Raw genomic sequence first — 72,089 nt, 5'->3', positions numbered from 1 at the left:
AAACCCTTGCCCTTAGAGAGAAAACACTCATATTTACAAGCCCTAATAGCAATTGGACTTAAATACCTCGATTTGTGCTAATCTATGTAACCCCTTCGATTAGACCGAATGTAACCATTGGTCGGATCAAATCAAACTGACTAAACTTTTTAGTCAAATTGAAAATGTTCAAATCTTCACAACGTGCAACTTGAGAAACCACCCAATTTTTTATCGAATAGAAAAAAGACCTTTGTGGAACTAAAACAGAACTTGTCTGCATAGAAGATTGGCAGAATCCAAGGCATCCTTCACAATAACTATGATGTTCATGATTAAGGAGTTACTTCCATTTTTACTGGAATAAAATTTATATAGCCAACCTCAATTAATTAAGATAAGATTTAGATGATGGCGATAATGATAGGATTTACCTAGTTTGACTGTTTAGGATATGATTGATGTACCACTGGCTAGAAATCTCTGATCTTACACGGCAAGCTATTTAGGCATGGCGTTTAAATGATTTCGTAAGCCGATATTGGCACATAAATAATTGCATGTACATTGCACTTCTGACAGTATAACACATATGTATCTCATCCAATCCATCCATCACAAGTATCCTACTATTTTGTGCTTTGGCATACGGATCTGATTCGGTAGTGACTCCTCCCATACCCTAGTTGGTAATGGTTGGTGTTGTGGGCCCCACAATGATGTATGTGTTTTATCCATACAGTCCATCCATTTTGCCAAATACTTTAGGGCATTAGCCCCAAAATGAGGCAAATCCAAATCTCAAGCAGACGAAAGCACATGAAACAGTACTGGTGATTAAATGCCCACCATCCAAAACTTCTTGGGGCCACAAAAGTGTTGGATCAAGTTAACATTTGTGTTTTCCCTTCATCTAGGTCTGTGACACCTATTCAACAAGTTAGATGGCAAATAAACATTAAAGTGGGCCTTAAAAAGTTTTTAATAATGGGCATTCAATCACCACTATTTCTTGTGGTTTGGTCCACCTGAGATTTGGATTTGCCTCATTTTTGGGCTCATATCCTAAATGAGCTATAAAATAGATGAATGGCATGGATAAAACACACATCATGGTGGGGCCTATAGCACCAAACCAAGATCCAAGTCCTGGAGGGGTCACCATTGAATTCAACTCCACGGCTTCAGAAATATGCTGGTTCAAGATCAAGTAGACTACATTTTATGAAGAAAAAAATCCATTACAAAAAAGAAAAAAAAAAGTAGTCAACGTTTTCTAATTTATGCACCTTTTTGTAACATCCGTGGTTTGCCTAATAGTGTTTGTGCAATTCAATTAAACATAAGGCCACACGTGATCGAGGGTCTGTGTTCGATTTGCATGTGCAATTAGAAAGTATAAATAGGGGTTAGTCTTTTCTGGCGGATTCTTTTTGCCTTATGTTAAGAACGATATTTTTTCACCAATAACTACTGCCAGTGCATTTCTCAAAAGAACAAAGATGAATAGATAAACTAAAAGAGCTAAAGCAATGTCGATTTTATTAATATATAGATGTGGCTCATTACAGTAGACAAAGTAAAAAAAAACCAGAGAAAATAAAAAGATAAATACCAAATTCATTTGTATAATCAGATGATCTAAGTAGATAGTCAGCAGGATATGACCAGAATGATGATCGTCGCCCAGCCAAGAACTCAATTGATCAAGATCCAACAACATATGGCTATGGATGTTTAATATACTCTATAGTACCATGGTGATAATGCCGGACAATAGCAATTTATGCTAAGACTAAGACTAAGACTAAACTGGGCTATGCTAAGATAAATATAAAGAAAGATGGGTTGTGTTTGGCGTGGGCCTCGAGCTCTTCTTCAGGTTCTCCTTTTATAGGTTGTCAAGGCAGCAAAACTCTTGTTGGGTTTCCTTGATGATTCAGGATCCTTCACATTTACGGCTTGTAGTCTTTCTATAGAGGGCTTCCATAAATCTGAAATTGCTTTAAGATCTTCACTCTTAGATGGATACTCCCCTATTTGATACCTTCATGACACTGTTACATGAGATTTAGCTAAAACAGAGCCATCTCCACCCTTCTCCTATCTTACCCTAAATATATAAAGAGTTGGTGGGACTGAATTCAACCAATCAAGCTCTCCCTTTATATATATATATATATATATGTGTGTGTGTGTGTGTGTGTGTGTGTGTGTGTGGGGTGGGGGGGGAGGATGGATTAGATATTACACATGGGACGATGCATGTGGTGGCGTGAAGATTTAATACATTAAATGGACTGATGTCTTCAATCTCGCATCATACTTCAATAGTCCAGATTGTTTATATGATGTTATCAAATAAGGATTACCCCAAAAAACCATTTCTTACATTACAATATTTCAACCGCAGGAGCAGGACCACTTGTAATTATTTTTCTATTGAATGGTCTATGTTTTGTTGGACATTTCACGAAAATTTAGCATATGGAAGAGTTTTTTATGCACCCTCGTCACTTGATATCTTATCATATCAACGGTTGGATCACTCATCAAAACTTGTGAACTGTGCTTTTGTGTTTTAAATGTGTGTTCTTCCCCAATTTGGAGGAAGCGGATTGCGTACTGAGTAACTCGGTACGCTTAGCATAATAAGTAAACTCTGTGAGTCCCGCAGTCATTCGTGCGTTTTATCCACTCCGTCCATACATTTTAGCAGATAATTTTAGGCTGTTAACCCAAAAATGAAACATATCCAAAGCTCAAATGGACCACACCACCGGAAACAGTGTGAATTGAACATACCATTGAAAATTTCGTGAGGGCCACAGAAGTTGTAGATCAATATGATATTTGTGTTTTCACTTAATTCATGTCTTTGTGATATTATGAACAGGTTGGATGCAAAATAAACATCAATGTGGGCCATAGAAATTTTTTAACGGTGGAAATCATTATTCCCACAGTTTCCTGTGGTATGGTCCACTTGAGCTTTCCATATACCTAAATTTTGGTCTCAACCACTAAAATGATCTGAGAAAACGGATGGACGGAGTGGATAAGACAAAAACGTTCACGGTGGCCCAACTGAGTTTACTCAGTACGATAAGAGCGTACTGAGTTTCTCAGTACACAATCCGATTTCCAATTTGTATAGGAACGGATTAGGTGCGGCGGGGCCTTACCCAAGACGGTGCAACCATTACCACGTGGCCTAACTTTATGTATGTATTCTATATCCACACCGTTTATCCGCCTTTCAGGTGGACCATACTATAAGAAACGGTGGTGATTGAGCGCCCTACCATTAGAAACTTCCTATGGTCCACCATAATGTTTTTGCCATCCAACTTGTTGATAAGCTCACAAATTTAGAATACATACATCAAGGTGGGCCCCACGGTATGGTAAAATTTGAATTAGTCTTGCATTAGGTAGGCTAATGGTGCAACACGGAACTTAATCATGATCCAAATTGCCATTAGGAAATGACCAAACTGCCCTCATTATAAAGGAAGAGATTAGTGTCATACTTTCAATAATAGGAAGTTGATTGTGTCGAACGGTGTGCTGGACATTCGACTCCGGTTAAAAAGCGTCTTAGGTGCATCCAAGGTGGGTAGGATTCCTGACTGTGGGGCCCATCATGATGTATATACCTTATATCCACACCATCCATCCGTTTTGAAAATTCATTTCAGTGCGTGATCCCAAAAATAAAGCAGATACAAGTCTCAGGTGGGACATAAAACAAGAAACAGTGGAAATCGAGTATAAAAACTTCTCGTGGGCTACAGAAGTTTTGGGTCAAGCTGATATTTGTATGGTCTCTTCGTCCAGCTCTTTGTGACCTTATCAACAGGTTGGATGGAAAATAAACATTTCGATGTCCGAATAAATTAGGGATCCACTCAAAGGGCCGCATTTCATGTGGGGAGTCTTTACTTTTTCTTTGTGGGCTGATGCATGATGCTTTCATATGGTACTCTATCGGAGCCTTGCCGGACAGGTTACATCTGTTGCACTGCCTTATATTTACACGAAATAGGGAGACATTTAGTGGGTTGATTGTAGGAAAGTGGATCGCATACGGGAAGTAATGGGGGTATTTATAAATGTCAAGAACTATGAGAGGTCAAAAAATCAAAAAGAGAAAAAGGAAGTGGGTTGTGTGGTGTGCCACACACTATTGAACGTCACCAAGCTGTGTGGGTCCCACCATGATGTATGTGTTATCTTTACATCATCAATCCATTTTGAGAGATCATTTGAAGGCATGGTCCAAAAATAAGGCAGGTCTAAAGCTCAAGTAACTCACACCACAAGCGCAGTGGAGATCAAACACCTATTATTGAAAACTTCCTGAGGGCCATAGGAGCTCCGTATAGTGTTGATATTTGTGTTTTCCCTTCATGGAGGTCTACGGGTGACCTTATGAATAGGTTGCATGGCAAATAAATACCAAGTTATGTTGGGGGACTATGGAAGCACACAAAGATGAATAAAATAAAGTATTCCAATAGCAACAATCAAGCACAAGTACAAAGACTCCGAATTTAATGTAGAAAAACCCTTTCGGAAAAAATCATAGCATAAAGCGACAAATATCACTATGAAATTAGAAATTACAAGAGATAAAGAGAATATCTTATTCGAACAAGCCTTGAATCTCCCCTTACAAGCCCTTTGAAACCCAAGGAACGAATTAGAAAGCTCTAAGATACCCTCCAATCCCGATTACACCCCACAATGAAAATCGGAAACAAATCCCGCATATATGCAAATCTGCGTAACTCTGTACAATCCATTCGATGGGACTTCGATGGTATCGAACTAATGACCAAAACATTCCAGCGATTAAATATGAAAATCCTAGCTAGATTTTACCTATTTCATCGAACTCACCTTCGATGTCATCGAGCAGCTTTTGATTGCATCGAACAGCCTTCAATTGCATCGAACAGGACATCAAAAGTGTCCAGTGAGTAAACATATAAATTACAGATTTTCTCGACGGCATCGAGCAGGACTTCGATGGCATCGAAGTTTGCTCGATGACATCAAATTATCATCGACAAATATGTTAATATACAAATTTAAGACATCAATCAACAATCTCCACCATGTCTTTAATTGTCGTTCTTCATAGTCATTTTTCTCCATCTCTAATTCTACTTTGCATCATAGCTCTATCATTGCTTCTTGTGCATCATCTTCTTTACGCCTTCGCCAAGCACAGAGAAGTTATACATAACTTGAACTTCTCTGTGGGAACCAACTTAGTGAGCATGTCTGCCAGATTCACACTTGTGTGAAACTTCTCCAGAGTCACGCCTCATTCTTCAAGCACTTGTTGGATAAAATGGTAACGAACATTAATGTGTCTAGTACATAAGTGTTAAACAGAATTTTTAGCCAAATTGATAACGCTTTTACTATCACAATTAACCGACATGGCCTCCTGCTGAAGCCCCAACTAATTTATCATCCCTCTCAACCAAACACCTTCCTTAAATGCATCTGTTATTGTCATATACTTAGTTTCGATTATGGAAAGAGTCACTATAGACTGAAGCTTCAACATCCAACTGATTGTTCCACCCGCTAGCACAAATGAGTAACCTGAAGTCGACTTTCTAGAATCCACACTACATGTGTAATCTGAATCCACATTCCCTACTAAATTGGCCCAATTTTGTTAAAAGATAAGACAGTTGTGTGTACCTTGAATGTATTGAAGTAGCCATTTAACCGCTTTCTAGTGATTCTTTCTGGAGTTATACATATATCTGCTAATAATAGGGGTGTACGTGAACCGAGCTAGCTTGGTTAGCTCGCTCGACTCGACTAAAAAAAGCTTGATTTGACTCGGTTTGAAGTTGAGTTCGAGCCGAGTTGAGCTGATTTTTTAGCTCAAAAATGAGTTCGAGCCAAGTTCGAGCAGGCCCCAGCTCGACTCGACTCGGATCGAATCCAGCTCAAATCGAACCTGTTTGGTGACTTGGTTACTTTACCATTAATGCTGCTCACCAACTGTTTTATAAAATGACTCAACCAAATGTGGCTAGTGGCAAGGAAGGTTTGGCCGGTGGCAAGGAAGGTATGTACATTAAATGAATACATTTTTTCTCTTTATTTTTTTTTTTTGGTTTTTACGTTACTTAAAAGGTGTTTGATAAAACACATGTAAAACCATTGCCTCTGTTTTACAAACAGTGGGATTGTGAAGTTGCAGTTCAGGTGTTTATGGAAATGCCTCAATGACGAACTCGGCTCGAACTCAGCCTGAGCTGTTGACCGATCCGAGCAGAGCTAGGCAATCAGGCTCGAGGACCGAGCCGAACCGAGTTCGAGCTGAGGTTAGTCAGTATTCGAGTCAAGTCGAGCTGAGGCCAGCTCGACTCGGTTCGACTTGATGTACACCCCTAGCTAACAACATCAATTGCCTGTGAAATATCTGGTCTAGTACAGACTATGGCATACATCAAGCTTCCAACTACATTCGAATAAGGCACACAAGACATCTCATGCTTTTCTTCATCGATTTTAGGACACTTTAAAAGAAAGCTTAAAATGAGTTGTGTGAGGAACGCCGACTGACTTTACCCTGTCCATCCCATACATTACCAATACCTTCTCAAGGTACTCCTTCTGAGATAACCAAAGCCTACTTATTTTCTTCTCTAAGTGTATATCAATGTCGAGAACCCTCCTTGCAGCTCATAGATCTTTCATCTCGAATGTCAATTATAACTTAGTCTTCAGTGTATTAATTTCAGATGTGTTATGATTGACAATCAATATGTCATCAACAAACAACATTAGGATGATGAATTTACCACCACTCAGTGTCTTATAATAGACACAGTGATTATACTCACTCCTGTTAAACGTCTAACTCAATATGAAAGAATCAAACTTTTTATATCACAACCTAGGCAACTTTTTTAAGCCATACGACAACCTATTTAATTTACAAGCCTTGTTCTCTGCTCCTTGTATTTCGTAGTCTTCTGGTTGCTTCATGTAGATCTGTTCTTCCAATTCCTTATGCAGGAATGCAGTTTTCATATCTATTTTCTCCAGCTCGAGATCGTATTGGGCAACTAGCGCCAACACAAATCTGACAGATATTTGCTTTACAACTGGTGTGAATATCTCAGTGAAGTCGATGCCTTCCCTCTGAGTGTATCTGTTTACTACTAAACTTGCCTTATACCTATCATGTTTCTTCTTGAAGATCCACTTGCATCCGATCATTTTTCGACCAACGAGAAGTTCACCAGCTCTCACGTTTCGTTCTTGTATAAAGAGTTCATCTCATCGTCCATTGTAGCTTTCCACTTTTCGACATCAGGCTCATCAAGAGCCTCTTGAAGAGTAGACGGATCCCCTCATCTGTAATGAGGGCATATGCGATATTAGAGTCATCATTGTATCTCGTCGATAACCTGCGATCCAGCGACGGATTCCTTTTCACAGGTGGCTGCTGCACCTACTCCTGTAACTCTGTTTGCGTTTCTGTCTCAATCTGAGTTTCATCTTTGTCTAACTGAACATCCACCACCAACTTTTCTAGTTCATCTTGCTCATCCTTACAGAATAAGGATCATTTATTGAATTTGACATTAAGACTAAGGATAATTTTTTGTGTGACGCGGTCATAAAACCTGTATCCCTTCACACCACCACCATAAATGATAAAGATGTATTTATTAGCTCTTTGGTTTAGCTTATATCTTTTAACTGGCTGTACATGAGAGTAAGCTTCATAACCAAACACACATAGTCATGAGTAGTCTACTTGCTGACCACTTCATACTTCATCTAGAATTTTATAATCAATAGTCGTAGAAGGAGACCGATTCACTAAGTAACAAGTTGTATTAATGGTCTCAATCCACAGTTCCTTGCCCAACGCAGCATTACTAATCATGCATTGGGCCGTCTCCAAGTAAGTATGATTCACCTACTTAGCCACACCATTCTGGTCTAGTGTGTGGCGCACTGTATTGTGCCTTACGATCCTTTTATCCTTTCAATATTGATTAAATTCACATGAAATAAATTCTCCACCATTATTTGTCCTTAGAACCTTCACCTTTCGCCTTGACTGTTTTTCCAACATTGCTTGAAATTTGTGAGAACATTAGATTTATTTTTTATGAAATAAATTCACACTTTCCTAAAATAGTCGTCATTGAATGTGACGAACTATAACGATCCTCTAACAGAAATCACGGACGATGGCCCCCATACATCAGAATGCACATAATCAAGAATACCCTTACATACATATTTTCTTGATTTAAAAGATAACTTTGATTATTTATCATATATACAATTTTCGCATATACTTAAATAAAAAAATTAAAAACTGGAATTAAACAACAGTCAGAAAATACCTTCATGCCTCATTCACTCAGTGGTCCAGACGTGCATGCCATATATGTGCAGACGTAGAATCTGCTACCGCTGCTACAACTCCACCTAATCAAGTGTTCCCGACCAGCCTGTAAAGGTTTCGACTCCTCTATGCTTTCATGATAACGAGTGTCCCTTTTGAAACTTTCAGGACCACATTGAAACCGGTGAATCTGCACCTAAGTGTTTCGAGTGCACCAAGAGATACCAAACACTTCCTCAAATCAGGAACGTGTCTCACCTTAGTCAAAGTATGTTCCATGCCATTAAACATCTTGATGTGCACTGATCTAACACCCACCACATTACAAGTATTGTTATTGCCTATAAATACATGGCCACCATTGCAATCTCTATAACTGGTAAACCAACTCCGATGAGTAGTCATGTGATATGATGCCTCAGTGTCCAAAATCCACTCATCCCTACGATCATCGTATAAGTGTCCGACCATAAACATAGAAAACACATCACTTTCGCTTGTACCTTCATCAGACTCAATGGTGTTGGCTTCCCTGTAAGAAGTCTCTGAGTTCTCTTTTCTTGCTCTAGGATTTGTAGAATCCTTCTTCATGCGCCCAGACAACCCATAGTTCCAGCACTTCAACTTTCATTTGCCTTTGCCCTTGGATTTGGATCTTGATCAAGAAGATCCTATATCCTACTTAGAATTCTGCCCCCTCGTAAATAATGCATTAGTATAGGCCCCCATGTTACTGTTTTTCTTTCTTATCGTCTTTCATTGAAAGGTTGAGATAATAGTATCAACATTAAGGGACCATTTTCTAGTGCACAACATGTCTTTGAATTACTTATATGAGGTCGGGAGAGAATTTAACACAATACATGCCTGATCTTCATCATTAACTCTTTCCTCTATATCCAGCAATTTGCATATCATCTTGTTAAAATTGCTAATGTGAGCCTCAACATCACATCCCTCTATCATCTTAAGATTGAACAACTCCAACTTCAAGTGCAGACGATTTTTAAGAAATTTCTTCAATAGATGTCCTCTAACTTCGCCCATAAACTTGCTGCAGTTTTTTCTCTCATGACATTGTAGATGACCTTATCCATTAGGTACAATTGGATGAAGGTTTTCGTTTTCTTATCCAATTTGTTCCATTTATCATCTTCCATAGATTTCGATCGCTTCTTAAGGACCTCATCCAATCCTTATTGAACTAATAGGTCAATCATCTTGACCTTCCATATTTCAAATTATTATTTTTTTTGAGTACTTCTCAATATCAAACATAGGATTAGATGTCATTGATACCCTACTTTCGGATCCAACCTGCCCCCTAATTTCTTTTTTATTTTTTATTTTTGCTCTGATATCACTTGTTGAGGAACTATGAAAGCACACATAGATGAATCGAGTAGAGTATTCCAACAGCAGCAATCAAGCACAAGCACAAAGACTCCAAATTTAACGTGGAAAATTCCTTTCAGGAAAAAATCTAGGCATAAAGCGATAGATATCACTATGAAAGCAGAAATTACAAGAGATAGACAGAATATCCGATTCTAACAAGCCTCAAATCTCCCCTTATAAGCCCTTTAAAACCTTAGGAACGAATTAGAAAGCTTTAAGATACCCTCTAATCCCGATTACACTCCTATATATAGCCTTAGGAAGAACCACAATCGAAATCGGAAACAAATCCCACAGATATGTAAATCTGTAAAATTCTGCGCAATCTATTCAATGACACTTCGATGGCATCAAACTAATGACCAAAATGTTCCAGCAACTAAATATGAAAATTCTGGATTCTACTAATGGCATCGAACCTACTTTCAATGTCATCGAGCAGCTTTCGATGGCATCGACTAGGACACCAAAAGTGTCCAGCGACTAAACATATAAATTCTAAATTTTCTTGATGACATTAAGTAGGACTTCGATGGCATCGAAGTCTGCTCGATGGCATTGAACTGTCATCAATAGATGTGTTGATATACAAATTTAAGACATCAATCAACAAGTTGTGTCCTAGGAAGGTTTCAACTTGTGGGTGGGCATCATTTTCCCCATTGCTTCCTGTAGTGTTGTCCACTTGAACTTTAGATCTGACTTACTTTTGGGCCCATAACCTTTTAAATAATCTTTTGAAATTAGTAAATACCAAATTCGATATAGACAATTATTTCTTTTAAATCTTAATCTTGGATGGACCTAGTTGTTAAATATGCTTCACCGAAAGGTGCGGCCAAAGCAATTCTCAAAAACATAGAATTAGAGTTAAAGAAGTAGAAGAACAAAAACTACCTTAGCCCAAGTTTTGAAGAATATGTGAAAGGGAGATGATTCATTTACTTCAGATGATGTAGATGATGAAATGGATTCCATCAAGTCTAATACCCTGTCTACTTTCCTCCTAATTCAAAAGGCATATGATTTAAATGAAAAAAAAAAAAACAAACACAAAACAAAGCTGGATCCAAGGGTGATAGGCTTTTGCATTAAGGACCAGACCTGGATAGTCCAAGCTCCCCCCCAAAAAAAAAAATCTATACTGCCCATAATGTTTAGCACACAATTATAATCTGCAATTGAAAACATACACTGATAGAGTTATTCCGACCCTCCATTAATCAATAGCCCATAAAATGGATGGTCAATATCATTATATATATATATATAGAGAGAGAGAGAGAGAGAGAGCAGTAGTCTCCTAAGAATAGTACCGCACGAGATTTCATGCGCACTAAGGCATTCACATAAGCAGTAAGAGACTTCATGCACGTCGAGGCCAACTTACTAGCTTGTAGGCTAGGGGTGGGCCCAACACAATAATTTCGTGAAATCCATTGTGACCACAACGTCTGTGATGAAAATTTAGCCATATAATTCAAAACCCAGTTAGACTCATGATTTAGGTGGGCCACAATAAAAGAAAAAGTGGGAGAAGGGAATACTTACCGTTGAATTTTTAAAGGGCCCCACCGTGATGCACTCCAACCATTACCTGTCTTATGAATATTCATTCATGGTTATAAAAAATTAGGCACATATATAATTTATGTGGGCTACAACAAGTGAATTAATTTGGATGGTAAGCATCCTCCCACACTATTTCCATTAATGTGCCCTACCTAAATTATGGATCATGCTGATGTTTGATCCCTACTGATAATTTTTTATCACCCACCTCATGGCTGGAGTGGATTTCACATACACATCGAGGTGGGCATCCCCAACACATCCTATTGGCATAGGATGGCAGGACTAGCAGGACGTGGATTCCATTATGCATGTGAACGTCTACCATTAAAAATTGTAAAGGGCCACGTAAGTTTTGGATCAAGCTTATAATTATTATTTTTTTCCCTTCATCTATGTCTTTAAGATCTTACTATCAGGTTGGATGACAAATAAACATCATTGTGGGATCTAGAAAGGTTTCAATAGTGGAAATCATTATCCCCATAGTTTCCTGTGGTATGATCCACCTAATCTTTGGATATGCTTCAATCTTGGGCTCAACCCTTTAAATTAGATGAAAAAAATGGATGGACGGCATGGATAGACCACATACATTCAAGGAGGTCCCAAATGAGTTTGGCATGGATAGACCACATACATTCAAGGAGGTCCCAAATGAGTTTACTAAGTAAAATAATAGTGTACTGAGTAACTCAGTCAGTATACAATCCAATTTCACCAATACGGACCTTGTTATTGGTTGTGCTAGCTCGTGGCTTGCACAATGATCCATGTGTTTTATCTAAGTCTTTGCTAGCTCATTTTATGACATGAGTTCAAAAAATGAGTTAGATCTAATCTAAGGTGGACCACACCACAAAAAACAACAGTGATTAAACGCCGACCATTAAAAACTTCGTAGGGTCCACTATAATGTTTATTTGATATCCAACTTATTGATTATGTCATATAGACTTGGATGAAGAGAAAAACAAATATCACCTTATTCTAAAACTTTTGTAGCCCTTAAAATTCTTTTAATGGTGGGCGTTCAATAACTACATTTTCATGTGATGTTGTCACGCCTCAAACCCGGAAATCGGATTCACAGAAATTCCGATCGCCGAATATGGTACCGAAAGCCTTCGTAGTACCCCATTGTCGGCTCCTAGTGTCATGCACCAGATTCCGATCCTCGGATCCTACAAGGAGGATTTTTTTTGTACATTTAACTCATAATAAGCATAACTACAAGATTACCCAATTCACAAAGACAACATCATCATCACATATCCACTGATATAATCGTTTGAGTACAATGCTAAAGGAAAAATACATCAATCAAAAATCAAGCTCCAGAAGACCGCTGCCCGCTCTAAGCTCAACACTGCTGCAACCTAACATCACCTGCACGCATCTATCGTGCATAAGCTTATAGAAAGCTTAGAGGGTGGTGTAAGTGTATGCACAAGGTTAGTGCCAAGTATTCAATACAATGCCATCATCATACAATACCGAAAATACTGGTAATCCATAAACCGTACAATATCAGAATAAGCAGAAATACTGACAAAATCATGAATTATCAAAATAAGCAGAAATATTGACAAGAGCAGGAATTATCAGAGTAAACAGAAATACTGACAAGATCATAAATCATATGATAACAGAGTAAGTGAAAATATGGACAAGTTTATGAGTCAATCAATATCAGAATATACAATATAAAACAGCTATGCAAATGATGAGTTATAAAGAGCTAAATATCATATGCCGAGGATACAATGCAATATGTAAATCCTGCTAAATCTGCCTAGGTCATATAAGTATAGAAAACATAACCCAAAATGCCATATACATGCGGATGCAATATGCGATGCAATGAAATGACCAAGCTGGATTGTGAGGTCGGGATGATAGTACGTAGTATCGCAGGCTACGGGGTCCATCATAAGGGACTTCTATCCAAACTAGTCCCATACCTAAATTTGGATAGTCAAACTCAATGTGGTAAACTCCTGGTCTCAGGTTAGTCGCGCGCCCAACCGAAATCCTGGCCATGCGAAGGTACACGTAATAAATAGTTACGCATCACCAGCCCGAGTGGATAGTGAATGAATAAATGAATGAATATGCAATTTCTGCTCAATAAGTCCACATATCAATATGGTTCCTCTCTGAAAAATCACCGGGGTATATTACACTTCAAACCAAATTGCCACCCCATCGCGCGCAACAAGGTGAGTGGAAGAGACCTCACTATCTGCCTGCCAATATCGGGCCCGGCTTGTCGATAGCGGACCCATTCCTTGAGCTGGTCAGACTCAGCCTAGCATTGCCCCCTCCTCTCTGACAGGTAAGGCCGTACCCCCTTCCAACCGACTACGACACAGTGGGAGACGTGGCCTAACGGTATACGGCCCTCATGCGCTCATGCATCCACTCGGTCTAGATGTTGGAGCAACCTCTGGAACCAAGAGGGTTTAAGGACTTTCACCCAGGGATATCTATAGCATCCCATGTAGAACAAATTTTCGGTGTCCCATCTGGCCATCCACGAAATACCTGTGGAGGCTATGGCCCTGATGTCACTAGGGCATATGGTGGTTATGTCACACAAATGCGAGATGCATGAGTCACACAGTCCAATCATGCATCAATCCTGCACATGTCGTGCTCTCATGTGGGGCAACTCTGCCTATCAGGAAGCCCCATGAACAACCTGCCCTATGGCATATGCCATGGTCAATCACATCTCATAACAAACATGCAGATGATGCATATGGGCATGTATTATGATGCTATGCTGTCACATACTCATAATTGGTATCAATAACCGGCATTAACAATCGGCCTCGACAATGTGGACATTTAACCAACATTGCCCCCAAGGAATGGCCACATAGAGCCAAGCATATAATGGGCCCACGGCCTCACACAAGGGCTTAATATACAACACAATGGGTCTTACTCAAGGGCCACATATACACAATAGGTGGACCCTGCTCATGGGCCTAATACATATCACAATGGGCCTTGCCCATAGGTCATGAATACATCACAATGGGCCTTGCCCATGGGCCATGAATACATCACAATGGCCTTACCCATGGGCCATGAATACATCATAATGGGCCTTGCCCATGGGCCTCAAATACAGGACATATGGGCCCTACACATGGGTCTTGAATACATCACATGGACCATGCATCATAGGTTTAATACATATCACAATGGGCCTCAACTACGGGTCACATATACATCATATAGGTCTCGACAATCGGCCTTGGCAATCGAATTCGATACTCAGAATCGGCATGGATACTCGGCCTTGACAATCGAAATCGGCCAATACAATCGGCCTCGACAAATCGACACCGATAATCTACATCGATAATCAGTACCGACAATTAGCATCGATAATCAACACCGACGACTGGTCACATAGACAAGACTGGGTCCATAGATGAACATCTGATCAACCATAATATAAAGATCAGCCCTCGGCCGTGGTTATATCAAATCTGGTAGCATGGAGCCATCCGTCCATGGTAAATGGGGCCCACTTATTTGGGTTAACCCACTAAGAGAATGTTGAGAATGGGCCTGATAAGGCCTAAGGAAGGGTTACAATGTGGACATCTAACCATCACTGCCCAGCAATGTGGACATTTAACCAACATTGCTCCCAAGGTGTGGTCCACATAGAGTCAAACATAAGGTGGGCCCAAATATCCAACAAGTGGGCCTCAAATAGTCATCACAGGTGGGCTTTACACATGCAGCACGTGGGCCTACACATCACGGTGGGTCGATACATTGGGCTGCACCATTGGGCCTAATATACACATCACTGTGGGTCGGCCTCCTGTACAACAAGTGGGCCGCATCAATGGGCCGCACTAATGGGCCTTATACACATTAAGTCGGGCCTCAATAAATGGGTCAGAAACATACCACAATGGGCCACGACATATGGGCCGAAAATACGTCACAATGGGCCTCGACCCATGGGCCAAAAATACATCACAGTGGGCCTAACCGAATGGGCCACAAACACATCATAATGGGCCACAACCATGGGCCTCAAATACATATCATAACGGCCTTAACCATGAGCCTCAACATATCATAACGGCCATAACCATGGGCCTCAACATATCATAATGGGCCGCAACCCATGGGCCTCACATACATCATATGGGCCGCACTAATGGGCCTCATAGGTGGGCTACAAATATATCAAGGTGGGCCTCACAAATGGGCCACAAGTATATCAAAGTGACCTCACAAGTGGGAGCTTGGATTTCATCTGAAATCATCTCAATAGTAGCAGGTGCATCATGTGTATCACTGTACACATCATTCTATGGGGCATATGGCCCACTAATGATGATCAGCACTATCCAAACAGTCTCCAGGTAGATCAGCACTATCTAAACAGTCTCCAGGTAGGTCAGCACTATCCAAACAGTCTCCAGGTAGATCAGCACCATCCAAACATTGTCCAACACTGTCCAGCACTATTTGGATGGTGTGGATGAAACAAACACATCACGGTATGGCAGTACAGCACTGTCAAAATAGGTGGAGGGCGTGGGTGGAATACATACAACATGGTGTGGTCCATAGCACCGCCCAAACATGGTCTAGCACCGTCCAAACATTCTAGACAGTATGGATTAAACAAATATCTCTTGGTGGTGTCCCATCATCCAAATGATGGAAGGCTAGGATAAAACAGATACATCACACATGAGCTCCACATGCTGGACAACATGTATGTACAACACATACATCATGGGAATCCCACCGTCCAAGGGTCCGGGCGGTGGATGGGATTAATGAAACATATACATTAGGTGGGGCCACGTGGTGTGACTCACCAGATATAATATTATATATATATTATACATATACATCAGCTAGGACCACGTGGTGTGGACCACCAGATATAATGTTTATATTAATATATACATCACACATATTTATTTATACATATATACATATATATTACCATTCATGCAAACGTCCAGCCCTGGACGTCATTTAACAGATGATCAGGATGAAATATATATGTCGGGTGGGTCCACACAGTGGGACCCACCACACATATACCTTGTGATTAGGGCCCACAGAACTGTGGTCTTATAACAGCTACAGCTGCTGATGGACAGTTGGATCTCATATAGCAGCAACTGGGGTCCACGGCTGGATATAATGGATATAACAAGTGCCTCATGTTCAGACCCACTGAACTTGCAGGCGTTAATACTTCAGCCAATCCACTGCATAGAAGTGGGTCCCATGTGGGGCCCACCATGATGTTTATCTGCAATCCAAACCGTTGTTAAGGTCACGCAGACCCTGGGTGAGGAGGAAAATAAATTTCATAATGGTCCAAGGCTCCTGGGACACCCAAAAAGGGTTTCAATGGCAGACGTCAATCACCACTGTTTCCTACCGTGTGGGCCACTTGAGTTCCGGATGAAGCTGATTTTTGGGGTGGCCCACTGCCATAAGTGGGCCTACCAAATGCACGGTGTGGATGTCCAAACCACCTCATGGTGGGGCCCCGTCTTGCTGTCCATTCGTCCGTCCGTCCGCCAGCAGCGCCTGCGCACGCTGCTGACAGCAACAGCGCCTGCTGCAGCAGCGTGCCTTGTTATTTTAAAAAAAAAAAATTGTTTTCTCAAGGTTTTTCATATGTGGGGCCCGTGTCTTGAGAATTCACTCCATCCATTGGATTCTATGGCCCAAGACGGATCAAACGAGTCCACTATGCAGTATGTTTTTGGTGAGTAGAGACATCAAGATGGGTCCTAATGGATCTTAAAGGTGAAATTTGTTATTTCCCATGCCGGGGCCCGCCAGAAAATTGGATTGGGTTCGTTCTTTGGCTCAACGCCTAAAATGGGCTTGGAAATGAAATGGATGGTGTGGATTCAATTTTTACATCAGAGTAGGGCCTACATGAGTACCCTGCCCCAAAAGCTCTCCCCTTTTTTCTTTTTTTTTGGCAGAGAGTGCATTTCACTATCTGTTCACACTCGTGAAAGACGTCCAGCGTCCAGGGACGCAGGACGGACTGTGTACACATATTGCTCAAGGTGGGTCCCATGTGTGGGGTCCACGTGGACATGGCCACTTGATTTGGGTCAACCTTATATTTATGTTTTCTAATTACTGTTAAGTGGGGCCCACATGGCTTGGACGACCGTGGGTCCATTTGATGGACGGCTTAGACATCACATACATCAAGGTGGGGTACATCCGGATGGGCCACACGGCCACACCATCACACTAAAATAATGAAAGAGAGAGAGAGAGAGAGAGAGAGAGAGAGAGAGAGAAAGAAGCACCCACCTCTCATTCTTCTTCCTCCCTAGCCTTCCAATGCTCCAAAAGTGCTCCTTCAATGGTGGAGATGATGATCCAAGGGTGGAGATGGGAGATAGGGTGGTAGGGAGTGGGCCACACATGGCTCTTCTCATGGAGAGCTTAGACGTTTTCTCTCCTTGGGAGTTGCTTGGGAGAGTGAGAAATGAGAGAGAGAGGAGTGGTGATGGAGTGGAAAGGGATGGGTTCTTTTGACTTTTGTAAGAAAAGAATGGGCTAAGCATGGGTTGAATTGACTTTGGGTAAGAAGAGGTAAGGGTGAGTGATGGCTTGTGATGGGATGTACTTGACTAATGATTGATGGGATTGATTTGAAAGGTTGTAGAGATTCTCTTGGGATTTTACAAATGCGCGGCATTTTCTCGAACTGAACGCGGGCCCACATCTCTTGGCCTAGGTATTGCCTCGGTGGGCGAGACGCGGCATCGGAACCGTTGCGACGGCGCAGTCGCTAGGGTACAAGTTTCGGATCGAGCCGACTCTGGAATACGGGATACCACTCGGGGTCTAACGCAACTGCCGATAAAAGATCGCGGGTCGCCAGAATTCTACCGGGAGGACCACGGAAGCCTACGGGACGATATGGGCTAGAATACGGGTCTTACAGGTGTGGTCACATCAATAGTACATACGTATAAATTTTTCATTAACGTGCATAAATTTTAACAATGCAAATAATGGTTGGAATGGATGTCACAAAGGAATCACAGTAGGGTCCACCCTCAACCTACTATCTAAGTAAGCCGGCCTTAGTACGCAGGAAGTCTCATGCGGTACGGTTTGTAGGTGACCACTACTCCATATATATATATATATATATATATATATATATATATATATATATAATGATATTGACCTTCCATTTTATGAGCCATTGATTAATGGAGGGTTGGAATAACCCTACAATTGTAGATTATAATTGTGTGCTAGAAATTATGTAGATAATCTAGACTCTACATAATTTCTAGCACACAATTATAATCTACAATTGTAGAGTTATTCCAACCCTCCATTAATCAATGGCCCATAAAATGGAAGGTCAATATCATTATATATATATAGACTCTACATAATTTGTAGCACACAATTATAATCTACAATTGTAGAGTTATTCTTACCCTCCATTAATCAATGGCCCATAAAATGAATGGTCCATATATGTGTGTGTGTAACCCACAATCTGATACACCTGCTTAGCTAAGCATTAAGACGATCATCACATGTGAAACCAAGATAAAATAAGATTTGAAAATCCACAACAGAAAATTCAGGGAGCGGATTAGGTTTTGCCCTTACGGTGAGGCCCACCTCTCTCTCTCTCTCTCTCTCTCTCTCTCTCTCTCTCTATATATATATATATATATATATATATATATATATATATATAGGTTTAACCCACAATCTAATACATCTGCTTAGCTAAACATTAAGGCGACCATCACATGTGAAACCTAGATAAAATAAGATTTGAAAATCCACAATAGAAAATTTAAAACAGAAATATCAGGGAGTGGATTAGGTGTTACCCTTACGGTGAGGCCCACCTTGAAGATTTTTTTTTTTGTATATCCACACCGTCCATCTGTTTTTTCAGCCTATTTTAGGATGTGGTCCCAAAAATTAAGGTGGTAAAAATTTCAGGTGGACGACACCATAGGAATCAGTGGTGATTGGACTCCTACCATTAAAAACTTCCATAGGCCCCCTGCAAGCATAGCTGTAAAGTTTATTTTCCATCCAACACGTTGACAAGGTCAAACAGACCTATGGGAAAGTATAAATAGTAGCTTGATCCAAAAATTTTGTGGCAGATAAAAAGCTTTAAATTGTCATTAACTACTTTTTCCAGCTGTGTAGTCTACCTGAGATCTGAATGTGCTTAATTTTTAGGATAACGTCCTAAAATGTTCCGGAAAAACAGATGAGCGGTGTGGATATATAACAAGTTCATCAAGGTGGCCCCACACGGTAAGGGTAACACATTAGTTGGTGTTACCCCGGTAACAGCTAATCTGCTCCCAAAATTTCATGGTAAGCGTGCCCCACTTTACTTCTCTCTCGGATGCGGATTGGGTACTCCCGACGCACGGCTCAGCTCAGCACGTGCAGGGGCTCTGACTGGCCACTATAATGTATGGTTAATCCTCACCGTCCATCCATTTTTTTTTTATATCATTTTAGAGTATGAGCCTAAAAATGAGGCATACCCAAGGGTCACCCTTGAGTGAGGATTAAATGTCTATTGTTGAAAACTAATCAGGGACCACAGAAGTTTTGGATCATGCTAATATTTGGGTTTTCTCTTCATGACCTTATGATTAGATGAAAATTAAGCTTGAGTGTAAAATAAACATTATAGTGGGCCTTAGGAAGGTTTCAACGGTGGGCATCATTATCACCGCTGCTTCCTATGGTGTGGTCCACGTGAGCCTTGGATCTACCTTATTTTTGGGTTAAAATGCTGAAATGATATGGCAAAATGAATGGACAATGTAGATAAAATCCATACATCACGGTGGCCACTCCGAGTCTTGGATTTGCCTCATTTTTTTATTAACATATGAAAACCCTAACCCTTAATACATGATAACCTTGAACCTTAACGTATGACAACCTCGACTATTAATGCATGACAACATTGATCCTTAGCACATGACAATCTCAACCCTGAGCCTTAACACATAACAATATGGAACCTTATCCTTAACACTACAAGGGCATTCGTCAACTGTTTGTAGAGTCCAACATCGTATACGTGTGGAGTCTACTCATTTATTAACATCGGAGTTTCATGGAAGACTATGGTTAGAAACATGATCAACATCTACTAGTCACATTTACAACATCACAAAAAAAAAAAAAAAAAAAAGAAGAAGAAGAAGAAGAAGAAGAGTTCATATTAAACTACCGGTACAAGTTATTAAGTTTTGTGAGCCACAAAGAAATCATGTTAGCAAGAAGTGAGCATCTTTCCAAATAAATAGTGGCTTACAAAGAAAATAAACAGATTACATGTAAGTCCAGCAGACCCAATAATCAATTCTATCATTGTCACTTCTTTAGAATTAAATACCACGTTACTTCTTCTTTACTCAAAACCTAAGTACATTAATTTAGTTTAAAAAACTTTTCAAAACCTCGTGCTAAATGATTATCCTAAATATTTTAAACTTCACTTCTTTTCAGGAATTTGGCAAAACTATACGGTCGAAATTCCTAGCATGAGTAGCCCTATCTGGTCAACTTTTCCAGAAGTAGACCATGCAAATTGTGAAGTTAATCTTGTAAATCCGTGCACTCCATCTACGAAATACTTCCAGTGTTCTCAAAGCATTATAAATTACAGTGCACCTAGTTGCATCAGGTCACTTGGACAGTCCGATCATTTGATCTGAACTGTCCATTAGAACCAGAACATATTCCATAGCCGACCATGCAGAAATGTCACTCATGGGATGATTTAATCCACTCTTGGTTTGACCTTATTTTCTTCAACCAACCTTTTTCCAAGTAATGAATGGATGGTTGCAATTGCATAGAAAAAGTGAGAATCATAAGCAATCAATGATGGTCCCTAACAAATAGACGGATCAAACTATTTATTTGAACATTCTTGTATAAACAATCATGACCATCCATGTTAAGGACCATATGAAATCTTAATCGGTGGGATGTTTGCACGATAGCCCATCCATGTGTCGGATCTAATAAACAGTCCATATCAATGGATAAGACTCTCTTCTATATAAAGGCTCTTCTCCTTTCGATATTTCATCCAAGTTACAAAGCCATTCGTCCCTAAGATGGTTACATTATCATGCATGGTTGCACCCATGGCAGTGGCCTTAGTGGCCATTTGGACCCACATTGATGTGTCCGCCTCCCCACCAGGCCCGGTCATCGAGTGTACGTCCGGGAACAGCAATTGCACCGTGACCAACGGCTATGGTTCTTTCCCTGACTGGACCACCTGCCAAGTGGCCTCGGTCGCATATCCAGCCAACGAGAGCGAACTGCTCGTCGTAGTCTCAAATGCATCAATGAACAAGCAAAAGATGAAAGCGGTCAGCGTCTACTCCCACAGCATCCCCAAGCTATCGTGCCCAGGCGGCCCCAGTGGAGCTGGTCTGGCCATAAGCACCATGCGGTTGAACCACGTGGTGAGCGTGGACTCGACCCTCATGCGCATGACCGTGGAGAGTGGGATCACCCTGCGTGCGCTCATCGATGCCGCAGCTCAGATTGGCCTGGCGGTCCCACCTTCACCCTATTGGCTAGGTGTGACCTTGGGTGGCTTGACAAGCACGGGGTCGCATGGAAGCTCGCTTTTTGGGAAGGGCTCAGCCGTGCATGAGTATGTTGTGGGGATGAGGCTCGTTGTACCGAGTAATGAGTCCATCAACGGCTATTATGCAAGGATCGTAGACCTTGGAGAAGATGATCCAGACCTTTTAGCAGCCAAAGTTTCTCTGGGTGTTCTAGGCGTCATTTCTCAGGTACGATTATTGATAATCAAGAAATATAAACTCATAAGGTACCATCAAATTTGTCGGTCCCACTATGAATGGAATTAGCTAGGTCGCCTTCACGTTGGACGTGGATCAGGTGATGTTGGATGTTGTGATCATGTGTTGGGTGCTGTAGGTGCACCATGGTGTATATCTTTTATATCTAGGCCGTCCATTCGTTTCATCAACTCATTTTAGTGTATGAAACAAAAAATGAAGCAGATCCGAAGTTTAAGTGGACCACACTACAGGAAACATTGGTGATTGAACTCCCACTAAAAAAAAAAAAAAAAAACTTCTTTGAGGGCCACAAAAGTTTTGAAACAATCTGATATTTACGTTTTCCAGGCGTGTGTGACCTTATCAACAGGCTTGATGGGGACCCTTCAAAAGCTTCTACCGTTAGTGTCATTATCCCCACCATTTCCTGTAGTGTGGTCCACAGGATCAGCTTCTGATTTTCTTCATTTTGGGGCATTTGCTAAAATGAGCTGGCAAAATGGATGAACCGTGTGGATATAAAACCCATATATCCAGGTGGGCCACATCACGCAACACATCACCACAGGGGTGGTTTGGGCAACACCACCTAATCCACGTCCGTCAAGTTAGATTCATGTTAGATTAGAAAATAACATAATGCAATTTATTTATTCCATGCACGTCACTTGCATATGACCCCTAGATCGGGTGACCTTAATGTTTGTGTTTTATCCCCTCTATCCATTTTTTTAAGAGCCCCAACGTGAGAATATCATTAGGAAACAATAAACAACGCCCACCATTGAAACTTTTTTTTATTTTTTTATTTTTTACACACGCACACACACACCCAACACACTCACACCGTAATGGGATTTCACCACCTATGGATACTTGAACCATAGAACGGGTGTTGAAACTCGAAAGAGCACCACTGGAGCAAGAGTAAGGATCCACCCACCATTGAAACCTTTCCATAACCACGTTGATGTTTACATGCCATGGACCGCTGGGAAGGTGATTCCCAACTTGATTTAAAACTTTCACCGAGGAAGCGCTCAATAGGGGTGCACATCAAACCAGTAGAACCGTGGAACCGGACCGGAACCGATCAAACGATCCGGTTTGGTCCAATTCTAGAGTGCAACGATTCTGGTTCGGTTTCAAAAATCAAATAATCATTGGATACGGTTCAGTTCCAAAAATCAAAGAACCATTGGATACAGCTCGGTTCCGATTTAGGGGCATGTAGATCCGAACCAAACTGTGAATCGAATCATAGACCCGAACCATGGAACCGAACCTAGAACTGATCTAGGAACCAAACCTAGAACCAATCTAGGAACCAAACCATGGAATCGAACTTATGTTTAAAAAAAAAAAAGAAAAAAAAGAAAAAAAAGAAAAAGCCAAAACAAATCAAAAAAAAAAAAAAACCAAAACAAATCAAAAAAAAAAAAAAACAAAACAAAACAAAAAAGAAACCCTCTCTCTCTCTCTCTCTCTCTCTCTCTCTCGCATCGCCTGCGTGCGGCTACCCAGGCCCTGCCCTCTCTCGCCATTTGCGGGTGGCTGGCCAGGCCCCCTGCCCTCTCTCTCTCTCTCTCTCTCTCTCTCTCTCTCTCTCTCTCTCTCTCTCCAGCAGTTAGAACTGGGCATCAAACCGAGTCGAGTCGGATCAGATTGGCTCTCTCTCACTGGCCCTCTCTCTCTCACTGTCCCTCTCTCAATGGTCGTCCCTCTCTCTCTCTCTCTCTCTCTCTCTCTCTCTCTCTCTCTCTCACTACTCCTCTAGGTTATCTATCGCCACGGCAACTCTCTCTCTTTCTCTCTCGATCTTTGTTTTCCATAGTGGTCAACCACCACCGGCTCCAGCAATTCATACCAATTGGGCTAGATTTTAAAAAGCCCAAAACAGTGGAACCGATCTGGAACCTAACCGGTTTTCACGGTCTGGTTCTGATTCGGTACTAGGGTGCTAATGGTCGGGTTCCAGTTCCGCCGTTAGGAACGGTTTGGTTCCGGTTTCACCCCAGAACCAGACCGAACTAACCTGTGTGCACCCCTAACGCTCAATCCCTATTATTTCTTGTGGTGTAGCCTACTTGAGTTTTTGACATGTTTTATATTTAGGTTCATGTACTAAAATATTATTAGCTAAACAGATGGACGGAATAGAAATGACAAACATCAACATGGCCTTACATATTTAGGGTCACCGTTCTACAATGATGTATGTGTCTTATCCACACCATTCATTGGATTTTCCAACTCATTTTAGGGAATGATACAAAAATTGAAGCATATAAAAGCTCAAGTGAGACAAACCATAGGAAATCGTGGAAATAACGACGGTTAAACCTTTCTAAAGGTTACAATGATGTTTATTTGTCATCCCACCTGTTCATAAGATCACATAGGCATAAATAAAGGGAAAACACAAATATCAGCTTGATCTAATACTTTTGTAGCCCCCATTGAAGTTTTCAACAGTAGACATTCAATTCCCAATTGATGAGCAAACCGCACACATACATTACTCAGTATGTGATCTGCTCTCAGTTAAAGCATCACCATGGCCCCACAGATTTGGGGTTAAGGGGATTCCTATAACCCTGGGTCATAGGCAAGTGGCGTTGCAGCTGAGTCTTTCGGTCTACGCAAGCATTTTGCCTGTGTCAATGTGGAACACGTGTGCAAGATCTGTCTCGATCGGATCCATTGGAATCTTGACCCTTCCTCATCAGTTGGAAGAGTGGCAATAGCTTCTCTACTAAATGGGGTAGAAAAATAGTTCAAATTTTGATGTAAAAGGTTTATCGATGGGTTAACTATTTCAATAATATATCAAAATTCGTTCCTGCTTAATCCAAATGAATTCCTATCGACCTAACAAACAAAGTAAATAGGACCCATACGGCTTTCAAGTGAACCTATTTTGGGACTACTTGAAACGAGATCTAGTGGAATTTAGGAGAAATGGACATGGGTCAGTAAACTCATAATTTTCTCTCCCTAGTCCCAAAGGTAGCCATCCCTTGATCCAGAAATGGCACTGGTCCACTCATCATGTGGGCCACATACTTACAAGAAAATTGATAGTGTAAAAAAAATATTTAACTAGTGGTCCATATTCAGCATAACTAAATGTTTGGCCACCTGATGAGTAGGACAGCCCTATTTCTGAGCAAAGAAATGGTCACTCTGAGGCCTGCTTGGTGGATGTCCTATATTCTATACACGTGTACAATGTGACCCGTGTAGGTGCTTGTGTTTAGCATTCATCTTTGATAAAATATAAAGAATTATACTTGGACAAGACTATGGTGGTAGTTCCTCACCATTCTAATAATATTGACGTTGCCCAGCCACCGACTTTTTTGAACAAATGGCAGCGCCGGTCGGGGGTTTGCTTAGTCCTAGATTTTGAACTGGCCCAGGCGACTCAAAATATTGATTTTGCCTGGTCAATACGCACATATGAGAAATGATTCAACGGGAATATTTTCCACCGAAGTTATGTGGAATCTTTTTCTATGCATTTCACAGTAACATGTTGATTAGAGCTGGGCACGGGACGACTGGACTCAGCAAACTCAACTTGTATGAGTGGATCTGAACCAAGTGAGTGAGTCAATCCGAATCGAGTTGACTTTGTTCAATCCTAACTCAAACCAAGTCAATTTCAAGTCACCCGGTAACTCCATCCGACCCGAAATCTAACTCAGAACTGACTCACTCAATTCGAAACTCAACTCATATATATATATATATATATATATATATATATATATATATAGAGAGAGAGAGAGAGAGAGAGAGAGAGAGAGAGAGAGAGAGAGAGAGAGAGAGAGTCATGCTCACCTGCGCACCTTTGCACACGTGTCATGGTCGTCTAATCCGAACAGTCCATATGATGCAGAATCCCATGAAACCCCAAGGGACAAATTTTCACCCTGATCTAAAATTCCAGTGGGCCATAGCAAAGAGAAATGAAAATCAAAGGAGGAAGCTGTTTTCATTTTTCATGGCCCACTAGAGTTTCAGATCAAAGTAAAATTTGGGTCTAGGGTGTTTCATGATGTGCTGCTTCACATGGATCGTTCAAATTTTGTAGTCAAATCACGTAGGATGAGTTCTCAAAAAAGTTCGCAGGAGTTCAATGCGAACTGGTGCGCGGCTGAGCATTTGGCTATATATATAAAATCATGCATGACCTTTCAAATCTAAGATGCCATGTAGCTGATAAAGAGGTTGTAATTCTGGCAAGTGAATCTAGGTTTTGAGTTGTGATTTCAACCCGTGGTTACCCGTTGCACCCGACCCAACTCGGTACTTGTGATTAGTCCAGGCTAGACCCAGACTCGGAATGGATCAAGCATGCTAGACTCGATAATGAGTCAGGTCAACCCTAACTCAGTCCAATTCGACTTGATGCCCATCTCTAGTGTTGATGCCCAGCCCATTGCCAGGTATGGTTGGGCGTACTTTTTTGTGCAAGATGTCTTTTTCATTTCATATGCCCCACCATGCATGCAAGATATATGGAAAAATAATGTGCCCTTGACACCCTAAATGGTTCAAACCTGATAAATGAACAGGCTTAAATTTTAAGCCTAGGCCCGCAGGTGGAATATTTCAATCCGAAAGCTTGATGACCAGCAGGTGGGCCTAACCATGAGAATCACTGGTAGGGAACTACTTCATCAGTGACCCACCTAATGAGAGGCGCAGATGTTATTACCATCGTTAATTTGGGTCGGGTCAAGTTTGGGTCAGGCATATTTCAAAACCGGATCCAGTCGGGTCAGCCATGACTCAGTCCAACTCGACTCAATGCCCATCTCTAGCATCGGCCATAAAAACTAGCTAATCTATGGTATGGATTATTTCTGTAGGTGACTCTTCAACTACAGCCCATGTTCAAACGGTCCATCACCAATAGGGTCTTGCCAGATACTGCTTTTGAGTCCACCATTGCTACGTTTGGCGCGACCACCGAATTCGGTGACCTAACTTGGTATCCTTCACAAGCTAGGGTGGTATATAGAGACGATATCCGTGTTCCCATAAGCACGGATGGAAATGGCGAGAATGATTTCACAGGGTTCAGATCACAGCTATCACTGCTCATCCTGGCCACTCGCGGAATAGGTTTGTTTTTGCTTGATTGTTTCAGAGAGTAGAAGTTATCCTCACCGCTCATCTGTTGGGTGTATCATGGATTGGAAAGAAGTCCAACCAACTGTCATCATTTAGTAGACAAAAGATTCTAACCCATGGGTAGGATCGTATGATCTGTGTCATTTCTGGAATATGGCCCATCCATGGTAGGATCCAATGGATGAACGGTCTAAATCTCAAATTTGCATTCATGCATGACAGATAACAACCAAAAGTCACAATAACTAAAAGAGAAATGCTCCAGTGTTCTCAGTGCACTATAAGCTACAGTACTCCTAGTTGCGGCGGAATTTCCTGTGGATATAATAAATACATCATTGTAAGGCCCATGTAACTCTGATTTCCTGTGGACCGTTCATACAACTCGGAGAGTCAGCGCTCGTCTTCCCACGACGCATACCCAGACACATACCCACACCAGCCAGGTCCGTGGTGTGGAGTACATGGACGCGGATTAGGTACCGATAGGTTGAGTAGCGAGACTAGCTGATGAAGTGACGTCACCAAGTTCGATGGGCCCACCATGAGATATATGTTGTATCCACACCGTCCTTTCATTTGGAGAGATTATTTTACGAAACAATATAAAGAATGAGTCAGATACAGAGCAGTTGTGGACCCCACCACAGAAAACACTGTGGAGAGTGACGACCACCGTTGGAGCCTTCTTAAGGTCCACCATATGTTTATTTGAAATCCAACCTGTTCATAAATTAAAAAAGACATGAAAGAATGGAAAATAAAAATATTAGCTTGATCGAAAACTTTGATAGCCCTTAAGAGGTTTTTAATGGTGGGCGTCACTCTCCCTACTGTTTTCTATGGTGGGGACTACTGCAGCTTTGGATCATACCTTAAAATGATCTCTTTAGATGGATGAACCGTATATATACAAAACATACATCATTGCGGAGCCCACAAAACTTAGTAACGTAACTTCAGTTGCAGTGTCGCTGTTCAACCTGCAGTGGCTAATCCGCGCCCGTGGTACGCTAGAAGTAAACGGAAGCAGATTACCTGGTGTACCACACACCAGTTATATAGCTGCTGTAGATACGTGCCCCGCGAAGACGAACCCCACGCTCCTCGAGCTCCGTGTTGCACGAACGGTTCAAAGGAGATCAAAGTTACATGCCCCCAATGATGTATTTATTATATCCACACCATTTATCCATTTTTTGAGATCTTTATAGTGCATTAAAAAAATAATAATAATAATCATATCCAAAGCTCAATTGGATCACACAAAAAATATTGGCGAGGATAATGATTTTCACCATAAAAAAATTCGTAGGCCCACTATAACGTTTATTTTCCATCCAATGTGTTAATAAGGTTACAAATACATGGAAGAAGAGGACAAAAAAATTTCACATTGATCCCAAACTTCTGTGACCCCAAAAGGGTTTCAATGGTATATGATCAATCTCCCACTGCTTTTTGCAGTGTGGTCCACTTGATCTTTATATCTATCTTATTTTTCGGCTCAAGCCTTAAGACAAGATCACAAAATGAATGGACGGTTTGGGTATAACACATACCTCATGATAGGACCCACGGGACTTATAGACGTCAATACAGCAGCTATACAGCAGGTGTGTGGTACACCAGCCAATCCGCTTCCGAAGTAGATGATGGGAAGCGTAGTGCTTACGCACCACTGCCACACGCCACCAACTTGGATGGTGCGTTGACATCACCAACGTCTATGATGTATTTCTTATATCCGTACTGCCCATTATCATTTTGAAAAATGAATACAAAGATAAGCCATATTCAAAGCTCAGCCGGGCCACACAACAGAAAGCAGTGGGTATTGAACACCTGCCATTAGTGCCAGGGAAGTTTTGGATTAATCTGATATTTGTCTTTGCCCTTATAAACAACTTAGATGACAAATAATATCATGGTAAATCCTAGGAAGGTTCAAAGGTGGTCATCATTGTCCTTACTATTTTGTTTGGTGTGGTCTAAGTAAGCTTTGGATCTATCTCATTTTTCCAATGCCTTAAAATGATGTCGCAAAATAAATGAATGGCATTGATATGACACATACATCATGCTGGAGCACACAGAACTTGGTGGCATCAACACACCACCAAGGCAGGTGGCCCACCATGCAATCCGCTTCCACCCGTTTGGACACAGTTTCGCAAACGAAGTTTCCATAAAAGAAGTTTTCACATCTACTCTTTCAATCTACTAAAATGGTTTCATCCAGGTATGATTTTAGCCTATTTTGATGAAGTATGTATTAGATTGGGTTTGTCAAAGATCATCATACTTCATGAAACAAGTTGGGGTTTGACTGAAACATTGTTTGGATACCAAAAACCCCTTCTAGAGTTAATCCAAACGGGCCCTGAGGTTTGCAGTTGTGATTAGCTGTATAAGCCCAACCCAACCCAAGCACACCTAGGGTCTCATTTGGGCTAGACATGGGTTTCAGTCCACTTAACAGCCCAGACATGTTAACAGTGCTGGTGGACCTAGACCAGCTTGAATGAGATCCCTTTTCTCATGGACTCTGGTCCTTAGCTCATCCATCGGTCAGGAACACCTTTCAGTTTCAACCATTTTAGTTTTGCTAACCTATGACGTTCCTTCATTTTACAGAAGTAGCATTTGAGGCAACCGAAAATTCTGACGGTAAATGCGTGCAGTCCAGCGTCCAAGTTACGACGTTACTTGAGACAGGCATGGGCCTGAAGAACGACCCCGAAAGCATTTTGGAATTCACAGGTTATCCAGTGATAGGAAATCATAGCAAGGTGCAAGCTGCAGGTTGTACATGAAAAACTCTTTCAAACTCATACTTCTACAATCTCATTTCCACACAATGTTTTTACGACAATGAATGTATTGTCCCACCCATTGTTGTGTGAGGTTTATGTACATGTGGGGGCCATTTTTCCTGAATTGAAACCATACACGGCCTCCACCATGGATTGGGGGATGCATATATCAAAATACTCCCAATTGATCATACACACTGGTCCGATATGTCCCACATGTGGGCCCCACATGAGCACATGTGTGGGACCCCATGGTCAGTGGTCACGCACATAATAAGTTAGTATTGGTATTTAGTTGACCAGATTTCATTTTCCTAAGCCTTTAATGACCAAGGTGTTGGACGATGATCCATCCAAGCAGGGCTCTGTGGTGCCCATCGTGGTGTATGGGTTTTATCCGGTGCCCATCCATTTGGGTAGATCATTTGAGGATATTAACCCAAAAACAAGGCATATCGAAGGCTCAAGTAGACCACACAGTGGGGATTGAATGCCCACCAATAAAAACTTCGTGGGAGCTGCAGAAGTTTTGGATCAAGCTGATAATTGTGTTTTAAATCTTCATCTTATATGACCTTATGAATAGGTTGGATGGAAAATAAACATCACGGGGGGCCCTAGGAAGGTTTCAACAATGGGTGTCATTATCACCTCTATTTCCCATGGTGTGTTCCACTTGAGCATTGGATCTACCTCATTTTTGGGCTCATAATCTAAATTAATCTGAAAAAATGGATGGACAATGGGGATAAAACAAATATATTATGGTGGGCCCCACAAAGCTTCTTTCTTGACAGATTATCATCCAGGACGCAATCTGCTTCCAATAAAACAAATTTAAGTTATTTAAGTATTTTCATTAATATTAGAGTTTTCTTAGTCTCTTATTAATTAAATAAGACTTGTTAGCCTTGTAGTCTCATTATGCTGTTTGACAACAAAAGTTCTCTTCTTTGGAGAAAATATTCATTCTAATGCAATCTCATGCATGTATTGCATTGAACTTGTTGCTAGATCTTTAACCATTCAATCGCCTCCATGTGACCCTATTTGTATGGATATTGATGATTGACATTTTGATATGTGTTTATTAATCAGGGTCATGTCTTAACGGTAATGATGATGGGTTGTTCACAGCTTGTGGGTGGGACCCAAGAATCCAAGGGCTCTTCTTTTATCAAATGGCCTTTAGTATACCCTTAACCAATGTGACTAACTTCTTCACTGATGTGAAGGAACTAAGAGACATGTACCCTACAGCTCTCTGTGGCACTGAATTGTACAGTGGATTCTTGATGAGATTCGTCCGAAACTCAACGGCCTATCTTGGGAAGGTTGATGACTCTCTTGATATTGACATAACCTATTACAGATCTCACACTCCTGCCACTCCTCGGCTTAATGAAGATGTCTTGGAAGAGATTGAGCAAATGGCATTGTTCAAATACAATGGATTGCCTCATTGGGGGAAGAACAGAAACATTGGGTTTCTAGGAGCAAGAGCTAAGTATGGGTCTAAAGGAGACATGTTTGTGGCTGCAATGGCCAAGTATGATCCTGATGGGTTGTTTTCTTCCGAATGGACGGATGGGATCTTGGGTTTACGTGGGGCTACGGTGGTGATTGAAAGTAAGGGTTGTGCACTTGATGGATTGTGTGTATGCTCCCTTGATGAACATTGTGCCCCAGATGAAGGATACTATTGCCGCCCGGGTGTTGTCTATACAGAAGCTCGAGTGTGTCGGAGGATCAATGTTTCTTAAGATATCAACCAAAGAAATAAGTGGAAAGATCATGTATGCTGATGGACTCACATGACATCATTTGTTAGCCATAACGCATAGCTTAAAAGAATAATCTTGTTTTAAATATGATTTATGTTTATCATTCATCGTGGCGAGTATGATGATGGTTTTGGTAATTATTTTTAAAGCATGAGATTCAACTATATACATACTATCGATACCTAGACAATTTTCAGGCGGGGGAGGCACAAGAGCTGCCCACACCTATCATATACTACCGCTAGCACAGAAACACAAAAGGAGCAAAACGAAAGGCTGAAATCCTGAAAGTTAGGATTTCCTAATTAATATTTTCAAGCCCCACCTCAACGAGGAAGATATCTCCCTAGATTTGGGGTGGGACTAGAACTAAGGAGTTGAACATGACGGTTCATTTACAAATCTCTGTCTCTTTTATATTTTTTTGTTATTGCTCATGAAATAAATAGGTTACAATTTCCACGGTATAGTCTCTTATGGTTTACTAATGACAATCATGGTTATGTTTTTTTTTTTTTTTTTTTTTAATTTTTTTTAAAATTTTTTTATTTATTGTTAAGGATGGGACAAAGGGCCACCAATCCATATAAGGGAAACGATTACAGCCTAAGGTATTTCAAGCAAGCTGCTATTTTCCAGCTACTCGCGCCTATCATGTCCTATACAGAATTGATTTTTTTCCTTTTTCTAATGGAGCCAAGGCCTGCTTTGCCAAGAAGATAACAGCCCTTTATCGGCCAAGGGAGGAGGGAGACATTCCAAAAACACTTGAAAGATTGGGACAAGCTGCCTTCTTTTGCTAGATTGCCTGTCGGCTCGTTGGCTTCTCTCTGGATAAGGGAGATGCAGAAAGTTCCCCTCCCGTAAAGCCTTCTGATCCTAGCCACCCAATAATTTCACTTCCAAGAGACGCTAGAAATTCCAGTTAAACACTCCACGACCCACTTGGAATCGGACTCGATAGTTATGTTGATGATGATGATATTTAGTGTGTTTCATATTTAGAATATTGATCATTAATACCTTCTTTTAGTTTAAAAAATAACTCCGGCCTATTTTCACAGTCACTTTCACCTGAAAATATTCACCATCCAGAATGGCAAAAGTAAAAAAATTAAAAATTAAAAAGGGAGAAGCACAAAGTGTAGAAAGAGAATCAGTTATAGTTTTTGTCATAATGACAATACATTGTTCTTGACATAGGAACTTTTAGAAAGATTTTCAAAAATATGAAACTTTTATGGGGATGTAATTGGAAATTTTTTGTTAAGGGGGTGTTTGATTTTCCATTTCCACCTGTAAATGGTAGTAAATAAACAATTATGATATTTTCCCATGTCTGGTAGAGAGCGAAATGGTTAAATATGCCTCGAAAAGCATGATTACATGCAAGATATTGACCAAGAATTGCACACACGTCATCTCCGTGGGACTCACTATGATGTAGTTGTATGATCCATGGCGTTAATCCATTTTATCGGTTCGGGAATGAGCCCAAAATTGAGGCAAATTCTAAGCTCAAGTTGACCACACAGCAAGATACAACTCTCAAAATGATGCCCGCCATTGAAAGTTAGAACCTTCCTAGGGTTTATAAGAATGTGTATCTATCATCCAACTCGTTCATAAGGTCACACGAACATGGATAAATAGATTACTCAAATATCAGCTTAATCCAATACTTTTGTGGCCCTCAAGAAGTTCTAAGTGGTAGGCGTTTAGTTCCATGTGTTTCCTGTGGTGTGGTCCACTTGTGCTTTGGTTCTGCCTCATTTTTAGGCTCATCCTTAATATGAGCAAATAAAATGAATGGACAACATGGATCACACACATACACATTGCAGCCTATGGCTGTGGAGGTGGTAGATCTGGAGGAGGCTCGCATGGCCGAGGAGGCTGAGTCCTTGGTGCCGCCAGCCCAGGATGAAGAGGGTGGTACCTCGAGCCTCCGAAGTGCCGAGGAGAAGGCGTCGGTCTCTTACCCTCCTAGGTATCATATATTTGTCCTACTCAACTGGGTGGCCAGACATACTTCGAAAGATCATATTGCTAACCCGATCAACAACCATCCAGAGACTCTCTTGATGGACATGGCTTCGTTCTATTACAAGGTATATTTTCTTGCCTATGTCTTTTTTGCTTAAGCCTCCCTATTTTGTTAACATATTTTCTTCCTTTTCAGTTTATCCCAGCAGTCATAGCCGTTCACCACAAGATAAGGCAAGTGGCAGATGAGTGCGAGCAAGAGGAGGTGGCGCTTCTCACAAAGGATGTTGAGATCGAGGCCCTATGAAGGGCCCTCGAACTAACTAGGGAGGAGTGGGCCACTCTAACGATCCATTTGAATGAAGCCCGGCATGAGGGCTTGGTGTTGACTGAAATGGAAGGGGCAAAGTCGCGTCTCGGCTTGGCACTGACCGAGTTAGGAAGGGTGAGATTGCACATTTCCTTTGTCGAGGTCGACACCGCTGGGCTGAAGGTGAAGCTGGAGAGGGAGAATGTAACATCCCGAATTTTCACGGATAGAATTTATATTCATGCCTAAGAAAATCGGGTATTAATGATGTATAAATTGGATGCCTTAAAAATCGCACCTCATTTTTTTTCATTTAGATCGCATCTAGATATATTCATGAATGTAACATTCACAAGAATAAAATCAACTGTATTGGTTATTTCATCAGAGTAAAAGAATTCAGTAAATAATCAAATGTCTCTCAATGGGAGCTTATTACATTTATTGAGTTTGCAGGGGAAGAAAAAACTAAATCATAAAACTATCTTCTTTTTCTTTCAATATAATCTTCCATAGGAAGATGATCCTTTAGGTCTTCAATCTGTACATCACTTGCAACATCTATACGGTTGCAGAGGGTCAACGCCCTACTCATAGTAATGGTTATCCTTTAAAATTAACAATAATTAAAGAGATTTATGAAAGTAATATAAGGATTCTGATACGTCATGTACTCTACAACTACTAGAAGTATCAATATGTACAAGCAACCTACATGAGATGCATGCCTATTAAAGTATATGCAGTTCATCACACTTAATGATCACACAATGTGGAAATTGATTTGGAGTTGCTCAGCTCGCCCCACATCACATTTACAGCTTGTAGTCTTTCTATAGGGAGCTTCCATAAATCTCAAAATGTTTTCTGATCTTCACTTTTACATAGATGCTCCCCTATTGGAGACCTTCATGACACTGTTACATCGACATCTAGCTTAAACAGAGCTATCTCCACCCTTCTCCTATCGTACCCTAAATATCTAAGGAGTTGGTGGGACCAAATTCAACCAATTGTGCTCTCCCATTCTTTTTATTCTATTTTGCTCCTACATATATATATATATATATATATATATATATATATATATATATATATATAGTTTGTTCTATTTGTGCTACTCTTCTCTGATATAGGTATGATCTCCGGATATTTGGAATCTTCGTAATCGTCGCGAGAGCTCCGAACATCTCTGAGAATATTTTTCATTTTGAAAGGATTAGAGATGACCTTACTGAGCATTTCATATCTAGATCCATGATAGGATCTTTGCTTTGGTAAGTCTTATATATATATATATATATATATATATATATATATATATATATATATATATATATATATATATAAAACATGCACGCACACCCCACACACGCATGCCATGGGATTTCACCACTAGTGGGTACTCAAACCCTTGACCCGGTGCTGAAACTCCCACGAGTCTACCACCCGGGTAAGCATAAGGACCCTGGTAGGTCTTTCATATGTATGTTGGGTATGCTACCTTATTCAAATGCCACACGGATAATAGTCATGTATCATTCAAAGCTTCAATCCCATAAAAGCATGCATATGATTACGTGCCACCACATTAATAATGGAAAACATTATGTTGAAGAAAAGACAATGAAAAATATCTTCACATACAAATTCAATTTTGTCCGTATCAAATCCGTAGCGTCGACATGTGACGACCTCCTATGGTGTACCAAGAATGGGTGTAAACACGCAGGTGTACCAACTTAACCTTTTATGCATAACACTTAGATTATATCATGTTATATTATATACGTGTGGTTGAACCCTAGGGTGGATTAGATATTAGACATGGGACGGTGCATGTGGTGGCCTGAAGATCTATATTATATGTATGTGGATGAACCATAGGATGGATTAGATATTAGACATGGGACAATGCATGTGGTGGCGTGAAGATCTGATACATGATCTTATCAAATAAAGAATATCCAAAAAAAAAAAACATTTCTTAGATTAGAATATTTCAACCGCACGATCACTTATAATTAATTGTTTTATTGAGTATACAGGCTTATGTTTTGTTGGACATTTCACAAAAAATTAGCGTACTGAATGAATTTTGCGTGGCAGAAGCCCACTTTAATTTTATTTAATTTAATTTAATTTTTTTTAAAAAGGGTTTGGATCACTGAACATGACCCGAAAAACTAAGTTAATACAGTCCATGTGTATTCCAAATCAGCATGCATTTACGTATCGTAGCAAACTCCTCATCAAAGCTTGTGAGTTGTGTTTTTGTTTTTTTGTGTTTTAAATGTGATTTCTTTCCCAATGTGGATGGGAGCGGATTAGGTGCGGCGGGGCCTTACCTAAGACGGTGCAACCATTACCGCGTGGCCAACTTTATGTATGCATTCTATATCCACACCACACCGCCTATCCGTCTTTCAGGTGGACCATACTATAAGAAACAGTGGTGATTGAGTGTCCTATCATTAGAAACTTTCTAGGCCCACCATAATATTTCTATAATGTTTATTTATCATCCAACCTGTTGAAAAGGTCACAGAGAGCTAGATGAAGAGAGAATGCACAAATATAGAATACATACATCAAGTGGGCCCCACAGTAATGGCTACACCATCTTGGGTGAGGCCGGGCCGCACCTAATCCACTCCCAATTTGGATTCCACAAGCAACCGTTTAATTCTTAGTTGCCGGTTCTAATGTCAAAATGGATTTAAATCTCCAGTGGTATGTCCACCTAAGATTTAAATCTCCTTCATGTTTTAGATAATGCCCTAAAATGAGCTGTCAAAATGCATGGACGGTGTGGATGTAATGCACGTGCATCACAGTGGGACCCACAGTTAGTGATCCACCAACTTCGGTCGATATATGGGGATCCACCCAAACGGGCCCATTTCATGTGGGGAGACTTTACTTTTCCATTGTAGGCTCGATGCGTGATGTTTTCATTTGGCAGTCTATCGTTGCCTCGCTGGACAGGGTACATCTAGTGCATGTACTGCTCGATGCAATCCGCGTCCTATAACACATCCTCCTGTGCATACATGGAATAAGGAGACTTGTAGACTTTCAGTGGGTTGATTGTGGGAAAGTGGATCGTACTTAGTGTTTTTCTTTGACCGTTGGGGTATTTTAATCATTTCTCCACGCCAGATTCAAAGACGTCCAGGAAGCAACGGGGTATTATAAATGTCAAAAACTATGAGTGGTCAGAAAATATCAAAAGAGAAATGATGTAGGTTGCGTGGTGTGTCACATACTATTGACCTCATTAGTGTGCCGGCGTCACCAAGTTCTCTGGTCCTGTATGTGTTATATATATATCTACATTATTTATTAATTTTGAGATATCATTTGAGGTTTATGTGTTATATCTACATTATTTATTAATTTTGAGATATCATTTGAGGGCATGGTCCAAAAATAAGGCAGATCTAAAGCTCAAGTGACCCACACCATAAAAAGCAGAGGAGATCAAACACCATTGCTTCTTGCGGTGTGGTCCACTTTTTTTTTTTTTTTGAAGACTTTCCCTTGATATATAGATAATAAAGAGGGATATACAGCCATTCGGGCAGGCCCCAACAAAAATTTTGAGCCCTGCCTATCATATAAAACACCTACACATGGCTAAACAGAAAACAGAGAGGAAAACCAAAACTGGAGGGACTTAGCAGTGCGGCTGCAACAACTGAAAGCACTGAAACTCGAGCTAAAAGTGACTAGAAGAGCTCCATAGGAAATCTAAAAGCAACCGCAATACCTCAGCAGCCATCGAAACCAAAATTGGCAGAAAGAACCTGACCAGCAGGCCTGAAACAGAGGAGAAACGAGGGAAGCAACAGAAATCAGTCTGCTCCAATCTCGAGTAGCAGCTGCTTCTACAAGAAGAGACCTCGAACCCGGCAACCAGAAACCACAAAACGAAAGCAGAGACAGTATACAAACTTACAAAGGCCAGACCCTGATGAACTACAATTAGCAACTTGAATGCACCGAGAAACGCCTGACTTCCCCTCCAGCGGATGATTAAGACAAGGGACAACCAAAACTGATAACTAAACAGCAAAGGAGCCCGAGGGAACTGCCCCAAGGCCTAGCCTGTCGAGGAAGAGGCTACCCCGAACATGTGGAGGGAGGAGTGGTGTGGTCCACTTAAGCCTTGGATCTGCCTCATTATTTTGGTAAAAACACTTAAATGATATAGCAAAATGGATGAACAATGCGAAAAATCCATACATCATGGTCGCCACTCTAACCCTCTGCCTGTGCGAGGTTGGGTAACATGGGGTTACGACGAGGGACGGATGTGAGGTCGAGCACCGTCTTCCTTGGGGGATAACTACTTCGAATCCACGGAGCTTCTCTGGGCTCCTCACATAGATGCCTCGACTTCATGAGGAAATATAGAAACTAGAAGTAATTCTAAAATATTCGAAATAAATTTATTGATGATTGACATGTATATCCCTTTTACACCATTAATATAGAAAAAAAAAAATCAAAATTCGTAATTACGAAAAATATCAAAATTCTAACTCTAATACAAATCATAATTCTAATAAAACTATTCTAAAGCCTAATTTCTAAAATAAAAAATTCCAAATAAACTTTTGCTAGGAGAGTCCTAGCATAATTACAAGTTATTTATAAAAAGGAAGAAAATATGAAATTCTAAAAGTAGGAAAATATTAAAATTTTGGAATTACTAAAAATAGTAATATTTTCCTAAAAAATCCTTTTTGAGCTTAAAGTACACGTTTTCTGATGAAACGGACAGATGCGACCCACTTTGTAGGTTGGTTCTCCTCGGATGGCCCGTTTCAGTAAAGATTGATAGGTTATACACCCCGTAACGATTCCCGAATCAGAAGTTATGGTCAATTTACAGTCCAACTTCTTTTCGCCCAACCATGCTAGGAACGTATCTGTGACATGTTCTACATCAGACCCCTCCACTTAAATAAATAAATAAATAAAAACTCGTCCTCGAGTTACTTAAGGGACTTGACTCATGATTCTGATTTACTTCTGACGCCAATGTTTATTAGTCATTTTCTTGTACTTGGCATTAAGCTCTTGAGTTGACACAAGGTACATGTACTCATGCTTTCCTTGACTTGATTAGTATCAATCAGCTCATTCACTTCCACCTTCAAGATCTCACATTTCTGAAAATGTGGGCAATTAGGCAGACTTACCCCTAAGATGAGATCAATGTGGTTTTGTATATCTCGTATGGGAGGCAATTTATTAGGGAGTTCATCAAGTACAACTGCCTTGAATGCCTACAACACTGGTTCCAAATCCTTTGGAATGTTCACAGGCTCCACATATTATTTTTTTCAACTAATGCATATATATCTCTCGTTTCCTCATATTGTTGAACAAAGGCTTGTTCAGTTATTAGAGATTGTCCCTCCACTTTAAAAGTTTTGGATTAGTTCTCCGTTCCCAAAGGAGCCATATGTTTGCCACCGATGAATCATATGGCCTGTTGCAACTCCATTTAGACACGGTCATCCTTCGCCAACAAATAATGGGATTTCTCTGCATATTCCCTTACTGATCGGTTATCCTGCCAATAATTTTGACTTTATTGGAATAATACATGATTGTAATCTCTAAGAAGGTATCGCGTGCGCAACAATTGCTTCATCCGCGACCATGTGCGGATTGGTGCCTTCATCTGTCTCGTCCGCTCGAGTTGAAGTTGTTCCCACCAAGCTTAAGCTCTGCCCGTCAACTTGTATGTGACAAGTTTAACTTTCTTCTCTTCCACGATGTCCATGTAGTCAAAGAAATATTCAACTTTTAGCAACCAATCAAGGAAGTCATTGAAGTAGAGTTGGCCATTGAAGCTGGGAAGATCGAATTTCATCTTGAATTCTTGATCTGTTGGATCTATCTGATCAATGCCTCGTCTACGATGTTGTGGAATCATGTCACTGGATCCCACCTTCTCAAGAGTGATCTTGTGGTTCACTACTGGCACCATCATGCGATCAGTGCGATTACGAGTTCTAGTGCCTACTGGGGACGGATTACCGACATGAATACAAAACTACTCTATGGCCTCCATCAAGCGATCGATGAAAGCCTCTAACCCTTGCATGACTTGCTGATCCTCTCACTGGGAAGCTTTCATTCTTTACAAAAAATAACGAATTCTTGGATCACCGTCCATAAAATTTTGGTCCATGCCTTCGTTGTTTGCCATTGATCCGAGGGGAGTCCTCGCTCTGATACCAATTGACGCAGGAAAGGACATTCCTTGGGGGGGTAACTACTTTGAATCCACGTCTCGTCTCCGGATTCCTAACAAAGATGCCCCGAATCCATGAGGAAAGATATAAACTAGAAGTAATTCTAGAATATTCGAAATAAATTTATTGATGATTGATATGTATGTCCCTGTTACACTATTAATATAGAGAAAAAAAAACCCAAAATTCGTAATTTCCAAAAATAGCAAAATTCTAACTCTAATAAAAATTCTAATTTTAATAAAACTCTTCTAAAGCCTAATTTCTAAAAATAAAAATTTCAAATAAACTTTTAGTAGAAGAGTTCTAGTATAATTGCAATTTATTTCTAAAAAAGAAGAAAATCTAAAACTCTAAAAATAGGACAATATTAAAATTCGGAATTACTAAAAATGGTAATATTTTCCTAAAAATTCAATTTTAAGCTGAAAGCACGTGTTTTCTGACAAAATGAACAGATGCAACCCACTTGTAGGTCAATTCACCTGGGATGGCCTGTTTCAGTAAAGATTGATAGGTGGTGCACCCCGTAACGATACCTGGATCAAAAGTTATGGTCAATTTATGGTCCACCTACTTTTGGCCCAACCATACTAAGAACGTATTTATGACACGTTCTACATCAGGTTAGTACCCAATCTACGTCCCACTCTCACCAAAATTTGTTTCACATGTGGGACATTGAGCCATGCAAAAGGACGGTATTATCATGTTTATCTTCTGTAACTAAAATCATCCTAAATCAAACACTAGGTGGGCCATAACACTAAAATCAATGAACAGTTGTTCATCCGATCCAAGATGTATATTTAGCCAATGTTGTGAATAAATCAGCGGTCTTTTCAGCTTCTGCCTTCTTAACATTGGTGCCAACCTTCTTCATGGGTTGGATTTCCTAAACGTGTGATACATTTGTGGTATAAAAAAACATGTTGTCTGATAACAAATGGTAGTGGCCAATACCTATTCATGTCTCATTGTGTAATATACAGGGATTTTGGTCATACTAGCCTTGTAGTTTTGCCAAATTCTTGAAAAGAAGTGAAGTTTAAAATATTCCAATGATAGTCATTTGGCATGTTTTTTAAAGTTTTTCATATCAAATTACCCTTGTACTTGGATTAGTAACCGTACAATTTTGAGTAAAGAAAAAGTTACAAAGTATCCGATTTCGAATAAGTGACGTGGATAGAATTAGTTATTGGGCCTACCGGAACCTAGATCTAATATATTCATTTTCTTTATAGCCATCTATTTATATGGAAAGATGCTAACTTCTTACTAACACTATCTTTGTATGGCCTACAAAACCTAATAACTTATAATGGTGTTTGTTTGATATGAACTATTTTTTTGTGATGTGGTCAATATGACTAGCGGATGTTGATCATATTTCCAACCATGACCTTCCATGAAACTCCAAAGTTAATGGATGAAGTAGATTCCACACATATGTGATGGTGAACCCCACAGATAATATATGAATGCCCTTGTAGTGTTAAGGGTCAGGGTCAAGGTTGTCATTTTTTTATTTTTTTCTAAAGAGACGATTTCATTCAATCACAAAGACTGAGTTACATTCGGGCCTGCCCAAAAAAAAAAAAAAACCAGGCAGGCCTATCGTGAGCACTAAACAGAAAAACAGAGAAGCTAATTACATAAGGTTGAGCCCTGCCATCATGACCTCTAAACGCCCCCAAACCCACCCTATCCAGGAAGAGCAGGCCCCTAACATGATGCAGTAGCTCGGCAACAGTTGAGAAGAGAGAAGCACACTAGGTATCACTCCCAATCCTAGCCAACGCATCGGCAGGGAAATTAGCCTCCCTGAAGGTATGGACAATGTGAGTTTGGCCCAGCATTCTGAGATTTTAGATTCTCTTGATCCAGTAGCTCCACTTCCATCCCGGACATGAGTTACCGTTCAGAATGTCCACAAAATTCTACGAGTCAGATTCAATCTCCACCTTATAGAATCCTCGTTGCAGACAAAGGGAAAGGCCGTCAAGAATGGGCTGAATCTCCGCACACGTATTTGTACCTTGTCCATACGCAACGGAGAAAGCAAACAAAAATTCACATTTATAGTTTCTGCAAATCCCCCCACTGCCAGAGAGCCCTGGGTTACCCCTACTAGAACCATCGACATTAACCTTGACCCAATCATTACCCGGCTTGATCCATCGCACTACATTCGTCTAAGCACGAAACTGAGTCGCAGGAGCTGACCCCGAGTTCCTGCGCATAGCCGACGAGGTTGGATTCAGGGCTGACCTCCCTTCACTCCGATCAGCAACATACCTCAGCCACTAGTCTATCTTAGCAAACAGAGCGGGAAAGGAAGCCGATTTGCTAACAAACCTCACAAAATTGCGGGCATTCCACACCACCCAGCAAATTAAGTAAGGGGCCAGCTTTTGTGCAACTAAAATCTTTCCTGAAGCAGAGAAAGCGCTTTTCCACTGCTCAATCCGAAGGCTGAATGAATGAGCTGGCAAGATATGGATGTGGAAGATGCCCCCCACATAACCCCATAGAGCCTTCGCCATGCAGCTATGGAGAAAGAGATGAGGGATGGTCTCGACAGATTTTTGGATTGGATTCTGTAACCCACAGCAGACGCACGCTGAAGCAAGCTGTATGCCCCATGACTGCAGTGCACTGTCGACCGGGACTGCATTTCGTATGATCCTCCACGCCAGTAATAAGATTTTGGGCAGCAACACACTGCTCCACAAGTGGCTGGACCACTCCATAGGCAGAGAGGGAGATCTGTAAATGTTTCTGACTGAGCTGACTGTGAACTTGCCTAACTGAGTCAATAGCTAGAAAATGGAATCAGGGTCGTCTGATAAGCTGAAGCCACCTTTGTGAGACTCGTATCCTAGCCTGTACCGTTCCGTAGGCTTCCGCGGTCCTCTCAGTTGAATTTCGGCGACCCACAACCTGTATCCGACATTCTCACGCGATCCTAAGATGAGTCAAACATATCGGAGTTGGCTCAACTCGAAACATGTACTCTAGCGATTGCGCCGTCGCCGCGGTTCCAACGCCGTGACTCGCACATCGATCCGATACCCGGGCCAGGAGATGTAGGCCCATGTATTTTCTGATGAAACGCCATGTGTTACAGATTCTGAGAGAATCTCTACGATAGGTCACCTCAATCCATCAATAAATGTCAAGTACACAACCTTACCAAGCCCATCCCTCACCCATTCCCCAAGTCAACTCTCTCTTACATAACCCATACCCACCTCATTCATTTCTTACTTCAAGTCAACAAACACCATGCCATCTCATCCCATCACCCCACCTCACCAAGCAAACCTCATGAGACTCCAACGTCCAAGCAAGCTCCATGGATAGAGCTTGTGTGGCCCACCTTCCTACCTTCCATCCCCACCATCCTAAGTCGATCTCAACCGTTGAAGTCCATCCATTGGATCTCTAGCATGCATTGACGGAAGAAGAAGTCTAAGAATATCAAAGGTGAGTGAATCTTCATGGTTTGTGGGTGATTTTATTTATTTAATTTGTGATTTATGGGCCCACATATGTGGAACCTATTTTGATGTATGCCTTATGTCAAAGAGAGACCCATAGTGGCAGGGTCCCTCCCATTTCCACCATTCTCTCTCTAACACGTGGCCCACCTGACCCAGACCGTCCGAACATGAGGCCCACCATGCTGCTGCCTTTTGGCATGCCATGGATGAAGGAAAAAAAATTAATATATATATAAGATACACACACTAGCTTGATCCAAACATATGGCCCACTGGATGTGGGACCACCGTGACCTGTGAGTTTTATCCACACCGCCCAATGTCTGGGACGGTAGGGCCCACACTACACGTTTTGTACGTGTGGGGTTTAGAGGCCCAGCATTATGGATGTCTTGTATCCTCACCGTCCCGGGACTGGACGATGAGAGGTGGGATTTGCTGGAGTACCTCACACCTGCTTCCACATGCCTATGACGTCAGCAAGTTCTGACGATCTAACCATGAGGATATATCCATCCGTCCATTTATTTACCACGTGGAGCCCACCCACACGTGTGACACGTGTGGGCTAGTGGGACCCATGCACCTTGATGTATATGGTTTATATCTAAACCGTCCGTCTGGACGGTGGTGTGGGACGCACCAGGATGTATGTGCTCCTCCAGCCATTCATATGATTTGAGGCATGGCCCACCCACACGTGTGACACGTGTGGGTGGGTGGGACCCACCGTGATTTTTTTTTTATAGTGTATCGACCACCATAGAGACCCAGGTTAGAGAGGCCTCACCGTAACATGTGTGTTTTCACCACGTTATCCTCCTTTTTGCAGGACGTGGGACCCACCCATACCTGTTGTGAGTGTGGGATGGGGCCACCTTAATGTATTGAGTATCCACACCCTCTGCCAGGTTGGGACGGTGGGTCTCACGCAGCAAGGTACTGCTGGTTTGGCGTCAGTAAGTTTACGGGTCCCACCAACTGTATCACGTCAGCAAGCTCTATGGCGCCCACTGCAATGTAGTGTTTTATCGACACCATTCATCCAGGAGGTGGGGCCCACCTGCCATTTGGTCTGGGCCCACCTGATCTATCCAGGCCCACCCTTGATGTATGAATTCTATCTGCACCGGCCATTGTGGATGGTGCCACGTGGGACCCACTGCATTAAAGTATATTGGCTGGTGTATTTTACACCAGCTACATAACTGACGTGTGGTGTGGCGTCAGTGAGATCGGTGGGACCCACCTTATATGTGTTACATCTGCACCGTCCACCCGGAAGGTGCTGTACTGTGGCGCGCAGCGTGATGGATGTATTCTCCACGCCATCCTATTAGGGGTGGGCCACGTGTGTGGACCCTACCATGATGGATACATTATATCCCACCGTCCATCATCTGGATGGTGGGCCAGCAACTCTCCATGAGCCGCTCTGCTGCTGCCTCAACGGCAGCAAGTTTTGTGGATCCCATTTGATGTATGTGACCCCCACGCCGCTCACCTGTTTGGCCAGCGTTGGACACCAACGTGATGTATTTATTTCATCCACACCGTCCAGGCCATCTGGACAGTGCTGGACAATGTGTGGATGGCGCCGATTTACATGGAAATTTTGAACGGTACTGATTTACCTGGACAATGTTTGGACAGTGCTGATCATCATACGTGGGCCATGTGTGCAGGGATACACATGTTACACCTACAACTATTGAAATAATTTTTTGTGCGGCCCATATGATGAGGCCCACCTTGATATATTTATGGCCCATCCATGAGGCCCACCTCGATGAATTTGTAGCCCGTCCATGAGGCCCGACGTGTTGTATATGAGGCTCATTGGTACGGCCCATTGAGCGGCCTGATATAATGATTTTGTGGCCCACTTTGATATATTTGTAGTCATCTATGTGGCCCATTAGTGTGGTCCATTGATGTAGCCCACCTAGTTATATGAGGCCCATTAGTGCGGCCCATTGATACGGCCCACTTGATGTATATGAGGCCCGCTCACGTGACGTGGCTCATTGCGATGTATTTGTGGCCCATTATGATGTATTTGAAACCCATGAGTTGTGGCCCATTATGAGGTATTCGTGGCCTAAGGGTAAGGCCCATTGTGATATGTATTAGGCCCATGATGTATGGCCCACTTGATGTATTCGAGGCCTAGGTACGTGGCTCATTTGATGTATATGAGACCCATTTGTAGGGCCCACTTGCCGTGTATATGAGGTCCATGTGCAGGGCCCACTTGTTGTGCGGTCCACTTGATGTATATTTGAGGCCCACTTGGATGTATTGAAGCCCATATACAGGGCCCACCTGTCATATATTTCTGGCCCGTATGTTGTGGCCATTGTGATATATTTCTGGCCCATATGCTGTGGCCCATTGTAATGTATTCCGGTCCAAATGATGCGACCTATTGCGATGTATTGTGGCCCATTTAGAAAGGCCCACATGTGATGTATATTTGTGGCCATGGTGTTATATATTAGGCCCCTGTGTAAGGCCATGGGGCCACTATATGTTTGGCCCTATGAAGGCCACTCCTTGGGAGCAATGTTGGTTAAATGTCCACATTGATGGGCAATGATGGTTGGATGTCCACATTGATGGGCAATAATGGTTGGATGTCCACATTGTGACCTTTCCTTAGGCCTTGTTAGGCCACTTTCATTAATGTCGATTGCCGATTCCAATCATCGAGGCCGATTATTAATCGATTCCGATTGCCGATTACCGATTTTGATTATCAGGGTCGAGGCCGATTCTGACTGCCGATTACCAATTTTGATTATCGGGGTCGCGGCTGATTTCGACTGCCGATTACCGGTTTTGATTATCGAGGTCGAGGCCGATTCCGATTGCCGATCAGGGTCGAGGCCGATTCCGATTGCCGATTATCGATTTCAATTATCGGGGTCGAGGCCGATTCCAATTGTCGATTACCAATTCCGATTATCGAAGGTCGAGACCGATTCTGATTATTGAGGCCTATCTTTGAGACCGATTTCGACTGCTGATTACCGATTTTGATTATCGGGGTCGAGGCCAATTCCGATTGTCGATTACCAATTTTGATTATCGAGGTCGAGGTCAATTCCGATTGTCGATTACCGATTTCGATTATCGGGGTCGAGGCCGATTCCGATTGCCGATTACCGGTTATCGATTCCGATTATCGAAGGTCGAGGCCGATTTCGATTGTTGAGGCCAATCTTTGAGGCCAATTTCGATTACCGATTTCGATTATCGAGGCCCAATTTGATGTATATGCGGCCCATATTTGATGCCCATTGTGATGTACATTCGGCCTGTGTTTGAGGCCCAATGTGATGTATATGTGGCCTTTATTTGAGACCTGTTGTGATGTGTATTTAGCCCGTGTTTAAGGTCTAATGTGATGTATATGAGGCTTATGTGATGATGCTTATTGTGGTGCATTTAAGGGCTAGGCGATGGAGCCTATGGTGTTGTATATTAGGCCCATGTGACAGGCCGATCATGATGTGTATTAAGCTCTTAACTGAGGCCCATGGTATTGTATATTTGGCTCTTGTGTGAGGCCATAGATTCACTGTATGTTAGGCTCTATATGGGTCATTCCTTGGGGGCAATGTAGGTTAAATGTCCACATTGTCGAGGTCGATTGTCGATGCCGGATATTGATACTGATTATGAGTACGTGACAGCATAGCATCATGATACATGCCCATATGCATCATCTGCATGTTTGTTTTGAGATGTGGTTAATCGTTACATATATCATTGAGCATGTTGTTATGAGACTCCCTGATAGGCGGAGGTTATCTCACATGAGCGCACGGTATGCGCAGGATTGATGCATGACTAGATTGTATGACTCATGCACCTTGCATTATGATTACTGTACACCCTAGTGACATCAGGGCCGTAGCCTCCACAAGCATATCGTGAATGACCAAACAAGACACCAAAAATTTGTTCTAGCATCGGGCTGCCATAGATGGCCCTGGGTGAAAATCCCTAAACCCTTTTGGTACCTGAGGACGCCTCAACGTTAAAACCGAGTGGATATATGAGCACTCGAGTACCGAATACCAGGAAGCCACGTCTCCCACTATGCCGTGGTCAGTTGGGAGGGAGTGTGGCCTTACTCACCCGAGCACAGGGGGCATTGCTAGGTTGAGTTTGACCAGCTCGTGAATGGGTTCGCTATCGACGTGCCAAATAGGTATTGGCAGACTATTAGCCAGGCGGATAGTGAGATTTCTTACCCTCACTTGGACTGTGCAGCTAGGAGAGCGGCAGTGCCATTTGGAGTGTACTAAATCCCAGTGATGATCCCAAAGAGGAACTGTACTGATATGTGGACCTATTGATCAGGAGTTGCATACTCATTCATTCATTCATTCACTATCCACTCGGGCTGTGTATCTTTGTAATGGCCAAGATTTCGGTTGGAGCGCGCGACTAACCTGAAATCAGGAGTCTTCCACATTGAGTCTGACTATCCAAATTAGGTATGTGAATAGTTTGGATAGAAGTCCATTGTGATAAACCCCATAACTTGCAATACTACGTACTACCATCCCGACTTCACACTTTAGCATGGTCATTCCATTCACACTGCATGTTGCATTACATCCGCGGCATATGGTATGACTGACGCTATTTGTATGACTCATCAAGAATGTATATTGTATTGCATCCTCTGCATATGATATTTGGCTCTCTATGTCTCCTCATTTACATAGTTAATTTCTATTGCGTATTCTAATATTGTATGACTCATGGACTTATTAGTATTTCTGCTTACTCTGTTATCGTGTGATTTATGACTTTGTCAGTACTTTTATTTACTCTGATAATTCCTGATTTTGTCAGTATTTCTGTTTACTCTGATAATTCATGATCTTGTCAGTATTTCTGCTTATTCTGACGTTGTACGATTTATGGATTACCAGTATTTCTGGTATTGTATGAATATGGTATTGTATTGAATACTTGACACTTACCATGTGCACACACTTACACCACCGTCTAAGCTTTCTATAAGCTTATGCACGATAGATGCGTGCAGGTGATGTTATGTTGCAGGAGCATTGAGCTTGGAGTGTACAGTGGTCTTCTGGAGCTTGATTTTCTATTTATGTATTTCTCTTTCAGCATTGTACTCAAATGATTATATTAGTGGATATATGATGATGATGTTGCCTTTGTGAAATCGGTAATCTTGTGGTTATGCTTATTACGAGTTAAATGCATATAAAAAAAGGAGAAAAAATCCTCTTTGTAGGATCCCAGGATCGGAATCTGGCATATGGATGCTAGTAGCCGAGAATGGGGTACTACGGAGGCTGTCGGCACTGGATTCTGCGATCGGGATTCCTGTAAATCCGATTTTCGGATTTGGGGCGTGACATGGAATATGTAATCAATTGCCCGTTGAGGAAGAAAGCTGAAGACTGCGGAATGAGGCAATGGGCCGCACGGTCCCAGAAAATCCTGACCTGCATCTCCAACAAAACCTCTGGGATGGGAGTGACAACAACGTCCATAAGTCGGCCAAGTCCAGACCAGTTCTTTGACCACAGGAGACAAGTTCCCTCTCCTAACTGCTGCTGAACAATAGGAGCCAAAAGGGAGAATTGGGACTGAATACGAGTCCAAAGAGGGGAGGTAAAGCAGCATTGCCTATTTGAATCATCTGGATGCAAAACAGAGATGTATTTGGCACCCATGAAAGTACCCCACAAGCTCTCGTTCTTCTCAAAGAGGATACTCCAAGCCATCTTCAAACGAAAGGCCTGTATTACATCTTGCAAACGCCTAAAGCCCAGCTCACCCTCATCAAGAGGAATTTCCAATCTTTTCATGTTCATCCAGTGGAGCTTCCTTTTACCTTGCGACCAACCCCAAAAAAAATTACAAAAACACCTTTCTAGAGAATGCAGAACCTACATAGGAATATGCGCCGCTGCCATAGAGTGGATGGGGACACTTCCCAGAACATGCTTAATGAGGACCATTCTACAATCCTGAGAGAGATTCCTAGCCTACCATCCCGGATACACCCTTTTATCCTGTCCAGAAGCGGTTGAAACATAATTGATTTCACTCTACCCGCCGAGATAGGAACACCCAAATACGTAAATGTGGAGGAGGCCTTGGAAATTCCTAGGACATCCTCGATTGCTCTTACCCTTGAAGACGTCATCTTATCGGCGCAAACAAAATAGCTTTTCCGGCGATTGATGCTTTGGCCCGAAGCTTCCTGATAGGAGACCAAAAAATCCCTAATGACCCGAAGCGAAGTGAGACCCCCATTAAGGAATAAAAGGGTGTCGTCGGCATAAAGGAGGTGAGACATACGCGGGCAGCCCCTGCGGGTTTTGAAAGGGGTGCACCGGCCTTGGCCCAATAAGGACTTAAGGCCCCGACTGAGAACCTCCGTTACAATAACGAAAAGCGCAGGGGAGAGAGGATCACCCTACCGTAAACCTCTGGTTGATTTGAAGAAACCCGTCACCTCCTCATTGACCATCACCAAAAACCAATTATTACCCCAACATTTTTCGACCAAGTCCACCCACCTTTTATCGAAACCGAACCAATATAGGACCTGCTTGAGAAAGTGTCAATCGACTCTATCATATGCTTTCTCCATATCCAACTTGAGAAAGATGTTTCCACCCCGGACTTTCCTGGAGATGTCTCTGAAAATCTCCTAGTTGAGAGCGATGTTTTTAGAAATGAGACGACCCAAGATGAAAGCCCCTTGCTCTAACGAGATGATCGAAGGAAGGATTGCACTTAATCTGGAGGCCACAATATTGGTAAAAATTTTGTATAGGCAATTGCATAAACTTATAAGACGGTAGTCTGAAAACTTATTTAGAGATTGCATCTTCGGAATTAAACAAATGAGTGAAGTAGTAATGATCCTGGGATCTTACCACCTTGGAACAGATAGATTGTCACGCCCCAAACTCGAAAATTGGATTCAGAGGAATCCCGATCGCCGAACCCGACGCCAACAACCTCCATAGTATCCCATTCTCGGCCCCTAGCGTACATACGCCAGGTTCCGATCCTAGGATCCTACAAGGAGGATTTTCCAACATACATTTGTCTCATAAGAAGCATAACCACAAGTATACCTAAATCATAAAGGTAACATCATCATCACATATCCACCAATATAATCATTTGAATACAATGCTGAAAGGAAAATACATATATCGAAATCAAAGCTCCAGAAGACAGTTGCACACTTCAAGCTCAATGCTGCTGCAACCTAACGCCACCTGCATGCATCTATCGTGCATAAGCTTACAAAAGCTTAGAGGGTGGTGAAAGTGTGTGCACAAGATAAGTGTCAAGTATACCAAAAAACCCATAAATCATACATCATCGGAATAAGCAGAAATACTGACAAGATCATGAATCATACAATATCAGAGTAAGCGAAAATATACTGGTAAGTCCATGAGTGCTATCAACCGTACCAAGGTTATGCGATGCAAAACATAATAAGACAATAAAAGATGCTGAGGATGCAATACAATATATAAATCCTGATGAGCCATGAATACCATCAACCTCATCTAGGCCATATAAGTGTAAAAATATAGTAACCCAAAAATATTAAGTACTATGGATGCAATGTAATATGTGATGCTAATGAAATGACCATACTGGAATGTGAAGTCGAGATGATAGTACATAGTATCGCAGGCTACGGGGTCCACCATAAGGGACTTCTATCCAAACCAGTCCCATACCTAAATTTGGATAGTCCGACTCAATGTGGTAAACTCCTGATCTCATGTTAGTCGTGCGCCCAACCGAAATCCTGGCTATGCGAAGGTGCACGTAACAAATAGTTATGCACCACCAGCCCAAGTGGATAGTGAATGAATGAATGAATGGATATGCAATTCCTGATCAATAAGTCCACATATCAGTACAGTTGCTCTTTAGGAAAATCACTGGAGTCTATTACACTCCACACCGACTGCTCCCTCCCTAGCTGCACAGCCCAGTGAGTGGAAGAGACCTCACTATCCACTTAGCCACCAATCTACTAATACCTACTCAGCTCGTCGATAGCGGACTCATTAACGAGTTGGTCATACTCGGCCTAGCTTATAGCCCCCTCACTCGGCCGGATAAGGCCACACCCCCTCCCAACCGACCACGACACAGTGAGAGACGCAACCTACTAGTATTCGGCACTCGGGCGCTCATGTTCCACTCGGTGTAGACGTTGGGGCACCTCCTAACCTTGGAGATTCTAGGATTTTCACCCAAGGACATCCTAAGTGTCCATAGTGCTAGAACCAAGGATTTTTGGTGTCCCATTTAGCTATCCACGGTGTGCCTGTGGAGACCACGACCCTGATGTTGCTTGGGCATACAATGATCAAGTCATACATATACGAGATGCATGAGTCACACTATCCAGTCATGCAGCAATCCTGCGCATACTATGCGCTCATGTGGGTAACTCATGTCACTGAGTCTCATAAATAATCTGATCAATGGCATATGCTATGATCACTCACTCCTCATATCAAGCATACATATAATGCGTATGGGCATGAATCATGGAGTTACACTAAGCATGTTATAAGGTGATGAACTACTCTCATAACAAAGATAGGCTCAGAGGCCTACACACAACAAGTATGGGTCTATCAATGGGCCCTAGGGAGAGTCATAATGCGGACATTTAACCAACATTATTCTTACAATGTGGACGTCAAACCAACATTACTCCCAAGGCACGGCCCGCCATAGACATCATTACCTGCATTATAGTGAAATCACACATTACATCGGGTGCACATTCCTCGCATTGAGCCACATGTACACCACATCGGGCCTAGCCATGTGGGCCACAAATACATCAAGATGGGCCTCATCACATGGGCTGAAAATATATCACAATGGGCCACAACATATGAGCCAGAAACACATCATAATGGGCCTTGACAAATGGGTCGGAAATACATCACAATGGGTCTCAACCCACGGGCCTTAATACATCACAATGAGCCTTAACCCATGAGCCCCAAATACATCATAATGGGCCTCAACCCATGGGCCCTAATACATCACAATGGGCCTTAACCCATGGGCTCCAAATACATCACTATGGGCCTCAACCCATGGGCCCTTAAGAAGTTTTGAACGGTGAATGTCACTATCCCCACTATTTTCAATGGTGGGTCCACTTGAACTTGAGATCTGACTCATCCTTCCTCCCATACCATAAAACAATATCTCAAAATGGTTGGACGGTTGGATATAACACATGCATCATGGTGGGCCCTTGAGATGGATGGCACATAAGGAAGCACATGCATCGAGGTGGGGTCCACGTCCCCTGGACTGGACAAAGTAGGTAAAATACTAATATCAGAGGGCCCCACCATCCATTGCTGGACAATGGACAGTGTGAATAAAACATATACATCATGTGTGGTGGCCACACTAATGGAAGTGTGGATACAATACATACATCTGTGGGTCCCACGTGGGGCCCACCATAACGTTTGTTTTACATCCAATCTGTTGACGAGGTCACAGAGACCCAGATGAATAGGAAAAACAAATTTCAAGTGATCCAAAACTTCTGTGATACCCAATAGGGTTTTAAAGGTATAGGTTCAATCACATTGTTGCCTGTGACATGGGCCACTTGAGCTTCCTCTATGTCTGATTTTTGAGGGGCCCATTGTCCCAAAGGGGACCCAACAAATGCACGGTGTGGATGTGGTCATACATCACGGTGGGGCCCACAGCTGGGACCCGTGTTCCCTTGCCCGACCGTCCGTCAACCGCAGCAAGACGCTACTGCACGCCAATAGCAGCAGCACCTGCTGCTGGCTTTTTTTTTTTTTAAAAAATATGTTTTTGTACAGTTTTTCACGCGTGGGGCCCGCGTTGGAAGAATCCACCCCACCCACTGGTTTCTACAGTCCATAAAAAATCCATCAAGCCCAATATTGGGCATGTTTCGGCGTGTAGAAAAATTTAAGTGAATTTAAATGGTAAATATCACCGTTTGCTAAGGTATGGCCCACCAGTTAGTCGGATCAGCTTCATTTTTTGGCTCAACGCCTAAAACGAGGTGGGGAAAAGGATGGACGGCTTAGATTGAATCCATACGTCAATGTGGGGCCTACATAAGTGGCCCATCCAAAAGCTTACGAATAAAGCTAATATTTGTGTTTTCCCAGTTGAGACGCTGGACGGTTTGGGCATGATACATACATTTGAGGTGGGCCCCACCTATGGACGTGAGCCACCAAAAGGAAGGGTTGGATGGCATGGGTAATGCATACATCAAAGTGGGGTCCATCCAAGGGGGCCACACAACTACATCATCACAAAGAAAATGGAAAGAGAGAGAGAGAGAGACGGGACACGTGTGATGGAGGGCTCCACCACTATGAGTCCTCCCTTGCCTTCAATCATACATCAAGTGGGTCCCAATACATGTGGCCCACCAAATTAAAGATCAATGGTGGAGGTTCCTTCTCCACCCAAAATGGACGGATGACCTCTTTTATGCAAGAAAAATAAACATCATGATAGGGTCCATGGAGGGTAGCCCCATCGTGGAATGATCATGAAGATCAAGGTGGGTCATCGACCACACCTAGGGTCCAAAGTGAGATCCATACCATCAATCGGTAGACCTCACTTGGCCCATCATTAAAACATAAAAAATCTAGTCTAATAAGCACCCACCGTTCGATCTTCTTGGTCCGTTGGAAAGCTGATCTCCTTGTGTCTCACTTTGATGGTGGAATATGAGAAATGAATGGCTAGGATGAAGGTTTTTGGGATGGCAAAATCACTTTTCTCTCTTGGAATGCATGGACATGCACTTCTCTTGCTAGCTTGGAATTTGTGTTGAGAAATGAGGGAGAGAGAGGGTTGTAAGGGAGGTGATGGGTGATGGAGTGATGGATGTGAAGTGACGTGGTACTTGACATGTATGGGTGTGTAAGAGAGAGGGTGAGAGAGAGTTGACTTGGTGGTTGCTTGACTTGTGGAGAAAAAAAGTATGGGTGTGTACTTTGATTGATTAATTGATGGGATGGGTTGTAGAGATTCTCTTGGGATTGCAAACGTGCGGTATTTTCTTTGAAATAAACGCCGGCCCACATCTCCTTACTAGGGTATCGGATCAGTGCATAATACGCGGTGTCGGAACCACGGCGACGGTGCGGTCGCAATGGTACACGACTCAGATTAAGCCATCTTAAATCTACGGGATACGACTTAGGGTTGCACGTAAACATCGATCATAGGTCGCGGGTTATCGAAATTCGACGGGAAGGATCACGGGAGTTGACGGAACAGTATGGGCTAGGATATGGGTCTCACATAAATGATGACGTTCTGGATATCTCGGCCACCAATTCCCAACAAGCAACAAAGAACTCGCTTGAGAAACCATCCAACCTCAGAGCTGCATCCGTGGGAATAGAATTGACGGCCTGCTTAACCTCGAGAAGAGTCGGCGGGGCCATCAGCCTGTGATTCTGATGCTGAGAAACAAGCTACAGGATGACCTGAATAATGTGGTGAGCGTTCGTTACTGCTGAGGCGCTAAACTGGCGCTTGAAAAAATCTACCGCCTCTGCTTTTATACCATCTGGATGTTCCATGTCTTGGCCCAAGTCTCAAGTAATCTTTCGAATAAGGGATCTGCATTGATTTACAGCCATAGATGTGTGGAAAAATTTTATGTTTCTGTTACCTTCTGTAAGCTAGTTAATACGAGCCATTTGCTTCCAATAAATCTCTTGCATTAATTCCAGCCTATTGAGCTTATCAGTTGCAGCTCCGATATCCATGAGCTATTAAGGGGAGGGACCATCCGAGGCATCTGCGGTTTGGGTGCTAGCCTCAAGCTCGCTGAGCTCCCTCTCAGCCTGACTGACTTGCTCGAAGATGTTTCGAAAAACATATTTGTTCCATATTTTGAGATCCTGCTCCACTTCCTTAAGTTTCACAATCACATTAAACACCGAGTGAGGAGATTCTGCCCTTTTCCAAGCTATGCTGACAACCTGCTGAAAAGACACATGCTGAATCCACATCTTCTGAAATCTGAAAGGCTTAGGGCCAGTGGGGGCTCTTAGAGGTAAAACCAAAAGAAGAGGGGTGTGATCAGAATTGACCCTTTGCAGATGATACACATGGAAGGCGGGAAGAAGGCTGCCCAGGTAGCATTGATGAGGACCTTGTCCAGTCTCACCCAGACCCTGGAGGAACCCGCTTGATTGTTGCTCCAAGTGAACCTGTTTCCCAAGAAGCTTACATCCAACAGCCCTGCATTATTGATTGCATCAGAAAATTTAGCTTAGCTAGCTCTATCTAGTTGACTTCTACTTCTTCTCTCCGAGGCAACCGTCACGACATTGAAATCCCCACCAATCGCCTAAATATCATTCACCGAAGATGACATAGCAGCCATCTCATCCCATAGCTCTCTCCTGAGAGTCCTCGAGCAGCTAGCATAAACAAAGGTTAGATTGATAGGAACTGTTATATCCTACAGGTTGAGAAGAATAGAAAGGGACTGATTTGACATATTGCTAATTGAAACTGGATAGAGTATTTGTAGAAAAATCATATTTTACCCCCTACATCCCCATTAGAGCAGGATGAGTGGTAACCGAGGGACAGACCAACTCCCACCCTCTTCTCGTATCTGAGCCTCGGCTCAAGTAATACTACAAACCAGGGGTTATGAGCCCTGATAAGCCTCTTAGTAGTTCTAAGAGAACGCTGGTTCCCTATACCACGAACATTCCATATAAGGATCTTATCCATTTGTAACACATCTGGAATTCATAGCCCTTCGCCTTTGTCTGCATAGCTCAACTCCTATTCTCCTCTAGCTGAAAAAATCTTGCTTGTGCTGATCCCCCTTGTAGTTGTTCTTCCCCTTGCAGCGCCCTTTCTATTTTTATTATGCTTCAGTTTGTCTTTTTTTGGATCACCTTCCAATCCAACTAGACCTTGGTCTGGGTTCTGCTTCCTTTGCTGATATTGCTTTATGGACTTCATGATGTTTTACTCTGACTCGTTGCCTGTGATGTTTCTTTCCATATCTACAGCTGCTAATTCGTAGAATGGAGACAGGTCCACCAGAAGATCCAGTCTGTCTTCCTAGACGCTAGTCGTTGGAGTGGAAAAAACCGGCTGCTCCTCAGTTCTAGGTCTCAGATAGACGCCCTGATAGTACCACAACAATACTGGAGTCAGAGTCTCTAGCTTTCGTAGAGTACTGCAGTTCCATTTCCTTGTCCTCTTCAACTATGTTCTCGCTAGGGTTTGAAATTCCATCAATTCCTTGGGCAAGATCATTGGGGTGTTGTTGTTTTCCTATCCTGAGTGGGAATTGAGGGATGCTGAAAAGCTCAGCCAAACCATTCCTATCTTTCTCCAGGCTGTAGTCTTGAAAGTGTAGCGGAGAACTACCTTCGGAGCATGAGTGGAAAGCGACTCACCCCTGTGTTGAGCAGTAAACACATGGATATCATTGCCCAAAGGGTGTCTCATCTGATCTGTATCCTGCCTTTCCTTATCTGTTGGGGATCTCAAGCCATCCTGTTGCGCCTCTGCCGAGCGCTGAGCTAATTGAGGGTGCTGTTCGGCTCCATGGATAGTGGGACTTTTACAAACCGCATCAGCAATGATAGGAGAAATTGTGGCAGTGGGGATGGGGCTGCCGTGAGGGTTCTGCTCACCTACTGTTTGAGCGTGAACTTTCGCCATGCACACCGGATCAAATTGAGGTGGATATTCCTTAGCTAGAAGCACTTGGTCTATTGTAGAACATACCCCTGGTTCCAATTGAGGGGGAGGTTCCTCAACTTGGGGCACTTGGTTTGCTGTAGAACGAACCCCTAGTTCCAATTGAGGAGGAGGTTCCTCAACTTGGAGTACTGGGTCTACTGAATAGCAGTTCACAGGTTGCAGTTGAGGTGGATATTTCTCTACTTCAAGCACTGGGATTGCATTATAGCAGATCAGAGGGACCTGAATAGAAGCATCTACTCCTGTGTTGTCTTCACGGTCTTGAGATTCAAAAGAAGTTAGGGCAGCCAGGTGATTATGGAATCTGCTGACCACCTACGCTTTTCGTACATTTGTATTCTTCATGCTGATTTTGAGGTGCTGAATGGGATGGGGTTGCAGCTCCCCTAAGATAAAAAGGTTCCAAATCTGCAACAATGGGGAAAGATCTATCTGCAACCTACAAGCTGAGAACCTGATTGAAATTGATACTAGGTGTGAGGATTACCTTCATCCTAGCGTGCATCTGGAAGAGGCCAAATTTGCTAATGTTATCGATCTCGGTAACTTTGCCGAAATAGGTACTTAGATCTATAATAATCGCCTCCATCCATGCATGAGCCGGGATTCCGAAAAGCCTGATCCAGCGTTCCTTTCCACCTAAGACTTCTATCAAATACCAGGGGCGCACCAAAATAATGTTCATTCTAACATGAAGATGGTTGTCCTTCTGGAATTCCTTATACTCTACTCAAGATTTTAGAGTAACTAGAAACTTCAACGGGGCTATTCAGACAATGTCTACCGCCGACGATTGGAATTTGGACCCTCTAATTATAGCTGAGGCCCTCAAGACGGAGATGTGCGGACTGGAGGTGCAGCCTACCATTGCTAGGCTCAGCATCTGCATTAGGTGCGTGACCGCTCTCGGGCATGCAATGGATGTTGGTTACTTGGGCGGCAGAGGATGGCCATCTGGGACACCCCTGGTATTACTGATATTAGGGCCTAGTTGGGATGCTGCTGTAGCCGCCACGTACGACCTTGTTGGAGGCAGGGGACCTTCCTTTCTGGCCGGGTGCAATTGCTACGGGCGAATGTATTCCTTGTCCTTGTCCTTGTTGAATTGTCTGGTCGTGACCCATCTAACCGAGACGATTCTGCCGTCGATCCTGCGGTCGTTCAGAATGTCTTTTGCTGCCATTGCATCTTACTCATACCGAAAACAGACGAAAGCATATCCCCTCGGCTTGAAGATCCCAGGAAAAGAAGGGATGTAAACATCTAGGAGCCTGCCATACTCACTGAAGATACCCCAAATATCTTCCCTGGAGCAATTGAACGGAATATTTCCAACAAACAGACTGAAATCGGTGTTGATGTGAACAGGTTGTGGCTCAGCATTATTGGGTGGAGCCGTCGGATGAGGGCGACGCTGTGGAAGACGAGAGGCGGCTCTAACCCTTCTAGCTGGAGACGAACCTCTCATGCCTTGGTGGCGGCCCAAGGGCTAACCTTGGATTGTCAGCGTTGTGTAGACTTTGCAGATGATGTAGGTGAAGACGTGATGAGGTCGAGGTTCTCATTCATTAATGGTCGAGATTGTCATGCATTAACAATCAAAATTGTCATGCGTTAAAGGTCGAGATTACCATATGTTAAGGGTCGAGATTGTCATGTATTAAGGGTCGATGTTATCATGTATTAAGGGTCGAGGTAGTCATGCATTCACTACCAAAAATGGAGCAAAGACTACGGACTAGATCTGTAGCGAAAAATAATAGCTACAGTTTTAGTTCGTAGCCATTGTACCTTAGCCATTACTTTTGAAGGGTCGAGGTTGTCATGTGTCAAGGATCTAGTGTTGTGTTAAGGGTCTAAGTTGTCATGTGTTAAGAGTTTAGGCTATCATGTGTTAAGCGTTTGGGTCATGGTTGTCATGTGTCAAAGGCCTAGTTATCATGTGCTACAGGTTGAGATTATCATGTGTTAAGGGACTGGGTCGTGGTTGTCATGTGTCAAAGGTATAGATTGTCATGTATTACGGGCCGAGGTTGTCATGTGTTAAGGGTCAAGGTTGACACATAGTAACCCAAACCCATAACACATGACAACCTCGACTTTTCAAAAGCAATGGCTAAGGTATACCAATGGCTACGAACTAAAACCATAGCTATGATGTTTCACTAAAAATATAGTCTGTGGCCTTTGTTCTATTTTTTGTGGTGAATGCATGACTTCCTCGACCCTTAACACATGATAACCTTGACCCTTAACACATGACAACCTCGACCCTTAACACAAGACAACATCGACCGTTAATGCATGACAACCTTGACCCTTAGCACATGACGACCTCAACCCTGACTACAAGGGCATTCGTACACCATTTGTAGAGTCCACCATCACATATGTATGGAACCCACACTCCAATCATTAACTTTAGAGTTTCATGGAAGGTCGTGGTTCGAAACACGATTAACCGCCAGTCACATTGGCCACATCATTAAAAAATAGTTGATACCAAACGGACATCATTATAAGTTATCAGGTGTTGTACACCACACGGGATCATGTCATAAAGAAGTTAGCATCTTCCCATATAAATAGAAAGTTAGAAAGAAAATGAACGGATTGGATATTGGTTCCAGTAGGCCCAAAACAAATTATGTCCACATCACTTCCTTGGAATTTGACACTACTTAACTTCTTCTAAGCAACTCTAAAGGCGGATAATTTGAACTAAAAAACTTAAAAAAAAACGTATAAGATAACTATCCTTGAAATATTTTAAACTTCACATCCTTTTCAAAAATTTGGCAAAACCACGAGGTTAGTACGCATCCAAATCCCTCATTTTTTTTTTCAACTGAGGATTTATTGAAACCGCCCTAGCTGGTCATACTTCTAGATGTTGACCATGCAAATTGTCAATCCATGCACTCCATCAACGAAATACTTCTAGTGTTCTCGGAGCACTATAAGTTACAGTGCACCTAATTGCATCAGGTCACTTAGACAGTCCAATCGTTTGATCTGAACTGTCCATTAGGACCAGAGCATATTTCATGGCCTACCATGCAGAAATGGCACTCATGGGATTATTCAATGATAATCCCTAACAAATAAATGGATCAAACTATTTATTTGACCATTCTTGTGTAAACAATCATAACCGTCCATGTTAAGGACCATATCAAATGTTAACATTTGTGGGGTCGATGGGATGTTTGCACCATAGTCCATCAAATATGTGTCGGATCTAATTAACAGTCCAGATCAATGGATAGGACTCTCTAATGCAACTACAAGCACTCAAGCATTTCTCCTCTATAAAGACTCTTCTCCTTTCGATATTTCCTCTTTAAGTCACAAAACCATTCGTCCCTAAGACGGTTAGATTATCATGCATGGTTGCACCCATGGCAGTGGCCTTATTGGCCATCTGGACCCACATTGGTGTGTCTGCCTCCCCACCGGGCCCCGGTCATCAAGTGCACGTCAGGGAACAGCAATTGCACCGTAACCAACGGCTATGGTTCCTTCCCTGACTGGACCACCTGCCAAGTTGCCTCCGTCGCATATCCAGCCAACGAGAGCAAACTGCTCGTCGTAGTCTCAAAGGCATCCATGAACAAGCAAAAGATCAAAGTAGTCAGCGTCTACTCCCACAGCATTCCAAAGCTATCGTGCCCAGGCGGCCCCAGTGGAGCTGGCCTGGCCATAAGCACCATGCGGTTGAACCACGTGGTGAGCGTAGACTCGACCCGCATGCGCATGACCATGGAGAGTGGGATCACCATGCGTGCGCTCATCAATGCCGCAGCTCAGATTCGCCTGGCGGTCCCACATTCGCCCTATTGGCTAAGTGTGACCTTGGATGGCTTGATAAGCACGGGGTCGCATGGGAGCTCGCTTTTTGGGAAGGGTTCAGCCGTGCATGAGTTTGTTGTGGGGATGAGGCTCGTTGTACCGAGTAATGAGTCCATCAACGGCTATTAAGCAAGGATCGTGGACCTTGGAGAAGATGATCCAGACCTTTTAGTAGCGAAAGTTTCTCTGGGTGTTCTAGGCGTCATTTCTTAGGTACGATTATTGATAATCAAGAAAGATAAACTCATAAGGTACCATCAGATTTGTGGGTCCCACTATGAATAGAATTAGCTAGGTCGCCTTCAAGTTGGACGTGGATCAGGTGATGTGGGGTGTTGTGATCATGTGTTAGGTGCTGTAGGTGCACCATGGTGTATATGTTTTATATCCTGGCCGGCCATTCGTTTCATCAACTCATCTTAGGGTATGAAACAAAAATGAAGCAGATCCAAAAATTAAGTGGACCACACTACAGGAAACATTGGTGATTGAACTCCCACTATAAAAAACTTCTTTAAGGGCCACAATAGTTTTGAATCAATCTGATAGTTACGTTTTCAAGGCCTGTGTGACCTTATCAGCAGGTTGGATGGGGACTCTACAAAATCTTCTACAGTGAGTGTCATTATCCTCCACCATTTCCTGTAATGTGGTCCACTGGATCAGCTTCTCATTTTCTTCATTTTTGGGTCATTTGCTAAAATGAGCTGGCAAAATGATGAACGGCATGGATATAAAACACATATATCCAGGTGGGCCCAAATCGCGAAACACATCACGGCAAGGGTGGTTTGGGCAACACCACCTAATCCACGTCCCGTCAAGTTAGATTCACGTTATATTCATAATGCAATGTATTTATTCCATGCACGTCACTTGCATATAACCCCTAGATCGGGCAAACTAAACGCTTGTGTTTTATACACTTCATCCATTCTTTTAGCCAAATCTGGCAGGACATGAGCCCAAACGTTATAAAATCATTATCGAGTGGCCACATCATAGGAAACAGTAAACAGCACCTACCATTGAAACCTTCTCATGCCTACGTTGATGTTTACATGCCATGGACTGCTAAGAAAGTGATTCCCAACTTGATTTAAAACTTTTGTGGCTTCAAAAAAGATTTTACTGACGGAGCACTCAATACCTATTATTTCTTGTGGTGTAGCTTACTTGAGTTTTTGACATGTTTTTTATTTAGGTTCATGTCCTAAAATAATATTAGCTAAACAGGTGGACAGAATAGAAATGACAAACATCACCATGACCTTGTATATTTGGGGTCACCATTCTACAATGACGTATGTGTCTTATCTACACTATCCATTGGATTTTCCAACTCATTTTAGAAAATGATACAAAAATTAAAGCATCTCAAAGGCTCAACTGAGCCAAACTATAGAAACCGTAGAGATAATGACTGTGAAACCTTTTTAAAGCTTACAATAATGTTTAATTATCATTCCACATGTTCATGAAATCACATAGACATGGATAAAAAGAAAACACAAATATCAACTTACGTAATACTTCCGTAGCCCCGTTGAAGTTTTCAACAGTAGACATTCACTTCCCATAGATGAACTAACCGCACACATACATAACTCAGTATGTGACACCATGGCCCCACAGATTTGGGGTTCTGGGGATTCCAATAACCACGTTGCAGCTGAGTCGTTCGGTCTACACAAGCATCTTGTCTTGTTCAGATCTAAGTAACTTCTTTAGAATTAAATAGCATGTAACTTCTTCTTTACTCAAAACCTAAGTACGTCAGTTTAGTCTAAAAAACTTTTGAAAACCTGCCAAATGTCTATCCTTAAAATATTTTAACCTTCACTTCTTTTCAGGAATTTGGCAAAATGCCAAGGCTAGTATGGTCAAAATCCCTAATAAAAATAGCCCTAACCACGCAAATTGTGAAGCTAATCTTGTAAATCCGTGCACTCCATCTGCGAAATACTTCCAGTGTTCTCAAAGCATTATAAATTACAGTGCACCTAGTTGCATCAGGTCACTTGGACAGTCCAATCGTTTGATCTGAACTGTCCATTAGGACCAGAACATATTTCATAGCGTACCATGCAGAAATGTCACTCATGGGATGATTCAATCCACCCTTGGTTTGGCCTTATTTTCTTTAACCATCCTTTTTCCAAGTAATGAATGGATGCTTGCGATTGCATAGAAAAAGTGAGAATCATAAGCAATCAATGATGGTCCCTAACAAATAGACGGATCAAACTATTTATTTGACCATTCTTGTATAAACAATCATGACCATCCATGTTAAGGACCATATAAAATGTTAATCGGGGATGTTTGCACCATAGCCCATCCATGTGTCAGATCTAATTAACAGTCCAGATCAATGGATAAGACTCTCTAACGCAACTACAAGCACTCAAGCATCTCCTCTATAAAGACTCCTCCTTTGCAAATTTCCTCCAAGTTACAAAGCCATTCGTCCCTAAGATGGTTACATTATCATGCATGGTTGCACCAATGGCAGTGGCCTTAGTAGCCATCTGGACCCACATTGGTGTGTCCGCCTCTCCACCAGGCCCGGTCATCAAGTGCACGTCCGGGAACAGCAATTGCACAGTGACCAACGGCTATGGTTCCTTTCCTGACTGGACCACCTGCCAAGTGGCCTCCGTCGCATATCCAACCAACGAGAGCGAACTGCTAGTCGTAGTCTCAAATGCATCAATGAACAAGCAAAAGATGAAAGCGGTCAGCGTATACTCCCACAGCATCCCGAAGCTATCGTGCCCAGGCGGCCCCAGTGGAGCTGGTCTGGCAATAAGCACCATGCGGTTGAACCACGTGGTGAGCGTGGACTCGACCCTCATGCGCATGACCGTGGAGAGTGGGATCACCATGCGTGCGCTCATCGATGCCGCAGCTAAGATTGGCCTGGCGGTCCCACCTTCGCCCTATTGGCTAGGTGTGACCTTGGGTGGCTTGTTGAGCACGGGGTCGCATGGAAGCTCGCTTTTTGGGAAGGGCTCAGCCGTGCATGAGTATGTTGTGGGGATGAGGCTCGTCGTACCGAGTAATGAGTCCATCAGCGGCTCTTATGCAAGGATCGTAGACCTTGGAGAAGATGATCCAGACCTTTTAGCAGCCAAAGTTTCTCTGGGTGTTCTAGGCGTCATTTCTCAGGTACGATTATTTATAATCAAGAAAGATAAACTCATAAGGTACCATCAAATTTGTGAGTCCCACTATGAATGGAATTAGCTAGGTCGCCTTCAAGTTGGACGTGGATCAGGTGATGTTAGGTGTTGTGATCATGTATTGGGTGCTGTAGGTGCACCATGGTGTATATCTTTTATATCCAGGCCGTCCATTCGTTTCATCAACTCATTTTAGTCTAAGAAATAAAAAATGAAGCAGATCCAAAGTTTAAGTGGACCACATTACAGGAAACATTGATGATTGAACTCCTACTATAAAAAACATCTTTAAGGGCCACAAAAGTTTTGAAACAATCTGACATTTACGTTTTCCAGGCGTGTGTGACCTTATCAACAGGCTTAATGGGGACCCTACAAAAGCTTCTACAGTTAGTGTCATTATCCCCACCATTTCCTGTAGTGTGGTCCACTGGATCAGCTTCTGATTTTCTTCATTTTTGGGTCATTTGATAAAATGAGCTGGCAAAACGGATGAACCGCGTGGATATAAAACACATATATCCAGGTGGGCCACATCACGCAACACATCACCACGGGTGGTTTGGGCAACGCCACCTAATCCACGTCCCGTCAAGTTAGATTCATGTTAGATTAGAAAATAACCTAATGCAATTTATTTATTCCATGCACGTTACGTGCATATGACCCCTAAATTGGGTGACCTTAATGTTTGTGTTTTATCCACTCTATCCATTATTTTAGGAGCCCTAACGTGAGAATATCGTCAGGAAACAGTAAACAACGGCCACCATTGAAAAAAAAAAAAACACACGCACACACCCCCACACACTCACGCCGTAGTGGGATTTCACCACCTATGGATACTCAAACCCTTGACCGGGTGTTGAAACTCCAAAGAGTACCACTGGAGCAACAGCACGGATCCACCCACCATTGAAACCTTTCCATACCCACTTTGATGTTTATATGCCATGGACTGCTGGGAAGGTGATTCCCAACTTGATTTGAAACTTTCACCGAGGGAGCACTCAATAGGAGTACACATCAAACAGGTAGAACCATGGAACCGGACCGGAACTGATCAAACGGTCCGGTTTGATCCAGTTCTAGAGTGCAATGGCTCCGGGTCGGTTCCAAAAATCAAAGAAACGTTGGATACGGTTTGGTTCCGATTTAGGGGCATGTAGATCCGAACCGAATCGTGAATCGAATCGTAGACCCGAATCATGGAACCGAACCTAAAACTGATCTAGGAACCAAACCATGGAATCGAGGTTATGTTTAAAACTTCAAAAAAAAAAAAAAAAAAAAAAAAAACCCTAAGTCTCTCTCTCTCTCTCTCTCTCTCTCTCTCTCTCTCTCTCTCTCTCGTCGTCTGCGTGCAGCTACCCAGGCCCTGCCCTCTCTCGCCATTTGTGTGTGGCTGCCCAGGCCCCCTGCCCTCTCTCTCTCTCTCTCTCTCTCTCTCTCTCTCTCTCTCTCTCTCTCCCCTCTAGGTTACCTATCGCCACGACAGCTCTCTCTCTCCATCTCTCTTGATTTTTGTTTTCCACAGTGGTCAGCCACCACCGGCTCCAACAATTCATACCAATTGGGCTGGATTTTAAAAGGCCCAAAACCGTGGAACCGATCCGAAATCGAACCGATTTTCACGGTACGGTTCTGATTCGGTTCTAAGGTGCTACTGGTCCGATTCCGGTTCTGAAAATCCTAGAACCGTTAGGAACGGTTTGGTTCCGGTTTCACCCCAGAACCGAACCGAACCAACCCATGTGCACCCCTAGCGCTCAATCCCTATTATTTCCTGTGGTGTGGCCTACTTGAGTTTTTGACATGTTTTATATTTAGGTTCATGTACTAAAATAATATTAGCTAAATAGATGGACGGAATAGAAATGACAAACATCACAATGGCCCTACATTTTGGGGTCGCCGTTCTACGATGATGTATGTGTCTTATCCACACCATTCATTGGATTTTCCAACTCATTTTAGGAAATGATACAAAAATTGAAGCCGTAGAGAAATTGACGGTGAAACCTTTCTAAAGCTTATAATGATGTTTATTTGTCATCCCACCTATTCATTAGATCACATAGACATAGATAAAGGGAAAACACAAATATCAGCCTGACCTAATACTTCCTTGGCTCCATTAAAGTTTTCCACATACAGTAGACATTCTATTCCCAATAGATGAACGAACCGCACACATACATTACTCAGTATGTGATCTGCTCTCAATTATAGCATCACCATGGCCCCACATATTTGGGGCTAAGGGGATTCCTATAACCATGGGTCACAAGCAAGTGGCGTTGCAGCTAAGTCTTTTGGTCCACCATTCGGATCCATTGGAACCTCTGACTCTTCTTCGTCAGTTGGAAGAGTGGCAACAGCTTCTCTGCTAACTAGGGTGGAAGAATAGTTTGAATTTTGATGTAAAAGGTTTATCAATGGGGTTAACCATTTCAATAACATATCAAAATCTATTCGTACTTGATTGAAAGGAATTCCTATGGACCCAACAAACAAAGTACATAGGCCCCAGACGGTTCAAGTGAACCTATTTCGAGACTACTTGAAACGAGATATAGTGGAATTTAGGAGAAATGGAACGTGGGGTCAGTAAACTCATAATTTCTCTCCCTGATCCCCAAGGTTAGCCATCCCTTGATCCAGAAATGGCACTGGTCCACTCACCATGTGGACCACATACTTACAAGAAAGTGGATAGTGTAAAAAAATATTTAACTAGTGGTCCATATTAAGCATATTTAAATATTTGGCCAACTGATGAGTAGGACAGTCCTATTTCTGATCAAAGAAAAGGTCACTCTGAGGCCTGCTTGATGGATGTCCCATATTCTATACACGTGTACAACGTGGCCCGTGTGGGCGTTTGTGTTGATCATTCCTCTTTGATAAAATATAAAGAGCTATACAGGGACAAGACTATGGTGGTAGTTCCTCACCATTCTAATAATATTGACATTGCCTAGCCATCGACTTTTTTGAACAAATGGCAGCTCCGGCCGGGGGTTTGCTTAGTCCTAGATTTTGAACTGGCCCGGCCAGACATACTGGTCCGGCGACTTCAAATATTGATTTTGCCTGGTCAACACACACATATGAGAAATGATTCAATGGGAATGTTTTCACCGAAGTTATGTGGAATCTTTTTTCGTGCATCTCACGGTAATGTGTTGATTAGAGTTGGGCATGGATGACTCGACTCAGTGAACTCGGCTCGTCAGACTTGATCCAAACCAAGTGGGTGAGTCAATTCAAATCCAGTTGACTTTGTCTAAGTGGAATTCAAGTCACCCCGTAACTCAACTTGACCCGTCCCAAAATCCAACTCGGTACTGACTCCAATAGATCCGAAACTCAACTCATACATATATATTAAAAAGAACTCAGAGATGCCATGTAGTTGACGAAGAGGTTGTAATTTTGCGAAGTGAATCTAAGTTTTGAGCTATGATTTCAACCTGTGGATACCCGTTGCACCCGACCTGACTCGACCCGACTCGGTACTTGTGATTATTCTAGGCCAGACCCGGACTCGGATCGGGTCAGGCATGCTAGACTCGGTACCGAGTCAGGTTAAGTTCAGGTTAGGCCTATTTCAAAACCGCATTGAGTCGGTTCAACTATAACTCAGTCCGACTTGACTCGATGCCCAACTCTAGCGTTGATGCCTGGCCATTGCCAGGTAGAGCCGGGAGTACTTTTTTGTGCAAGATGTTTTGTTCATTACCTATGCCCCACCATGCAAGATATATGGAAAAATAATGCCCTTGACACCCTAAATGGGCCAAACCTGATTAATGAACGGGCTTAATTAATTTTAACCCTAGGCCCAGGCTGCAGGTGAAATATTTCAATCCGAAAGCCTGATGACCAGCAGGTGGGCCTAACCATGAGAATCACCGATAGGGAACTACCTAATGAGCGGTGCAGATGTTATATCCATCGTTTCAAAGCTGAGTCAACTAAGGACTCAAACAAGTTGACCTGGGTGGGCCATAATAACTAGCTAATCTATGGTATGAATTATTTCTGTAGGTGACTCTTCAACTGCAGCCCATGTTCAAACGGTCCATCACCAACAGGGTCTTGGCAGACACTGCTTTTGAGTCCACCATTACCACCTTTGGCGCGACCACCGAATTCGGTGACCTAACTTGGTATCCTTCACAAGCTAGGGTGGTATATAGAGACGACGTCCGTGTTCCCATAAGCACGGTTGGAAATGGCGAGAATGATTTCACAGGGTTCAGATCACAGCTATCACTGCTCATCGTGGCCACTCGCGGAATAGGTTTGTTTTTGCTTGATTGTTTCAGAGAGTAGAAGTTATCCTGACCTTTCATCTGTTGGGTGTATCATGAATTGGAAAGAAGTCCAAGCAACGGTCATCATTCAGTGGACAAAGGATTCTAAACCATGGGTAGGATCCTATGATCCGTGTCATTCCTGGAATATGGCCCATCCATGGTAAGATCCATTAGATGAACAGTAAATCTCACATTTGTGTTCATGCATGCCAAATAACAACAAAAAGTCACACTAACGAAATGAGAAATGCTCGAGTGCTCTCAGTGCAATAAGCTACAGTACTCCTAGTTGTAGCGGGATTTCCTGTGGATATAATAAATACATCATTGTAATGCCCATGTAACTCTGACTTCCTGTGGACCGTTCATACAGCTCGGAGCGTGAGACCGTTTATGCAACTAGGAGCCTCAGCGCTCGTCTTCCCATGACACATACCCACACCAGCCAGGTCCGTGGTGTGTGGTACATGGACGCGGATTAGGTACCCATAGGTTGAGCAGCGATACTAGCTAATGAAGTGACGTCACCAAGTTCGATGGGCCCCACCATGAGGGGAACGGATTGGCTACTCCCCCTGACAGCAGCCCCGTGGCTGGTGGTCCGTGCTCTGTGGGCCCCACCATGATGTATGTGTTTCATCCATTCCGTTCATCCATTTTTACGGATCATTTTAGGGCTTGATACAAAAAAAGATTGGTATTTAAATCTTAGGTGGGCCACACCATAGGACAAAAATAATGAATGGATATTCACAATTAAAATCCTCCTAAGGCCTACTTTACTGTTTATTTGACATCCAATCTGTTGATGTGGTCATAAAGACCCAGATGAATGGAAAAAATTCAATATCAGCTTGGTCCAAAACTTTTATGGCCCCCAAAACGTTTTTAATGATCAAAATTCATTCAGCACTGTTTCCTATAATGTGGTCCACTTGAAATAGAAATATACTTCATTTTTTTAGCATACCATAAAATGATATATAAAAATATATGGACGGCATGGTTGAAACACATACGTCATGGTGGGCCCCACAGAGCACCGACCACCAGCTAATGGCCGGTGTCAGGGGGAGTAGCCAATCCGTTCCTGTCCGGGGTACGCTAGACGGAAGCGGGTTGGCTGGTGTACCACACACCAGTTATCGCTGCTGTAGATACCTGTCGCGCGTAGACGAGCCCCGACGCTCCTCGAGCTCCTTGTTGTACGAACGGTTCAAAGGAGATCAAAGTCACATAGCCCACAATGACGTGTTTATTATATCCACACCGGTTATCCATTTTTTGAGATTTTCATAGAGCATTAGAAAAAAAAAAAGTGAATCATATCCGAAGCTCAAATGGACCACACCAAAAATAGCAGCGAGGATAATGATTTTCACCGTTAAAAAATTCGTAGGCCCACCATAACATTTATTTTCCATCCAATCTGTTAATAAGGTCACAAATACATGGATGAAGAGGATAAACAAATTTTATATAGACCCGAAACTTCTGTGACCCCAAAAGGGTTTCAATGGTATACGTTCAATCTCCCACTGCTTTTTGCAGTGTGGTTCACTTGATCTTTATTCTGTCTTATTTTCATCTTAAGCCTTAAGACAAGATCGCAAAATGAATGGACGGTTTGGATATAACACATACCTCATGATGGACCCACAAGACTTGCTGACGTCAATACAGCAGCTATACAGCTGGTGTGTGGGCCCCACACACCAGCATCCTGGATGGTGCGTCGATATCACCGACTTCTATGATGTATGTCTTATACCGTACTGCTCATTCATTTTGTGAGATCATTTTGAGAAATGAATACAAAGATAAGCCATATTCAAAGCTCAACTGGGCCACACAATAGAAAGCAGTGGGGATTGGGAAGTTTTGGATTAATCTGATATTTGTCTTTGCCCTTATAAACAGCTTAGATGGCAAATAATATCATGGTAGATTCTAGGAAGGTTCAAAGGTGGTCATCATCATCCCCACTATTTTGCTTGGTGTGGTCCACTTAATTTTTGGTCTATCACATTTTTCCAATGCCCTAAAATGATCTCGCAAAATAAATGAATGGCATTTGCATGACACATACATCATGCTGGAGCACACAGAACTTGGTGACATCAACACACCACCAAGGCAGGTGGCCCACCATGCAATCCACTTCCACCCGTTTGGACGCAGTTTCGCAAATGAAGCTTCCACAAAAGAAGTTTTCATGTCTACTCTTTCAATCTACTAAAATGGTTTCATCCAGGTAGCATTTTAGCCTATTTTGATAAAGTATGGATTAGATTGGATTTGTCAAAGTTCATCATACTTCATAAAACAAGTTGGGGTTTGATTGAAATATTGTTTGGATACCAAAAACCCCTTCTAGGGTTAATCCAAACGGGCCCCGTGCTTAGCTGTATAAACCAAAGCACACCTAGGGGTGTTTGGCGTATAGGTTTAAATGGGATCTGGTGGGAGTGGGTTTTAAGATCTCACGGATCATTGCAATGTCTGTTTGAGACTCGCATAAGGTATGGGTTGTGAAGACCCTTGCCGAGGCAAGAGTTTTTACGATCTTACTTTGGGTTTCGTGTAGCTAGTGGTCGGTGCTATGTGGACCTCACCATGATGTATGTGTTTTATCCATACCGTCCATTCATTTTGAAATATAATTTTTTGGGCTTGATCCCAAAAATGAGGTAGATATAAATCTCAGGTGGATCACACCATGGCAAAACAGTGGTCATTGAATTACACCATTAAAAACCTCCTAGGTCCAACTATGCTGTCCACTTAAGATTTGGATCAAACTCATTTTTGGGGTCGTACT

The 72,089-nt window shown here is 42.3% G+C and overlaps 4 protein-coding genes across 4 annotated transcripts in view; 3 read left to right on the top strand and 1 right to left on the bottom strand.

Moving 5' to 3' along the window:
- Positions 1 to 21,570: 21,570 nt before the first annotated feature.
- Positions 21,571 to 25,021, top strand: LOC131227420 (L-gulonolactone oxidase 2-like). The gene is made up of 2 exons (XM_058223227.1): positions 21,571 to 22,233; positions 24,854 to 25,021. The coding sequence occupies exons 1-2, from the start codon at positions 21,571 to 21,573 to the stop codon at positions 25,019 to 25,021; spliced, it is 831 nt and encodes a 276-aa protein (XP_058079210.1).
- Positions 25,022 to 27,137: 2,116 nt separating this feature from the next.
- LOC131230441 (probable truncated L-gulonolactone oxidase 7, mitochondrial) lies at positions 27,138 to 32,093 on the top strand. Its single transcript, XM_058226371.1, has 3 exons — positions 27,138 to 27,381; positions 30,028 to 30,195; positions 31,305 to 32,093. The coding sequence occupies exons 1-3, from the start codon at positions 27,147 to 27,149 to the stop codon at positions 31,967 to 31,969; spliced, it is 1,068 nt and encodes a 355-aa protein (XP_058082354.1). The 5' UTR covers positions 27,138 to 27,146; the 3' UTR covers positions 31,970 to 32,093.
- Positions 32,094 to 42,870: 10,777 nt separating this feature from the next.
- Positions 42,871 to 49,934, bottom strand: LOC131227413 (uncharacterized). The gene is made up of 2 exons (XM_058223218.1): positions 49,569 to 49,934; positions 42,871 to 43,386 (listed from the first exon to the last, which is right to left on the bottom strand). The coding sequence occupies exons 1-2, from the start codon at positions 49,932 to 49,934 to the stop codon at positions 42,871 to 42,873; spliced, it is 882 nt and encodes a 293-aa protein (XP_058079201.1).
- A 14,251-nt stretch (positions 49,935 to 64,185) lies between these two features.
- Positions 64,186 to 72,089, top strand: part of LOC131230435 (L-gulonolactone oxidase 2-like) — an 11,620-nt gene continuing 3,716 nt past the window's right edge. The window contains exons 1-2 of the mRNA XM_058226363.1: positions 64,186 to 64,929; positions 68,997 to 69,252. Coding sequence (XP_058082346.1) covers positions 64,237 to 64,929; positions 68,997 to 69,252 — 949 coding nt within the window. The 5' untranslated portion in view covers positions 64,186 to 64,236. The remainder of the gene's footprint in view (positions 64,930 to 68,996; positions 69,253 to 72,089) is intronic.

Source organism: Magnolia sinica, chromosome 2 (assembly GCF_029962835.1).
Source record: "Magnolia sinica isolate HGM2019 chromosome 2, MsV1, whole genome shotgun sequence".
Taxonomy (NCBI): domain Eukaryota; kingdom Viridiplantae; phylum Streptophyta; class Magnoliopsida; order Magnoliales; family Magnoliaceae; genus Magnolia; species Magnolia sinica.
The sequence above is the reverse complement of the archived record's forward strand: the minus strand, read 5'-3'. Positions and strand labels throughout refer to the sequence as shown.

Coding starts and splice junctions, on each gene's coding strand:
- LOC131230441 (XM_058226371.1), top strand. CDS start 27,147: ATGTTCAAACGGTCCATCACCAATAGGGTCTTGCCAGATACTGCTTTT. Junction 27,382..30,027: donor CCTGGCCACTCGCGGAATAG/GTTTGTTTTTGC, acceptor TTCATTTTACAG/AAGTAGCATTTGAGGCAACC. Junction 30,196..31,304: donor TAGCAAGGTGCAAGCTGCAG/GTTGTACATGAA, acceptor TTTATTAATCAG/GGTCATGTCTTAACGGTAAT.
- LOC131227413 (XM_058223218.1), bottom strand. CDS start 49,934: ATGAAAAGATTGGAAATTCCTCTTGATGAGGGTGAGCTGGGCTTTAGG. Junction 43,387..49,568: donor AGGTTTTGTTGGAGATGCAG/GTCAGGATTTTC, acceptor TCCATTTTCTAG/CTATTGACTCAGTTAGGCAA.
- LOC131227420 (XM_058223227.1), top strand. CDS start 21,571: ATGGCAGTGGCCTTAGTGGCCATTTGGACCCACATTGATGTGTCCGCC. Junction 22,234..24,853: donor TTCTAGGCGTCATTTCTCAG/GTACGATTATTG, acceptor CCTGGGTCATAG/GCAAGTGGCGTTGCAGCTGA.